Genomic DNA, 72,089 nt, shown 5'->3' with positions numbered 1-72,089 from the left:
TCTAGATCTAGGTAAAAGGAAGAGGTCAAATCTCTAAACTGATACCAAGTATGCCTTCCTAGTCCTGCATGCTCACACAGTAGTGTAGGAAAAGTGAACCTTTTTCACAAAAGGCAGAACCCCAAAAGAATACTCAATCCCTTAAATGCAACGTTCTTAACAACAGAAAATCAGAACATGGCCTGGTATCTAGTATGCAGCTATGGATCTGGCAAATGCTTTTTACATAACAGCTGTCAGTAAGAACCACCAGAAGCAGTTTGTGCTCAGCTGGCAAGGCCAGCAGTGTACCTTCACTGTCCTGCTTTAGGGGTATAACAACTCTCCAACCCTATGTCACAATCTTGTCTGCAGGGACCTTGGTTGTTTCTCCCTCCCACCAACATCACTTGAGTCCATTATATGATGCTATCATGCTGATTGGACATAGTGAGCAAAAAGGAACAAGTACTCTAGACTAATTGATGAGGCATTTGTGTTTCAGGGGATAGGAGATACAAAAATGCAGAGGCCTTACACCTCAGTGAAATTTCTAGGTGTCCAGTGGTGTGGGGCATGTTGAGATATCCCTTTTAAGTGAAGGATAAACAAAGGGAAAAAATACCCATTGATAGAAAATACCAAGAAATATACACTACACTTAAACTGAAACATTTTTAATTAAGAGGCCTTGGGAGATTTACTGAGTTAACTAAGAACAGTAACCAAAATGTCAAGGGACTCTGAGCTTATAGAGTAGAGAGCTAGCAGACCCATCAAAAGCTGCACAAACAGCAAATGAATGTCTTTTCCTAAAGGCAAGCTAGAATTAAGTTGCACTGCAAACTGCTAACTTCTAAATCTAGAGTGAGACAGGTGTCTGCAGGGAGAAACAGGAACTGAATTGTTGCTTTGCTGTGGAAGAAAACACACATAACAATATATAAGCCTTAAAAGATTCTGAATTCAGACAGAGATTTTAATAAATTGCTAAATGTTGAATGTGTGCTATAAGGAGAGTGTGAGACTGCTAGGGCTCCAAAGAGGAGAATTTGGGCTCCTTCCTCATGTTTCCTCCAGGAAGCCCACCAGGTTTTAACAGATACAATCAGGGAGCATCCTGAGCAAACATCCCCCATGGTGCTGGCTGGAGAAGGTGAACAGCAGCCATTATGACTCTCTGCTCAGAACCTTTCCCCTATAGCTACTATGAAATAAAACTAAATCTTCAAGGAAGGACCGCAAAAATGTGTTAGAGGAGATAAAGATGGGAAAGGAATGACAACTATGTATGAAACTATGCCCAGACCCATCTCCCATATCTCCATTATGCAACAAAAGCCTTAGATTTAAGTGAGAAGAACCATAAAATTGTAGTCTAAGTTTCCTAGTAGAAATTGTTGCAATTGTGGGAGAGCAGGGGAAAGAAAGTGTACTCCTGAGAAGGGGCAGGGATACTTGTGAAGGCCATAAGCCAGAGTACCAGAGACCCAAGTTCATATTACCTGCCTGAAACTGCTTTCAGTAGATCAGAAAATGACTCCTCCTGCTTGCCTGACCTCATAGCAAGCTAGCAAATATGGACTAAACATAACAGTGGAATATAGTCCACAGTGCTCTGAAAGATAGATTATCTCTGAGACCGGCGCAAAGACAAGCAGAAAAACCTAAGGCAAGAGGGAATAGATGTTTCAAAGAAAAAAAACCTCTAGCTAATTACCTCACAAAATAAAAACAAGAAATCTGAAATCCTTGACGTCTGATGATTACCAGAGAAACAGTGAATATCAAATATATTCCAAACCTGATTAGATTCACGTAAAATTCCACACTAAAGGTCTACCAGAAGGAAAGATGTGTTCAGCCTTTAGCATAACAAAAAATACTACCTTAGTGACAATTGACTTAAAAGTTTTTGAAATTCTGGCAGGCCATGTTGGCTCAGCAAGCAGAATTCTTGCCTGCTATGCTGGAGACTTGGGTTCAATTACCAGCTCCTGTCCATGCAAAAGAAAAAGAAAAAAGAAAAAAAATTTTCGAATCTTTCGAAAGTGATGAGGCATGAAGCATACTAAAGGTGGAACTATACCAGTCCACATAAACCAAGCAATTGTCAGAACTGGAATCTGGTATAACAGAGATATTGAAAGTATCAGGCAATGAAATTAAAATTGAAATAAACATGATTAATGTGTAAAATTAATGGAAGATGTAGATAATATACATAGTTTTATAATTATAATTTCAGAAAGATAGAGAAATTATACAAAAAACTAAAGTGGAAATGCCAGAAATAGAAAAACAAAAATCTCACATTAACAGTGATGAAGAGAACTTTTCACTGGGTGTGTTAGTTAACTAATCAAAGCCAAGGGAGAACCACTGAGCTTGAGGCCAAGTCAATTGTTGTCTCCAACTGTAATCCAATACCATCTAGTTCATTTTAGGTTTTCTCCACATTTTAATCTCTAACCTCCAATTCCAGCAATGAGAAGACTGGCTCCCACCAGCCAAATAAAATTAAAAAAAAATATTTTTCCATTCCAGTGTGCATTTAGAGTGGTTTTAGAATTGCTATACTAAAATCCCATGGGAATCAATTTTACCACCTAGAGTATGGTACTTAAGTAATGTTCCTTCATCTTTATTCTTAGAATCCATACTAATCTTCAAATTACTTAGTTCAGCAACCTTTTACCCCATCCTTTTCAGTTAGGTTATTCTATGGTTTGGTAATACACTTAGATTATTTTTAATAAACTGAATTGTATTTTGAAGCCCCCCCCCATCTTATAAATAACTTTTAAACTTTGGGTATATTAAAATTCATTGTTTGTATGGTAAGATTCTATGAATTTTGACAAATGTGAAATGTCAGTGTCCACCACTACAGACAACATCACACGAAGTAGTTTCACCACCTCAAAACCCATGCTTTCATATATTAAATAATTCCTCCTTTCCCAAATACTGACTACCCCTGATCTATTTAATGTCTTTGTAATTTTTCATTTTCCAGGATGTTAGCTTATGTAGCCTATCGGTGTGCCTTCTTTTACTTAGAAGTATGCATTTAAGCTTTGCCAACATAGTGGATGGATTGAGAGCTTATATTTTTAAACATTGCTTATTAGTCCATCATTGCTCCGAAGGTTTTGTTTGTTTGTAATCCATTCATCTATTAAACGTCATATGGGTTGCTACCAGTTTTAAGCGACTGTAAATAAAGCTGCTATTAAAAAGCACATGTGATTATTACTGTGGATAGAAAAAAATATGAACTTATAAATAAAAATTTTAATAAAATTATCTCTAAAGCCCATGGAGAATCATTTTACGGATTATAAACTTGATACTGTTGATGCCTGCTAGTCAGTCTTCTATATGTGGGACATAGTATTTTTATTGAAAATAAATTCTATATACATTTTGAGGTACCTGGTAAGTCCAGAGTAAATTGGAAGATATTAAATTCTAATTGTTTTTTATTGAAATGTGTATATATTTTATTACAATGAATATACCTTTTGGAGAAAGATGTGATGATTATTGATGTGTTTTTACCGGTGCTACCACTACACTATTGGCAAATGTTAAATGTCAGCAAATATATTTTGCAGGTTATGCATACCCCATAAGCTCTTTTTTTTTACTTTTTATTTTTATTTATTTTCATTTTTTGCATGGGCAAGCACCGGGAATCCCCACAAGCTTTTATTATAGAAACCCATTATTTTGGAAGCACTGAATCAATATGATTAACTGTATGAATATTGAATGGTGATTATGAGGTTTGAGTTATAGTGCTTTACTTAATCTGAAGGGCCTATAGATTTAGAATTTAAAAAATAGTGCAGGAAAAGAGATTGGCATTAATCTACTCCAATTTTCACAGAACTTGCTTTCATAGAATCTCCAAGAGATTGTCTTCAATTTCCTTCTTAAACATTACCAGTCCACAGTAAAGAATGTCATTCCTTAATTCAGCCCAATTCCTTTTTATGAGTCTGATTCTCATAATTTTTCTTTGTACTTGGGAGTTATAACCTACTATTTGTCTATACACTATGCAGACAGGCTTCCCACATTCATAACACAAAAAGACCATTAATAGATTCCTTGACCTTCAACACATTATTTGAGCACTCTTCCTCTGAACTTTCCAGTTTTTTAAAACAGAAGGACTTGATAAATAATTTTATGTAACACAAGGAGGAAGAGGGATTTTTTTTTTTTTTTTTTTAAAGGAAAGACAGAGAGAAGGAAGGAAGGATAGAAGGAAGGAAGGAAGGAAGAAAGGGAAACATCTTTAAACATTTTCTTGTTTTATTGTATTTTGTTTCTTTGTTTTTGTTACATGGGCTGGGGCCGGGAATCGAACCGAGGTCCTCCGGCATAGCAGGCAAGCACTTTGCCCGCTGAGCCACCGCGGCCCGCCCGGAAGAGGGATTTTTAAAGAAAAAATTGCATTGATGTTTTTAGAATGAATAAACAAATCTTCTCACTCAATGGAAGTATTTTCATCTTCGATATTATACAGATGAAATGTAGCTCAGTTTTCATGAGATAAAATTCAAGTCCTTAAAGGGAGTTATTATTCCCAGCCCTACCCTAAATATAGACTTACCATTTTCAGGCTACATATGCTGTAAAGACACATTTTCATAGGCACATTATCATTAAGCCTTATCCAATTTTTGTAATTATTTTAAATTCTTGAGCTCAGTGTGGAGCTGAAGAATATTTTTGCTAAAATGGGAATATTTTTTCTCTTATTGACTATATTTCTATCTGTCACTCCAGTGAAGGATAGCAGTTGCCAATATAGCTACTTCATATTTAGTTTGCAGACAATTAAAATGAAACAGGATTTGAATGATAAATATTCTAGAATGAAGCAACAATCTGATGTAAGCTATAGAATAAAAGTGAGATTACATTTTGAAGAAAGTTATAGAGTACAAAGTCATGAGTAAATGTGAATTTTATTTTCTTTTTAATTTTTATTGTTATTATTATTATTTTTTGCATGGGCAGGCACCAGAAATCGAACACAGGTTCTGGCATTGCAAGCAAGAATTCCGCCACTGAGCCACCATCGCAACGCCCGTGAATTTTATTTTTTTTAAATAATTTGAGGCAGTAGGCAGGCCAGTCTAAAAGGAGGGTCCACATGGCTGAGCAATAGGAAATACTGGGAAGAAATTGGACTGGTTCTAAATTTAAGAGAATTTGAAAGATTCTTCAGAGGATTTTAATAACAAAGTAAACGGTTACACATTTTTAAAAGACACATGTTATTTCACATCAGAAAAGAGTCATTCCTGAAATATTCATGAAGTATCATTCTTCAAAACTTCTAAGGAGAAAACTTCTAAGGAGAAAAACTGAGCTACATTTCATCTGTATAACGTGCATTTTAACAATAACGATAATAATATGATGGGAAAAAGATATATATTGCATGGGTTAATATCAAATAGAAGGATATTACTTTAGGACTTTGTTGCAGAATTTTACCACTTCAGTCTTGTCTAATGTTTAGATTCACGGCTTTTCAAATCTGAGGATACAAATTTGTTTTGCCAACTATGCAACCATGGGCAGGTTAATTTTCCAGTCCTAATGTAACCATGTGTAAAATAAAATAAAATAAATAATATTTATCTTTTTGTTTGGTTGTAAGTTTCAACCTGGTGGTCAAAGTTATTAATGAATTCCAAGAATATATAGGTAGATTCTAAAATATCATTATATTTTGTTTCCTAGGAACTAACATTTAAAAAAAATTCTAACGGAATAGCACGAAAAAGTCACCACAGAAAAGAAGCTAACTTCAACTCTTATCGTGCATGATGTGCATTTTAGGTTCCTACTAAAAAATAAAAATAGCCATGGATTACAGAAGAATACTGTCCATTTGAGGGCATATAAGGATTTACTGATCTGCAGTTGTGTGTTCATTTATGAACTGCATGTATGATCTATAATTAATGTTTCTCAACACCTGAGGACCTGATAAGTTTAAAATAAATTACAAAGAATCCCAGAGTTATTATCATCTTTCCCAACATAAACCATATTAAATCTGTATGTAAGAAAGAATGCTGTCTATCCTATAGATGTATGTTTCTTGATGAGTTTACTTCAAGGTCAATAACTTAATAGGATATTTTAATAGCAGATCACTAATCACAGAAAAACCATTACCACAGTTATCCAAGACATTTGAAAAGGCAGTAAAGCAGAAAACTCAGAAGAGGCAAAAGGACCCAGTTTATAAAAAGAAATGTGCCTTGAATGGCATAAAGGAGTTTCACAGCCTCCGTCCCTTTCTCCTTTCCCAAAACAATGAGACAAAGCACAGAATTAGAAAATATTGTAGTCTCAGAAAAAGGTCTTCAGTAAATTCTGGATATTGAATAGATTGATTTAATTCCCTAAGAACATTTTTGATATCCTGTTGCATTTGATCATAAGCTCATTGCTCAAATTAAATAAGCTGACCTCAAGGAGAGCCAGCTACATATTAATATTGAAAAATCTCTAAGATAGCATATTACTGAAAAAATGTAGATATCAAAAAGTTTACTAAGTTACATCTAATAGCAGAAGACAACAATAATTAAGCACATGTGCACCAGAGACAGACTATATTTATTTGAATACAGGCTTTACCTTACAGTTTCAGTGATCTTGGACACATTTAATTATTCTCAAGATTGGTTGTCTCATCTATAAAGTGAAATGGCTAAAAGTATCTACCTCATAGAAAATTCATAAAGAATAAAGGATATACACCATTGTGCAGTGGTAAATTCAGTACAGTCACTGACAATTATCAAGAATGTGCCAAATATTCTATTTACTAGTGTCAAGTGAAATATAAGGACCAATACTTGGCACTTAAATTTATTTTTCTAAATTAGGAAGACACTACCAAAACAGAGACATTCAAATTTCATTTTGAAATACGTAAAATGTATTCAAGAGAGAGACTTGAAATTATGAGCAGAAAGGCATTGTCTCAACAAAGGAAGTTCCTAGATCTAAAACCTATTGAAAAGTGTAGAAGTCATGAGCATGTTATGCAAAAAAAACGTTTATAGTATTAATCACACCTGGATAAAAAAGAGGTAAAATTAAGATGATTTGGTCATGAGAGATCAAAGTAGGTCTTCAACTTCTTTCATTACCTTGAAGACAAAAGGATTTGCTTGATAGGAAAGAGAACATCTTTCTTACATTGTCTCTGAAGGCTTGTTTGACTTGCTTGTTTCTCAGACTGTAAATGAAAGGGTTTAAGAGGGGGGCAACTGAAATATTGAGTACTGCCACACCACACCTTTATTTAAAGTGACCCTTTCTTGTGCACTAGGCTTAATGTACATGAAGATACAACTTCCATAAGAAATGCAGATGACAATCATGTGAGAAGAGCAGGTAGAAAATGCCTTTTTCCTTTCCTGTGCAGATGGAATCTTCAAAATCGTCCTTATGATAAGTGTATAGGAGATAATCACTAGCATCAGGGTGAGAAGAAGGGTTACTATGGCTAAAGTAAAAGAGAAGAATTCTATGTGTCTGGTATCTGTGCAAGAGAGCTGAAGGACAGGGCCATAGTCACATATAAAATGATCAATGATATTTCGATTACAGAAATCCAGCTGGAGACCCATGATAAGACCTGGAAAGACTTCCAGAAATGCAGCCAAGCAAGAAGCAAACACCAGCTGGGTGCAGATTCTGCTGCTCATGATGGTTGTATAATGTAGGGGTTTGCAGATGGCCACATAGCGGTCATAGGACATGGCTGCTAATAAAAAGAACTCTGCTGCTCCAAAGAAAATTACGAGAAATAGTTGAACTGCACAAGCATTATAGGAAATTGTGTTGTCCTTTGTTGCTATGCAGACCAGAAATTTAGGAATACAAGTTGTTGTCATTGAAATTTCTAAGAGGGAAAATTTCCTCAGAAAGAAGTACATAGGTGTTTTAAGGTGGGAATCAAGGAGAGTAAGCGTGATGATAATCAGGTTTCCTATGATACTAAAAATATAGGTTATAAATAGAAAAAGAAATAGGACAATTTGCCAATTGAAATTATCTGTCAACCCCAACAGAATGAATATTGTTGGTTTTGTATAGTTTTCCATGAGTGTATCCACATTTTTGTAAACTATAGAAAGAAAATAAAGAGAAGTCACATCAAACCAGAATATTTAATGGACTATTTTGAAAACGTAGTTGAAAAGCTTAATGAGTTAGTACAAAACTGTTTTAAAATCATACGCCCAGAGAAAACAGTGCAATAGATATGTCATTATACATCTTTCCTATTTGTTTCAATCCACATGTCCATTTACTATATTTTCAAACTATTATTCTTTGTTCTTATCATACAGAGTTGTATTCTTCTTGGATATCCGTGTATTCCAGATTTTCCATGAGATTCATTTTCAAATATTCCAACAATTGTCTCACACTGTTTACATTGGTTAGACGAAAACTACTGTTGATTCAGAAAAATGTGGTATTGTTTATTCCTGGTTCTCAGTATTCTTTGGCTGCTTTTATCAACAGCTTACCTGGAGGGGGTGAACACAAACTTAATACAGATATATTTGCAGAGGGTTTTAGTGTGGAACAAATTTAAAAACATATATATAGATTATATGCAATTTGTTTTAATCCAACATAAAACACTATTAGAAAATACATGCGTATGCTGTTGCAAATTAATTTATTAATACACATATTTATTTTCATGTTCTTATTGGGTAAATGAAAAACACTTTTTAGAGATAATACATACTCTAGCTTGCATTGATACTCAATGCAGTTAATCTATTATTTTTCCTATGCAATTGTTGTTCAATATTTCACTTCAAAATTTTCCAGCTCATGGAAAATGATGAGCACATGGTGATGGATTCTCAATTAACCTTGGTCTCTTGTGATTTACTCTGATTAACCAGTTCAAATTACTATATATATAGTCATATTAAAGCAACAGATAAAGCTGTGTAAATATTTTAGGAGTTGAATTAATAATAAAATATATATAGATTCAATATTTAATAAAAAATATTAGATGTTTATGACTCTGCTGTACTATTAGGCAAACATGAATTGTTTTTTAAAATCAGTATTAGGATTCAAATGCTTTTATTCTGTAATAATTGCCTCTATTTATGAATTTGCAAAATATTGCTAAAATTTAAGTCATTTTAAGACAAAAGAAGAACCTATTCATTCTTTTTATTCTTTCATTGTTTTTATAAAAAAAAAAGATTCATTAACAAGGTTAATGATAAACAGAGTCACTTTTTGGGAGGGTCATGGCCTGGAATTGAACCCAGGTCTCCCTCATGGAAGGCAAGCATTACACCCCTGAACCATTCATGCACAACAGAGTTACTTTTCTAAAAAGAAAATCATAAAAATATTCGTAAGTTTAAATTACCATTTGTTCTTGGTGTGCTTCGTAAAAAAGTCTTGGTGATTACTTTGTTTTTATATTTATGGATGCCTCTTTGACCTAGATTTATTTAAACTGCAAATTCTTCATTGAAATAATAACTTATAAACCTATTCTTTTGTTTGGAGATTTCAAATAATGCCAGGTTTTCTGCATCCATTTTCCTTTGTCCATTGCCACCGATGGTATGTTCCTTCCATGAGAAATCAATATTCCTAAACTCTAAAGCAATGTCACTTGTATCCAGAAATCTTGTTTCACATACAGGGAACAAATGTTCTGATATAATTATATCTTACAATATCTGATAGAATTATATTTTAAAAATCTTATTTATCACTAAGTAAAATGAATCTCACCAGGAAGAAATATGTTTTTGTTATTACTACAAAAATACAGACTTGTTTTTTTCTTTTACATGAGTTTTTGCATGAGATTATATATATTTAGAGAATAATGACACAGATCTTTGGGGAATACCTCACAGAATGGTGCTAATTAAGCATCATTATTAGTCATTTTTTTAATAGGGCACAGCTCAGGAAGTCAAAAGATTTATATGTTTGCTAGTACAAATTGAAAAGTAAATAAATATAACTGATAAATTACGGTATTCAACGACCAAACAAAACACAAAGATAACTTTTTAAAAAAATTTATTTTCTCACTTTTTTTTTTTCAACAAAAGTTATATGTTTCTAAAATTGGGTTTATATGCTGCTTAATGTAATGGACTTTGCTGTTTTAGTTCCCATTACATCATAAGTGTTTTCAAGCTCATGCATAAACCTTAAAATCACTGATGGTTACCTTATTTTCCATTTCATGATTATTTCCAGCTTTCCTTTCAGCTGGGCATTTGGAGTGTTTTGTAAAATCAATGCTGTGTAATAGTTTAAAACTATTAGATTTGGAGGGCACCTTTGTGCACAGAATCCAAGACGTGTCATTTGTTAGCTGTGTGATCTTTATCAAGAGTGTACTCTTCCTCTCCTTAACTATCAAAACTTCAACATAGGTATAAAACAGTGCTTTGTTTGGTCTATGTGAGCATTCAACATCATGCAAAATATTTATCTGTGTGTCTAGAATGTTACAATTGATTCTCATTATCATAAACAGTAAAAAAGATTTTAATGTTTTATAAATATATAAACATTTTTCTGAATGTTTTTCTGCATTCGTTATTCATATACTTAATTAAATCAAATGAAATTCCATGCATATGTTAGCTTTTAATAACAGCATATGATCTTGCATGCAGCATACCTTTACCTATTGACACTAACCTGTAAGAGCTTCATATGGTTGTTTTGAGGTTTAAAACATTTAACTAAATATGAAGAACTTAGAATTCCACCTTGTGCATATTAAAGCACCAATAAAAAGCTATTTATTTTATACTTGTTAGTACTAGTATCACTTTATATTGTTGGCTTTCATGATAAATTTGCATTAATTTTTACCCTAAATTGTTACTGAATTTCATTACATGCTATTATTTATACATATTGGAATTCCACCACAGATGTTCTTTCTGAAACCTTTAAACTTCTCTTCTGACCTCTCTTGTTAAGCCTCGCCGATCCCGGCAGGCACTCCTCTCAGCGGACCACAACGTAATCAGACATAGATGAATTTCACATGATGATGATTTCAGTCCATGGCAACACAACTGGGCACCATCACGTGAACAAATTGACACTTGAACATAACTATCACAAGATACGATTTAAGTTAGTTGGAAATGTTTAAATTTTATAAAAATTTCACATAACAAAGAGTTAGACATTATTGCTGGGTTAGTGTTTGACATTTTAGCAAAATGGTCTCTAAAACAGTATAGACATAGTGGTATATTGCTATATTTATAGCTGCATCATTACCATGTTAACCATATTTACTCTATCTACTCCATGTCCTTTGGAAAAGATATACTCTTTTAGAAAAGCTTAGTTTAATTTGTATTTTTAAAATATTTTAGCAAAATTTTGTTGAAAGTAATGTTCTGCTATTTAATTCTTACTTAGTGATTTTGGTACATTTTAGAAATATTGTTCCATTATAATTTTCCTCCTTCTTGATCAATATTGACTGTTTTTTGTCTATTGTTCTAATTTTTTTCAAATATTTAACTCTTGTTTGTAATAACTTTCTCTGTTTTATTATTGACATTTGATTTTGCCTATTGGATTTAAGCTATTTTTATGTAAATCTGATTCATTAATGGATCTCTAATTTTATTTTATTCTCTTGCCTTTAAAGATATATCACTTTTCCTAATTCATACAACTGTTACTGTAAGTTTAATTAACATAATTGTTTTGATATGTTAAAATACATGATTAACATATGTTCTGCCATATTTTAATAAATGTTCTTTTTTATATGTTAGTTTTACTTCTGTTAGTAGAAGAAAAACAGCTAAATGTGCAGGTACATCGTCATCTACTGATTTACCTGGAGTAACTAGAATGGTGCCCACCTATTAGAAGTTTCCTTAGAGGAATTTAATAAATGATCTCTGATTAAACCAATCAAATAATTAAATAAAATAACAAAAGGAAAGAATGTGAAGTCTAAACTATGACCACACTGGAATATGTCTTTTAATATGCAATCATCAGAGTGGAAAAAATCAGAATGTATTTCTTTTTCCTTTCAAAGGCACAGTTTCCTAAAATTAGAAATGAAGGATGAAGTATGAAAAGGCAAATTACAGCGCACTTCCTGGCATTGTAGTGAAAAGCATGTTTATTGCCATAGTAAGGCAATATTAAATTATAAAACAAAAATTTTTCCCTTACATTTTAAGGAAACAATATATCTATAGCTTTTTCTAATATCTTCTCTTTCTCACTCTCTCTTTTTTTCTTTAACAATTTCACATAGCTATAAATACTTGCATTGTCAAGGCTGCTTAGTATGTATTCTAGTTTTAATCATGTTAGTCTTGCAAACCTGATTTAAACCAATAAATAATTTTTAATTATTAAAATAATTATTTAATTATGCATATTCACTTTGGAGTTGAGCTTTATTAAAATACTTAGAGTTTACATTATTTCCAAATGTTAGAACAGTTTAAATCTAAGGAGAATATGGAAATTTAGTTTTCATATATATATATATGAAAAAGACAGAGTGAGAGAGCAGTTTACTGAATATTAGGAATTTATGTTCTTTGCTGTTCAGTCATCATTCTTACTTTTCCTCCCTACTCCCTTATTTTATTTATCTGTACAGCATACAACTAAGAATAAAATTCCTGGAGTATAATGTAAAAACATACTTAAATTTCACAGATAAATCCAATTTATTTGACTTTTTTTTTAACAATTTACAATTCAATTGGCATTCTGTGAGATTTCTGTTTGTTTCGTGTTCATTCCAATATTTGATTATTGTCACAATGTCAAAATACTAGTCATTGTTATGGATATCAGGAAAGAAAATGAATGACTAATTAGTTAAAGAAATACTTTATTTATAAATCTGGTGTAAAGATAACATCATGATACCGTAGTTTGTGTAAGGTACTTCATTTCTAAAGCGTTAATTAAGGCCTTGATAGACTTTCAGTATATCTGTAATATTAGCATATCTATTACTTGTCTATGATTGTTAAAATAGGCTATTGTTCAGCAAAATTTAGGTTCTATTTGAGTTGTGGTCATAAGAACATATTATCCAAGAAGACAAGCAAAGTCCAAATATAATAAACCCAAAGAAATCCTTGCCAAAACACGACATATTTAAACTTTTAAAACCAAAGACAAAGAAAAAATGCAGAAAGTTGCCATTTTTTATGAGGGGGCATCAATTTAAATGACAGTAGATTTCTCCTCTGAATAATGGAGATCAGAATATTTTGTACATTTATCAAGGGCTGAAAAACACTGTCACACATGAAATCTTTATCTGGCAAAATTATCTTTCAGGAAATAAAGAGAAATAAAGACATTATCAAGCAGAGGAAAATAATTTGTCTCTCGCAGTCATATTCTTAATGATTGATTTATCAAATTCATCAAGCACAGGGGAAATGATAAAAGAAACAATCTTTGAGCCATCAGAGCAGTATAGGAACAAAAAATGTACAGAAGGATGGATGCATAAGATGCAAGATTATTTTTCTCATGTGTTTTACAACTTGTCTCTGATGAATGAAACAAATATCTAAAAGAAAACTTTATAGTGAAGACAACAGTATTTAGAAGCAGAGAAGTTTCATGAGTTGAATGAAAGGGAATTTTCCACATCTCATTGAAAGTGGTAAAAAGTTGACAAGAGTAGGCTGTCACGAGTCTATATAGATATACTGTAATATCCATAGCAAAACACTACAAAATTATACTGAAACACTAAAAAACTCCATACAAAACTCCAGAAAGAATTCTAAAGTATTTTCAAGTAACCCACAATGCCCAGGAAAGAGAAACAGAGGAACAAAGAGGAAACAAATGGAAAAAAAATGAGGCAGATATAATTGCTAACATGGCAATAATTGTCTAAAATATAAATACTGTAAGTATACAAATCAAAAGACATAGCACATTCTGGTGGATAAAAACACAACCCAAATCTGTTACTTACGGAAACTCATTTTATTTCAATGGCATAGATAGGTTGTAAATAAAATGATGGAAAAATGAAATACCATGTAGATAAAAATATGGAATGGTTATATTAATAACTGATATAGTTTATGTTAATCAGAACATTTTCCCCCATAATGTGACCAACCCCTAGCAAATATTGCAAGAAGCTTCCCCCACTCATGACTTCCAGGAAACCCACTGAGCCCACCCCAGTCCACACAAGAGTCACATGACTCCTCTTGCTCTCTGGCAGTTACAGCTCCAGCAGCTGTATTCCTGGGATAAGCTCCTCTTACCTGTAGCCATCCTTTGGCAGTGACAACCCTGCATGACTATGGGAGTTTAAACCTGCCAATATAAAGCTACCAACTTCCCAAGTAGCTCTCCCACCCCCACTTCTTAATCAACCAATAAGAACCTGTGAATTTCTCCCACCCAAACTAGATGATGAAAATCCAACTTCTCCCTTCCCCTGCTTCCCACCAGCATCCTATATAAGCTGTACCCCTTCCCCTGCATGGGCTGTCACCATCTTAGACCTCAGCATATCTGTGCAAGTCATACAATAAAATTCCTTTGATCAAGTTCAAATTTATATCTTGGTTACATCCTGGTTAAAAATACCTATCAGTTTACTTCAGGCAAAGTAAATGATTAGTGACTTAGGACACAATGACAGGAGCATAGAATGTCAAACCTGGAAGAGATAATGATCCTAAGTGTGTATGCATCAAACAACAGAACCCCAAAATACATGAAGTAATAATTTATAGAGCAGAGAGGAAAAATCGACACAACCACAAATACACATGGGCATAACAACACTCACTTCCTTTGAACTAAAAGACTACTAGGCAGTGGTAGAATGCTTGCCTTCTATGCAGGAGACCCAGGTTTGATTCCTGGACCATGCACCTAAAGACAAAAAGAAAGGCTATTAGGCAAATTCAGCAAATATATGGACAAGTTTAAGAGCAAATTAATAAATAGGATCTTTAAATATTTAAAACAATGCGCTCACTAAAAACAGAATACATTTTTTTGTTTCTAATTCTCATGAAAAATTCACCATGATAGACTATTTCTTGAAATGATACACAGCTGATCAAATTTAAAAGAATTTATATCATACAGACTGTGTCTTTGACAACAATGTAATAAAACTAGAAATTAAAATAAAAATGCAACTGTAAAATCTCTAAACACTAGAATATAACACTCTTAAATATGCCTTGTGTCCATGTGATAATCCCAAATAAAATTGAAAATGCATAAAAACAAATGTAAATGAAAATACTGCCTCTCAAACTGTTTGGGATCCAGCTAAAAGAGTGTTGAGATTCACTTTGCTCAATTTTAAGACTTACTATGAAACCACAACAATTTATACTGTGTGATATCAGTAAAGATCAATGATTTAAAATAGAGTACAGAGAACACCCCCACAAATCTAGCCTATTGATTTTGACTCAGATATTTCTTAGCTATAGATAAGAAATAGATAAGAAATATCTATTTAACAAGGTTTTTAATGTTTTGTAAATTTTAGTGTAAAGATCTTATAAATTTTGCCCAATAGTTTTTATGCTATGCGATTTTTTCATTTCTATTTTCAATTTTATTGGTTGGTTGTTTTTATATATGGATCTTATATTCTGCAAACTTGTTAAACACTTTTATTAGTTCTAGTAGCTTTGTAAAATATTGAATAGGCTATTTATATAAAGAACTCCTTTGTTCAGAATAGTTTTGACTTCACAGAAAAAAATTGTAAAGATAGCACAGACTTCCCTTCTACCTCATACACAGTTTCCTCTGTTATTATCATTGTACATTAATGTGGTCCATTTGTTCTGTAGATTTTAATGTAAAGATCTTCTGCATGCATATATAGAAAGATAACTAGATATAGATATACATATGTGTGTACATTCATATATAAACATTACGTACATGAATTTGTGTATAATTTTTGCATATGTATATAAATATTTAATATATGCTCTTAGTACATGTGTACACATAGAAAACTCTGGAATATTTTTCTTTAATTTTAATTTTCTTTTTATATTAATTTATAACTTATTAAAGCTATAAGAATATTGGTACTTCCTAAAATTTGTGTGAGCAAATTTCTTTTTGTTTTTTCCTATTATTACGAGTTGCAGAATTGTGGAAGCACAATGTCATGAAATTATAGAAGAGAACAATACTCTTTTAGATCTTTTTATTTTGGAAGAAGAAAACTAACAAGAAATAGCAATTAGGAGCGTAATATGTGTAAGGAGAGACAAAAAAGGTGAAGGTGAAATGAAAGTTCTAATGGTGCTATTATCAGAGCCAAGGACTTTCCATGCTTTCATTCATTCATTAACAATAGCCCATTTGATTTGAAGACTCTAGAAATATGATAAATGATATAAATTTTACTCAGACTGTGTGTACATTTCATCTCAGAATTTTCAGCACTCATTGGAAATTCCACAAATCATAAACCAATAAACCATATGAAACAAAATTCTTAAGATACAAGTGTGAATCCTTCTTTATCTTCTTTATGAAGAAGAGTATTTAAGTAATTCAATATGCTATAGGATCTTTTACTATGCATAACTCCTAACAATAATCTTATCCATGTAGAACTTTGCCTAATAGTTCTTTTTGACACATAAAAGTGGTGTACAGACTGTTCTTTGTGGAATATGTTCTGAACAATGTCTCAAATAGTAATTTCATTTGAGTGTCCAACCAAAAGCCTTATTCACAGCAAAAATTAATATACTTTCTGTGCTCTTAGGCAATGTGTTAGCTAAGTTCCTCTAGAGAAACAGAATCAGCAGCAGATATTCATAGATATAAAATTTATATGAGGGGGAATTAAGAAAAAAATTCCATTCACAATTGCAACCCTAAGAATAAAATATTTAGAAATAAATTTAACTAAGGATACAAAAGATTTATACAAAGAAAGCAACAAGAAATTGCTAAAAGAAATCACAGAAGACCTAAGTAAATGGAAGACCATACTGTGTTCATGGGTTGGAAGACTAAATTTAGTTAAGATGTCAATTCTACCTAAATTGAATTATAATTTCAATGCAATACCAATTAAAATCCAAAAAACTTCCTTTGCAGAAATAGAAAAACCAATAATCAAATATATTTGGAAGGGCAGTGTGCCCTGAATAGCTAAAAATATCTTGAGAAAGAAAAATGAAGTCGGAGGTCTCACACTATCTGACTTTAAGGCCTATTATGAAGTAAAAACACCATGGTACTGGCATAAAGACAGATATACTGACCAGTGGAATTGAATGGAGTATTCAGATACAGACTCTCTTATCTATGGACAATTGAACTTTGATAAGGCAGTCAAGTCAATTTACCTGGGACAGAACAGTCTCTTCAATAAATGTTGCTTGGTGAACTGGATATCCATACGCAAAAGAATAAAAAAGGATCCATATCTCACACTTTATACAAAATCTAACTCAAAATAGATCAAAGGCCTAAACATTACAGCTAAGACCATGAAACTTTTAGAAGAAAATGTAAGGAAATATCTTACATAACTTGCAATAGGAAGTGGTTTCCTAGACCTCACCCGTAAAGCACAAGCACTGAATAAAGAAATAGATAAATGGGAACTCCTCAAAATTTAACACTTTTGGGCATCAAAGAAATTTGTAAAGAAAGTAAAAAAGGCAGCCATACAAGGGGAGATAATGTTTGTAAATGACATATCAGATAAGGATCTAGTATCCAGAATACATAAAGAGATTGTTCAACTCAACAACAAAAAGACAAACAACCCAATTAAAAAATGGGCAGGGTAGTGCAACAGTGGTTCAGTGGCAGAATTCTTGCCTGCCATGCTGGAGACTCAGGTTCATTTCTTGGTGCCTGTCCATGTTAAAAAAAAAATAATGGGCAAAAGACATGAACAGACAGTTCTCAGAAGAGGAAATATAAATCGCTAAAAGGTACATGAAAAGATGCTCAACCTCCCTTGCTATTAGGGAAATACAAATCAAAAACTCCTTGTGGATGGTCAATTTTTATGTGTCACCTTGGCTAGGCCATAGAACTAAGTTGTCCAATCAAAAACTAATCCAGGTAATGCTGTGAAGCAATGGATGTTGTTAACATCATCTACAATCAGTTGACTCCGAATTAAAGTAACAAACTTTACCCTTGATGATGCACATAGGCCTCATCTAATAAGATGAAGGCTTAAAAGCAAAAGTTGAAGTTTCCTTGAAAAAAATAAATTTGCCTCAAGACCACAGAATGCACTCTTGCCTTAGTTTCTAGCTGGCTGGTCTACACTATGGATTTCAGACTCAAGACTGCAAAATCAACTCCTGACTGAGTTTCCAGTCATGGCATGAAAAGAAACATTTATAAAAGTGTCTCATGAAACCATGGGAATGTAGAATCCAAGGTCTGTAAGGCAGGCCACAATGATAACTCAATGAAGTCCTCAATGAACTCTCAGGAAAGGCTGGCTGGACAACCATAGGAATGGAAGAGTCTAAATCCATGGGGAAGGCTGTGAAGCTGGTGACTCCAACGAAGGGTCTGGATGAATTCCACAGGAGAGGCTCACCAGCCAAACTAGGAAGAGTGATTGCCTATTCTAAATCCTCCTTAAAAGCTTTCATCTGATTAGATTAAGCATCACTCATTGCAGAAGACACTCCCCTTAGCCGATTACAAATGCAACTAACTGTGGATACAGACAACATGATTATTATTTAAGTCAATGAAATGTCCTCATAGCAACAGACAGGCCAGCGCTTCCCCAACCAGACATCCGGACACTATCACCTGGTCAAGTTGACACATGGACCTGATCATGACAGTCCACCCCTTGTCAATTTGGGAGCTATATACATTACTCTAAACCATGCTTAATCTCTAAGTAGAAAACAATAGCAGACACATTTTTTTCTCACCTAACAATACTCAACTGTCCCACATACAACCGGGGATGCATCAAATCTCCCCAGAACAGGATGTAAGTCCTTGGGTAATTTTCACTCTTAAACTTGATATCTTACAACTGAAATATCATAACATGAACAAAACAGCATTACACTCCTTATTTCTGTAACCGATCATGTGGTTGTAGTTCATATTTATCACTGCCTTCTTCACCTACCCATTCCATGTCCCCTTTACCCTCATCAAGCACTTCAGCTGGCCATGGTTCTTTGCCTGGTGGGGTGACGCAAAATTTCATTCCTAAGTTTTGGATCCATTGGTAGTCCTGCCTGGATGGGGTTGTTACATTTTTCCATTGATTTTAATCGCAGGGCATGGTAGTATTAAGAGATGCCCTAGGGGAGTTCCTATATTCCAGAAAAACTCTTCTTAACCTCCATTGTGTAGCTGCAGTCCTATTTCCCCCTGATTGTCAGGGTTAATCACCCCAGCCAGTAAAGTAATCCCCTTATTGGCTCATTGATCCAGGGATATCAGTAATCCAAAGTGACCAGGTAGCAGTTTTAGATTCGAGTTCAATGGAATCACTGTTGTTTCTTCTGGTGGAAGAAGCACTTCCCCTTCTAGAACTAAAACCTGTAGATCAGCAGAGCTCAAGGTCTCAGGGACAGGAAGCAAAAATTTTCTTGGTGGAGCACTGGAGTAATAGTGAGTGGAACCACACCCATTTCCAGCCCTTGATTCCTACACCCATGAATCCTCGCTATGGGAGAAACAGTACTATACATTGGATGCTGATTAAGAACATACACAGCCTCCTGGAGAACGTCAACCCAGACCTGCAAGGTATTGCCACCCAGTTGGCAACATAATTGAGTTTTCAAACAGCCGTTCCACCATTCTATCAATCCAGCTGCCTCTGGATGATGGGAAACACGGTAAGATTAGAGAATTCCATGATCATCTGCCCATTTCTGTACTTCATTTGCTGTGAAGTGAGTTTCTTGATCAGAAGCAATGATGTGTGAAATACCACGATGATGGGTAAGGCATTCTGTAAGTCCATGGATGGTAGTTTTGGCAGAAGCACTGCATGCAGGGAAAGCAAACCCATATCCAGAGCATGTGTTTATTCCAGTTAGAACAAATCACTGTCCTTCCGTGATGGGAGTGGTCCAATTTAGCCAACCTGCCACCAAGTAGCCAGCTGCTCACCTCAGGAATGCTGCCATAATGAGGACTGTGTGTGAGTCTCTGCTGCTGGCAGTTTGGGCATTCATTAGTGACTGTAGCCAGGTCAGCTTTGGTGAGTGGAAACCCTTGTCCAAATTCCCCTGATTTCTGTGTATATAAATTGGAAAACTCATGCACTTCTTTTGGAGTACGGTGTACCTTCTCATGGGTGACCCTTAGTACCTTACCTTTTGGGGCCTGTTGGGACTTTAGTTTGATTGCATGTGTGGAAGAAATGAGGGGTGGTGGGGGTGCATCATGAAAAGTATTAGAAGTATCTTCCAAGCCATTTGCTACAGGGCATTCATTTGCAGTTTCATCTGATGAAACATGCTTAATCACTCTAGTGCTAATCACTTCAGGTGGAGGCTGTGTGGTCAACTTCTGAAAGCATGATGGAGGTGGCGCAGCAGTGTCCTCAAGGCAGACTATTATACTGTTAGCTATAAAAGACTCAGCATGACCTCAGATTTCAACCTCTGCACCGACGTCTTTAGCAACCAATTTTTAAGATTCTGTTTCTTAAAGAACCACATCTGATTCCAATCTGTAGTAGCTAGGTTTGCTAGAGAAACAGAATCAGCAGAGAGTATTCATTGGTATAAAATTTATAAAAGTTGTCTCATGTGACCATGGGAATGTAGAGTCCAAGGTCTGTAGGGCAGGCCACAAGCTGGCAACTCTTATGAATTCCACAATGAACTCTTAGGAGAGGCTGGCTGGACAACCATGGGAATGGAAGAGTCCAAATCTGTAGGGTAGATTGTGAAGCTGGTGACTCCAATAAAGGGTCTGGATGAACTCCATAGGAGATGCTCATCAGCTGAACCAGGAAGAGTGACTATTCTGAATCCTCCTTAAAAGTCTTCCACTGATTAGGATAGCATCACTCATTGCAGAAGATACACCCTTTAGCTGATTACAAATGCAGTCACGTGTGGATACAGCTGACATAATCATGATTTAAGTCCATGAAATGTCCTCATAGCAACAGACAAGCCAGTGCTTATCAGATCAGATAACAAAGCACTACCACCTAGCCAACTTGGCACACAAACCTGACCATGTCAAGTAATTCCTGTCTTGCTTTTTTATCATTTCAACTTCTTTCCTCATAAGCTCAATTGGATGTATGATTTCAATATAAAGAGGAATTAAATATAGAATAAGTTCTTCAAGGACTGTACAAAAATGCTTCCTTTAGCTCTGTGTGAATTAAAGGTAAAGGATAAATAATTTAATTTTATGAATCCCAGTGGAAACTATAAAAAGGTTTTAGAGAAACAGATAATACCACTCACTGCAATGAGGTATAAGTCATTTCTATACAGAAGAAAAATGTGGCTTGCCTTTTATAGAAACACAAATGGGTAGTATGTCTTGGGAAGATGATAAAACAATAACTCTATTCTTACTTAAAAGACTATATTTTAAGTATAAGCCATCTTCTTATGATAAAGGCAGATACGTCTTGAAGCTACAATATAAACTAATGTTCTTTTAAAATTGTACTTATATTCTTTATTCATTTTGTTCATCTTTCATTCTCAACATTTTAAGAATGTAAGAAGAAATGTAAGGCATTTCCAAAATAACCTGACGGATAGATTTTTAAATCAAAAATCTTAATTATTACAACTTTTACTTCAGTCAATCATCATCTGTTATATTATGATTCCAAGGAATTTAATGGCACATGAATGATTATTGTCCCCTTGAAGGACATTCTGTAGTATATAAAGTCTGAAGACTGTTTCATATAGAATTAGTGAAGCTCCATTTCTTAGTAACATAAAAAATTTTAATTCTTGGTCTCCCTTCAACTTTATATTTTCCAGAATTATCTGTCAAGATGCTTATTCAACCATAAGGATAAATGACATCTTATGTTGCTATTTGCCAAGAAATAATAATGTCACTGTAAATTCAATGTGATTGATAAAAAAGGTACAAATTCATTTTGTTTCATTATTACATAAATGTAATTTTCATCATTGTTAAAATGTTTTTGAAATATTGCAGTGTACACAATAAATGTTACTTTACAACATTTATTGGAGAGCCTCTGAAGAGCATGACGTCCTACATGTAATTGATGCTTTTCTCACCAAACTTGAAATTTGCAATGAAATTGTTAGTATTTGGCCTAACAATTTTTCTTTTGGGAAGATATATAGTGATATAGTGATCTTTCCACTTACTGAGTATAATTAGTATTGAACATTAGATTCTACTTCGTGAGTCTCTTATAGGGGATCATCATATCCTTACCTTTTCATTTTCCATTATGCATCTTTTTTATTTCTCACTTTCTTTCTATCGTCTTTCTATATCATCTATTCTGTGTATATTTATTTAATTAACATTTGCATAATGTTTTTCTACAATCATGATTTTCATTTTTGCATTCTGCTTGCTTGTTATATTCTTAAAAAGAAACTTATATTGATGTGTTCTTTTTTAATTGTGTGACTCAGTAAAGAGCTCATAGTCAACTCAAATAATTCTATAATCTTCATTTTGTATTGGTATTCTGTTAGATTTTGGTAGAAATAAAATGTAGACCATTCCATGAAATGAAAATGTTAAGAAATTTATGAGTACTTGAGGACAATCTCTTTTAAGAGCAATAAGAAACAGTGTTTCTCCCAGAACTTTCTGAGAATATTTGGAGCTCTTTACATTAACCTGGACTATGAGACCAGACCGAAAATTTAAAAAACTAAAATTAAATCTACTTTAAGTCTATTCACGCTTAGAGCGTGTTCCAACATGAACAATTTTCTTAATCATGCACTGGAGTTGAGGAATTCATTAACCATAGAAAGTAGACTTGTACACATTTTTGTCAGTTCTCAGATGCCTACAAATGTAGTTTTCTTGGGTTTGGGGGAAGGGGAGAGGAGTTTTGTATGAAAGAGATATTGGAAAAATCAACACAGTGCTATGTATTTAGTAATAAAATAAAGTATTTCACACCATTCTAATTTTGGTTCTGTATTTGTTTTCACATAAATAAAAAATACCATATGTATCCATTCAAAGAATCTGAGCATAAAATGAAAGTTTTTGTCATGCCTTTATAGAAATTAAAGTATTCCTTATCAAATACAATTGACAAAAATCTGGATATTGTCAGTTAAATAATAAAGTTTTGTAGGAAATATTACCAAAGGAAAAACTTGAAGTAAATGTCATCTTTTCTATTGCACTGGAACTGTGTTATTTTTCTCTAGCAAATCACACAAAATCATTATATCCTCTTTTCAAATAATAAGGTTAACAATTCTGACAGTACATTTTATCTTAAAATTCTTTAAGTATTCCAACATATTTTAAATGTGTTTATCAATAAATTCAAGAAGATATTTTAATAGTAGATTTAATTTTATAACATGGTACACCTGCTGACAATGAACAAGGAGTTTTCGAGATATTAAGAAATTTGTATTTGTTTCACATCAAAGACGCTTTGTATTTGTTTCACATCAAAGACGCTTGTTTCAGGTTTTTCATTAGCATTTTACTTAATAGAATCACTATTTTATGGATTGAATTAATAAGTTACCTTGTCATGAAATGGGTAAGAGTGGAGTTTATTGATTTACTTAAAATTTACTTAGAGAGCAAAAAAATAAAAAATAGTAAAAAAAAAACAACAAAATAGATAAGACCTGATTTTTAGGCTAATTAGAAAATAGAAGACTTGATATATAAATAGGTCTGTCTGAAGGAATGAAATGAGATGTTTAGAAGGAATTTATTCAGAGAAGAGCAGAGAGCTTTTCATTCAGTTTTGCCTTCAAGGATATATTTTTCATATACGCAAAATTAATTTTTTGAGGAAAAGGCCACTCTCTGGACCATGTTCTTGAAGGCCTCCTTTACTTGCTGATCCCTTAGTGTATATATGAAGGGGTTCAAAAGGGGTGCCACTGATGTATTGAGCACAGCTACTCCTTTACTTAAAGAGACTCTTTCCCTTGCAGAAGGTTTAATGTACATGAAGATGCAGCTGCCATAAGAGAGGGAGACGACTATCATGTGGGAGGAACAAGTGGAAAAGGCTTTTTTCCTTTGACTGGTGGAAGGAATTCTGAGAATGGTCTGGATGATACATGCATAGGAGAGAATAACTAGTGTCAAGGTGACCATGAGCATCACCACAGCTAAAAGAAATGCCGTGAGTTCTAAAAAGCTCGTGTCTGTGCAAGAAAGCTGCAGAACTGGAGAACAATCACAGATAAAATTATTGATTATGTTGGAAGCACAGAAATCCAACTGTACCAGCAGGATAATCGGTGGAAAGATGATCAGGAATCCTGCTAGCCAAGAGCTAAGGACAAGCAGAGCACAAACCCTGTTGCTCATGAAGGTTGTGTAATGCAGCGGTTTGCAGATGGCCATGTAGCGGTCATAGGACATGGCGGCTAGAAGGTAAAATTCTGTGACACCCAGGAAAATGAAAAAAAATAGCTGAGCCACACAGCAATTGTAAGAAATGGTTCTGTCCCCTGTCACAATAGTGACAAGGAATCGGGGAATGCAGACAGAAGTGAATGATATTTCTAGGAAAGAGAAGTTACGAAGGAAGAAATACATGGGAGTTTGAAGGTGAGGATCTGAAAGGGTGAGGGCAATGATCGTGAGGTTCCCAGCCATGCTTAGCGTGTAGGTAACAAGAAGAAATATAAAAAGTACAACCTGCCATTTTGGATCATCTGTTAATCCCAGAAGAATAAACTCTGTTACTGATATGTTATTTCTCATTATTCCCTTTTTTGAACAGTATTTTTCTTGGTTTTATCTGCAAAATAGGCAAAGAAATAAGAAAGCTATCGCAGCAGTAAACAGTTTTTAAAAACTTTTTAAAAACCATAATTTCCTTTTACTTTTAAACAAGAATGACTTTGTAGTACATAGAAACACAATGCTGTTTGTATAGTCTCTTAATTCTTTACCTTATATCCCAAATTAACTGCTCCCTCATTTCCTTCTAGGCATCCTCATTTACTTCAGTATCAACTTCTGTCCTCTGAATGCTTCAATATAGTCACTGAAAAAAAGGAGATTAAAACCTTTTAAGGCAAAAATTCTGAAAATTCGCTCTGATTTACTGCAATACTCAATGCTCTTTGAATTTTTGCTCATGTTCTTTTACAAGCTTTTACTTTTCTAATTGGAATTAACATTTATTTCCTCTATTCCCCATTCAAGCGTTTACATCTGATTGAAGCAACAGAAGTTGTTCTTCTGGTATAGTGATTTCTCCTTGATAATCATCAAGAGAGATGTTTAATGGCTGGGTTGTGTATCTATCCAAGATTTCATTTAAATTTTAATTAATTCTAAGTTCTATTAATACTGTATTATAATGGTCTCTTGTAAGTCTGTTAAATGTACTCTTCTTGAATATATTTTTATTTACCAATTACTTACATGAGTCTATTTGCTAACAAGTAGTACTTTTATTTAAGTCCTAGTTTTAATTTTGTAAATTTCAAATGTTTTTAATAATTCTGTTTCCAGAATGATGGAGTACTTCTCCTTAATAATATTATTTTCTTGAGTGGTGGTGAATGGGAATTGCTCAATATTCAAGGGGAATTTTAGATGAGGCAAAAATTGATAGTTTCAATTTTTAGCTCCTGATATTTCCATTGATGCAATAGAGGATTTGCATATGTGGTTGTTCATGTTTAAAGTATTTGATGTAAATATATAGTTGTTTTGTAATCTAAGTCTGTTATTTAAAATACTTAAAACATCCAGATTCCTTCCTAATTCTGTTACGTCTCATTTGGTCCCTGTACTTCTCAGATGATACCGAACTTGTAGATTAGAATGATATTTTATCAGGATTTACTGGTTGATTTATTATGTGAACTAATTTACCCACACATTTTACTATAAAATTCCTGGGTATGAAATACACCTACTTCCCATCACTAATTTGCAGTTTTTTGTCTTCTGCCATTTTATGATCTCTATTAATCTTCACTATGTATAAAATCCATATTGTGCAACAGTAAATACATAATTTATATCTTCTCATATTAAAAACATCAAATAAATTCTTCTGAACCCAGTACAAAAATGATTCCATGGTTTCTGCATGCTGGTTGCATTACTAAAAATTATGAAGTGATATCTAGACAATAATACCACAAATCATGTAACCAAATTAATCACAAAGTATTCACTCTATAAAGAACAGAATTGTACATCTAAACTATTGCAGTATATTTGATTTTTCCTTTCCTTTATTTATTTCATAACCATGTGTCATGTAATTTGATTTTTAATGTTTACATAATTTAGATTACATCTGTAAATCATAGCATACACTTTCAAAATCAAAATTATATTCCAAAAAAATAAATCTAAGGACATACTTACCTTATGTTAAATATGACTGGTTTAACCAAGGTTTATTGCTAATGTCTCCTTTAATTTGTTTAAATTTTAAAATCTGGGGATTTTTAAAAAGCCTAAACATCCTGTTTGATTCTGTCATATTATATTTGTAACCAAATTTCCAAAATATTTAAAGCAAAAACAAATCCAAGAGCGCCTCTACAATGCTCATCAAAAGGGCATATATCAACCCATTTCCATAGATTCAAACCAAATTTCTCCAAAGAGAGTTGACTGTTCTGTATCCTACCAGCTTACACTTAAGGAAACGATATTTTGATTCTGAAAACAAAATAAATAGTTGAAATGAAAGCTGACCTAATGCCTTTCCAAATTTGAAAGGCAAGATAATGTGATATATTATACAGAAACAATTTTATACAGGCTAGTCTTACATTAATCACTTCATTTACAGTGGACTCAGGGTTATTGACTGAATGATTAAACAAAAATACAGTAGAGATTGGTGTCCCCCAAACATCAAGGGCTGAACAATGATCCAAATTAGCAAACACTTAAGAGTAGTGGATAGTGGCCTGGAATCAGAGCAGAATATGTCGAAGACTTTTCTTCAGAATATCATACAACTTCACAAGGAGAGGAAACAAAATAGAAGCAATAGAAGTTGGTATTCACTTAAATGCAACATATTATGCTGGGAACAAATGGGTTTCTTCTAACCTCAGGGAAAATTTTAAGAATTCATTGTGATGTTCTATATGAGGGCCTAGGGCTTAATGAAACAACCTCATAAAATATGCCAGGATTATCTTTAAAGTTTTACATCCTTCCATTTACTGACAACAGAAAACTTGATTGTAATTAGAATCACTATCATTTATTCATTTGGTTAATATTTTGAAGTTTATTATGTGTTAGGCTCAATCTTATGTTCTGGGAATACAGTGATAATAAAGACAGTTGTTTGCATATTTTTCACATTTTATGGAAGATTATTAAAAGACTAAATTATTTGTTAAATATTAAAGTCCCTTCCCAATGTCCAACAGAAACAATTTTTCCTGCACAAATGTCATCCACTTACAACTGTGATCTGAAAGATCATCAGTAATATGCATTTATATGCTTTACTTTGAGACATATTTGTTTGGTATTTAAACTAGGAGTTCCATAAAATACATACAAATTAACTGGAAATTGGGATTATTTAATGTCGTTAAGATGCTAGGCAATTCTTAAACAATATTAAGATTATTTCTAAAGTTATTTTGGGAAAATAAGGTTAGTCAACATACAGATTAAGTGAAACAAAATACATACTGAAGAAACCATTGAAGCGTAACAGCTATTTTAATGTCAAAGTACATCCTATTTATCATGGGCCAAATTTAAGTGATACAATTACCATGATAAACATGCTCACCTGTAATTAAAAATATTGTCATAATAGTTGCTTTTTTGTTTTTTCGTGGTTTTTTTTGGCATGGGCAGGCACCAGGAATTGAACCCAGGTCTCTGACATGGAGGTGAGAACTCTGCCTGCTAAGCCACCGTGGCCCACCCTGTCATAATAGTTTTTATGTGATGGTAATTGGTAACCCAACATTATCATTTAAAATTACACATTTAGGGTTATATATTTTTAAATTGCTTTAATGTATATACTAATTAAAAACAAAATATGTTGAGGTGAAGATGAATAAAACTTCAATCAACATCTCAATACAGCACTTCAGGTTGCCCTGAATTGTTTCCTGTATTTTTGCTCTCCAGAATGAGAGAAAAAAAGCCTTGGCTTTTTGTGGGTATACAGAGATCATTTTAAGAAGCAACTATTCATAGTCTTGAATAGTTTACAATAGACAAACTCATTCTACAATGGTACCCAAAAGAAATAATTCTAATAACCCTTTAAACTATAATGTAACTCAGTGCACATAACATTTTCTGTGCCTTAAAAATATTAACAAAAATGTCTTATATCATTTTAAAATATTGAATTATAGAAACAAGGATATTTACAAAATAGAAGTAGTTAAATCTTTTAAATTAAGATTAAATTGGTTTCATTTAAAAGTGATTGAGTCATGTAATACATATTTTTAAAATGGGTCTATCAAATATTAGAGATTGTCTTAACCCTATGATATGGCATGCCATATCTCTTTACTAATGATACAACCCATATATTAGTATTTCAGCTTAAGTTTACATAGAAATTCTCACCTGGGGCCATATTCCCCCACTGCCCCGACTGAAGTGATAGAATTTATTAGGCAGTTATTTGAAATACACAGTAAAAGATATAAAATATTCAGTTATTTAGTATTGTTCTTCATTTTATATATTGAGAAATAGAAATGAAAACTAATAAAATTGGTGTAATTAAATCTATAAAAAAGAAATAATATAAATGGAAAAATGATGAGGAAATCTTATCTATAATATACTAATACACTCCTTTCTGTTTCTTGTGTATCATATGTATGTATACCTCATCTTTAGTAAACTAGACTACATTCAACAATGTCAAGGTCAAGCACATTCTCCAGCTCTCTCCTACCCCCTCATTTGTGTGCAGTTGTTTCATTATGGTTCTATTCCACAGCCAGGAATGAAGTCAAATCTGAAGGAATGGCCTGATCATACTTTGAGCCAAAACTAGAAACTAGCAGTCTCAGGGGCTCATCAGGGGTGGAACTCTCCACAATGTTGCTTGATACATGCTTTTCTCTCAGAGGTATGGCCTCTCCCTCTGGGGTATAAAAATCTGTCTCTCAGGCAGCACAGATGTGGCTTATCTCCAACACAAACTGAGGTGTGCAGAATTGGCAGTCACTGACCCTAAACAGCAGTTGGCCTCCCCTGGGACCAGCTCAGAGGGGATTTTTGCCCTACACTTTAGAATCCTTTGTGCTGTGTCTAAATTACAAAGCCGTCATTTGCAGAAAATCTCTGATGTGTGTGCGCCTGTGTTTCCACAGCATTCCCTATAGCATCTCACTCCACATCCTAAAAATAGGTACTATGTCTTATAAGCTATTTCTCCTAGTTTCATAATCTCTACTTTGAGTGATGTAAATAAAGTAATAGAAGTTCTCTAGATAGACATATAGAAAATTTACAAATACTGTAGCACGAGTTTTTGTCTATTTATATGCTATGGGAGAGATAAAATTGACTTAGAAATTAACAAAGATTCTTAACAGTATGCTCAGAGTATACAGATGTTTTTATTGAAAAAGTTGGACAAGAAAACTGCAAAAAATTGTAATTATAGATATATAGTGTGGTAAATTTAATTATGTATCTCAGAAAAAATGTTTCTAATCTTAATCCAATTCTCATGGTTGTGAACTCATTGTAAATAGGAACTTTGAAGGTGTTATTTTTAGTTTAGTTTTGTTATGACCCATGATAAGTCATTATGCTACTACTAGAGGCTTTATAAAGAGATAGCAATGGGAGGAACGTGAAGCAGGAAACCAGAAGTCAACAGAACCAGAAGAGAATGTAGAGGTAAGGCAGAAATTTAAGCCAAGAAATCCCAAGGATCACCTATAGCCAGCACAAGAATTTTACAGACTTTGGGGAGAAAGCATCACCTTGCCTAGCCTCAAAATTGTGAACCATTAAATGCCCATTGTTTGATCATTGTAGATTTAGGGTAAATCTTAAAAGTGGTTGGTGTTTCTTCTGACTTTGCTATACTTGTCCAGAATTGCTTTCACCATTATATTTGTTTAAACTTTCTGTATACATTTTCCAACTATTTGTGAAATCTAGAGAAATGTTTGAGGACTTTTGTTTGAGATTGCATTTAATGTATAGATCACATTGAGGAACTGGCATCTTACAGCCCATGTGGTAAGCAATAGAGTAAAGGGAGAGAGATGCTCCCAGTCTCACTTCCTTCCCCTGGATTGTCCAAGGAATACTTATGTCATAACTTATGGCCATTCTTAAAGCAATCGCACAAGAAGGATCAATCAGTTGCACTTGTTTTCTAAAGGGGGCAGGTCAGTCGTTCCCTTATCCATGTATTTACTCCTTTTTCTCCTCACTGTGTCACTCCTTTTTTCACTCCCTATATTAGTAAATATTAGCAACCATGTTTTTGCATCTGACTCTGTTCTTGAGCAGATTTTAAGCAGACCTGAGCAGTACAACATAAAAATAGGAAGCATAAGAGATATTTTCAGCATAAAAGAAAACAAAATAAACAAAAAACAAACAGCCAACCAAAACAAGTTGGTTGTTTGGTTTTTTGTTTATTTTATCTTCTTTTTTCTTTATGTAACATTTTTTGGTATTATTTAATTGAGGAAATATTAAATTGAAGAGAATAAATTTTACTTTAGCAAGTATCAGAGGAAAGGGGTTTATTAGCAAGACTGAAAAGTATTCCAAGATGAACTTTCAGGAAAGATTTACAAGTCACTCTATAGAAGGAGGTGAACAAAGCTGCAGTTGTTACTGCCTCAATCAGGAATCCATTACCACTAAAGCACCAACACATAACTACAATTAGAAAACTTCCCTATTGTCGCTTTTTTCAAGTACACCAGCCGACAGGATGCCTCGAATCCTCTCTTTCTCCTTATGCCCATACAAAATTCATTTCTTTGTTCTGAAATCTCATTGCAAGATCACCTAAGAAATACTGTTTTGTTTTTTGTTTTTGTTTTTGTTTTATTTTGCAGCCTCCATAGTGAAGGAAGATAAAGCAGAAGAAAGTTGGAACATAAGTAATTGAGCCAGTCCAAAAGATTTGCTCCATATATTCATTTACAAGCATGTTGATTCACATTTTAAAAATGTAAAAAGATAACAATTGAGACAAATATATTTCCAACAAAATGAAACTATCACTACTGCAAAGAAATACATTTGTTGTCTATCCAGAAGGGGACAGCCAATGTCTCATAAGTTTTTCCCTTAAATTTTGAGTGATCCCCATTCCCTCTGATTTTAAAATAAAGTAAAATAATAAAACACAATCATTATGATGTAATCCAATTATTTTAACATAAAGAAATAATATAATATAAAAAATGAGATTTTTTTTGATTGAACACCATAAGTACTTGGAATCTCAGGTAGGACATGAGATTTTGTTGGTTTGTCCAGAGTGATGCCCCGGTGAATTCCAGAATGATTCATTCAGTGAGTGAAAAAGTATTTGCAAAGCCCCCTTTGGGGAATGTTGAGAACAGGGAGAAATACAACTTCCTCAAGTTGAATTCTTGATATTCTCACAAGCAGTATGGACAACCAAAGCTATAGGCTGAGCCCTCAGTCTTGGGAGTTTTTCATACGAAACTAAACCCCACAAAGGATAAGTCAAGTCTACTTAAAATTTAGTCCTAAGAGTCACCCCCAAGAGAGCCTCTTTTATTGCTCAGATATGGCCTCTCTCTCCAGCCAACAGAACAAGCAATCTCACCACCCTCCCCCTATCTACGTGGGATATGACTCCCAGAGGTGTGGACCTTCCTGGCAACGTGGGACAGAAATCCTAGAATGAGCTGAGACTCAGCATCAAGGGATTGAGAAAAGCTCTACAATGAGCTGAGAGTTAGCATCAAGGGATTGAGAAAAAGTTCTCAACCAAAAGGAGAAAGAGTGAAATGAGACAAACTGTCAATGGCTGAAAGATTCCAGAGTCCAGAGGTTGTCCTGGAGGTTATTCTTATGCATTAAGTAGATATCACCTGTTTAGTTAAGGTATAATGGAGAGGCTGTAGGGAACTGCCTGAAAATGTAGAGCTGTGTTCCAGTAGCCATGTTTCTTGAGGATGATTGAATAATGATATAGCTGTCACAATGTGACTGTGTGATTGTGAAAACCTTGTCTCTGATGCTTCTTTTATCTACCTTGTCAAGAAACAAGTAGAACATATGGAATAAAAATAAATAATAGGGGGAACAAATGTTAAAATAAATTTAGTTTGAAATGCTAGTGATAAATGAAAGCGAGGGGTAAGGGGTATGGTATGTATAATCTTTTTCTGTTACTGTTTTATTTCTTTTTCTGTTGTCTTTTTATTTCTTTTTCTGAATTGATGCAAATGTTCTAAGAAATGATGAATATGCAACTATGTGATGATATTGAGAATTACTGAATATATATGTAGAAGAGAATTATATGTTAACGTTTTTGTTTGTTCTTAATTTTTTTAATTAATAAGTAGATTTAAAAAAATGAGATATAAAACATAATATACCTTGTATCTCTCAAACAACAGAATGTTAAGGAATGAATTTGCCTAATATAAAAGTATCTTTTATTTAAATATGAATAAAATGGGAGAGGGAATCCAATTGGCAAATGGTATATGTATATACACACACACCACACACACACATGCACACACATAAACATATACATATATTCACTTATTTGCATGTGTATATTTTATTAAAATTATATATAATCTGAATTCAATATATATAAAAGTAATTTTAATAGAATTTTAATCGATTTGACTTAAAAACCTAAGACTTCAGGATTCTTCCAGTCATTATTTATTTTATTGTTATAAGATTCTAGTTTATATTTCTATCTTCCTTTCTTTACTACCCATTACATACATGCACATATACACATATAAATGCATGTCCATGTGTATATACGTGTATATACTTTTTTTCTAAGCCAACACATACTTAGTTGGTGGTATGGTGACCTATATGTCATTCTAGTGGTATCAATGTTCTTGCCTACATATGTTTGTGGTATCTTCCATTATCATTTCCCCCTAATTATTGTGGCATTGAAAAGATCCCTGGAAATCCCAAGTATCTAGACATTTCCTTCTCCTGTCAGTTGTTGATCCAGTAGCCATATTTCTCATGAATAACAAGGATTAATCATCAGGTCTTTTGTATCTGTTCTTTTAGGGTTATGTTGTACATAGTAAGACAATCAATATGCACATAGGGCATTGGGCACTTCTTTTACTTAAAAATTAATTGCTTTTTCACAATTTAATAGAGGTTGTTGTAACAGTGGATGAAGCAATAATAATAAATATGGTGTTGCTGATGGAAGCATGGTGAGAAATAAAAGCAAATGCATATTGAGAATACACGTTCAGAATCTATTGAGTACAAACAGATTTCCACCTTCCCCCCATGAGGTAGGATGTATAACAATTAGCTATTTTGAAGATAGGTAGCTCATTGAAGATAATCAGCTCATTCCCTCTATAATACATGGAGTTGTAGCAAAAGTTCAGCATTGTTCTCTATTGTAGGCAGGTTTGATATTGAAGGGCTGGAGTATCCAGATAATCCACAGAGAACTTGGATATAGAGTTAATCCTTGTCACCATTTTTTACGCGTCAATAATCAAATACTGAAAGGTATCATTCAAGAAAACTGAATGACTTTCACTTGATGGATCACTTTATCAACTTGGATATTATACATTTCCTGTCGAGAGGGGTATTTTTTTTCTCTTTATTAGAGAAATTGTGGGTTTACAGAACAATCATGCATAAAATACAGGATTCCCATATCCTATCCACCAGCAGCTACTTACATTGGTGTGGAATATTTGCTATAAGTTTTGATAGAATACTTTTATTTTTAATTTTTTTTACTCATCTGTTGATAAGGTAGATAACCAGACACAAGGTTTTCACAATCACGCTGTCACATTGCGAAAGCTCCATCATTATACAATCATCTTCAGGAAACATGACTACTGGAGCACAGCTCTACATTCTAAGGCAGTTCCCTCCAGCCTCTCCATTACACCTTAACTAAATAGGTGATATCTACTTAATGTATAAGAATAACCTCCAGGATAACCTCTGGACTCTGTTTGGAATCTCTCAGCCATTTACACTTTATTTTGTCTCATTTTACTCTTCCCCCTTTTGGTCGAGAAGGTTTTCTCAATCCCTTGATGCTGAGTTCCAGCTCATTCCAGGATTTCTGGTCCATGTTGCCAGGAAGGCCCACACCCCTGGAAGTCATGTCCCCTGTAGAGAGGGGGAGGGCAGTGAGTTTGCTTGTCATATTGGCTGAGAGAGAGAGGCCACATTTGAGCAACAGAAGAGGCTCTCTTGGGGGTGACTCTTAGGCCTAATTTTAAGTAAGCTTAGCCTATCCTTTGCGGGGTTAAATTTCATATGAACAAACCCCAAGATTGGGGGCTCAGCCTATTGCTTTGGTTGTCCCCACTGCTTGTGAGAATATCAAGAATTCAACTTGGTGAAGTTGAATTTTCCCCTCTCTCACTATTACTCCAAGGGGATTTTGCAAATACTTTTTTATTCACTGTTCAAATCACTCTGGGATTATCGGGGTATCACTCTGGACAAACGTACAAAAGTACAAGAATACTTTTTAAATAGCACTATTAGTTAAAAGTGCATGGAATAACTTAGGGTTCACTGTTTGTATTCTGTTAACATATATATATATATGTTAACATTTCCCCTTTCAGTGATATTCAGACATATAATTCAGTTCTATTGAGTTCACAATGTTGTTATACCATAAACATTTCCATCATTTCAAATAAGAATTATGTACATTTTGAGCCTTAACTTCCCATTCCCCATCCCTGTCCTATCCCTCGGTTTGTGTATACTAGATTCTAACTCTACAACTTAGCTTATTCTAATTGTTTAAATCAAGGAGATCATACAATATTTGACCTTTTCTGTCTGGCTTATTTCACTCAATGTTATGTCTTCAAGGTTCAGTCCATGCTTCCACACGTATCAGGAATCCATTTCTTCTTATGGCTGGGTAATATCCCACTATATACATATACCATATTTTATCCATTCATTTGTTGATGGACAATTAGATTACTTCTATCTTTTGGCAACTGTAAATAATTCCACTATGAATATCAGTGTGCAAACATCTGTTCTAATCCCTACTATTAATTTTTTAGGGCTTATTCTGAAAAGTGGGAATGCCATATCACTTGGTACTTCTACACTTAGCTTTCTGAGGAACAGCCAAACTCTTTTCCACAGTGGCTGCACCATTTTACATTGTTACTAGCAAGGAATGAGTATTCCTATTTGTCCACATCTTCTAGAACACAATTATTTTCTGTTTTTTTTTTAATAGCAGCCATTCTAATGGGTGGGAAATGGTATTTCACTGTACTTTTGATTGGGATTTCTCTGATGGACAATGCTGTTGAGCATTTTTTCATGTGCTCTCTGGCCATTTGTTTATCTTTTTGGAGAGATATCTGGTCAAGTCTTTTGCCCATTTTTAAATTGGGTTTCTGTTTTTTTCTTAAGTTGAGGATTTTTCTATATAGATATGGGATAATAATCCTCTATTTAATGTGTGTTTTCCAAATATATTCTTCCACCGTGTAGGCTGTCTTTTACAATCATGATAAAGTCCTATGAGGAATATGTGTTTAATTTTGATGAGGCTCCATTTATTTTTCTTTTGTTGCTTGTGCTTTGGACGTAAAGTGTAAGAAACCATTGCCTAAAACAAAGCCCTAAATATACTTCCCTTTTTTTTCTTCCAGGAGTTTGAAATTCTAGGTCTATATTTAGGTATATGATCAATATTGTGTTGATTTTTGTGTATGGTGTGAAGTAGTGTCTTTTCGTTTATTGTTTTTTGTATTTTTTTCACATGGCAATCCAGTCATCCCAGCACCATTTGTTGAAAATATTCTTATTTCCCAAATGAATGGTCTTTGCATCTTGTCAAAAACTCAGTTGGCCTGAAAATGTGAGTGGTGATTTCTGCGTCCTTTATTCTATTCCATTGGTCTATATATCTGTCTTTGTGCCAGTACCAGGCTGTGTTGATTACGGTGGTTGTGATATAAGTTTTAAGATTGGGAATTATGAGTCCTCCAGGTTCAGTTTTCATTTTCAAGATTGCTTCAGTTTTTTCGGCCTGCTAATCCTTCAAGTTTGATGTTTGGCTTTTTCATTTATGTGAAAAAGTTTGTTGGAAATTTTATTGAGATTGTATTGAATCTATAAATTGATTCGGATAGTGTTGACATCTTGACCACATATTATCTTCCAATCCATCAACACAGAATATCCTTTTGTTTCTTTAGCCTTCTGTAATTTCTTTCAAAAATGTTTTGTGGTTTTCTGTGAAAAAAATTCTTTACATCCTTGGCCAAATTTATACTAGATATTTGATTCTTTTAGTTGCTATTGTAAAGGGACTTTTTCTTGATTTCCTCCTCAAAATGTTCATTTCTAGTGTACAGAAACACTACCAAGTTTTGCACGTTGATCTTATACCCTACATTTTGCTGAATGGGTTTATCAGCTCTATTAGCTTTGCTGTAGATTATTCAGGACTTTCTTAATATCTGCAAATAGGGAAAGATTTTCTTCTTTCTTTCCAATTTGGATGTCTTTTATTTCTTTTTCTTGCCTAATTGCTCTGGCAAGAGCTTCCAATACAATGTTGAATAACAGTGGTGACAGTGGTCATCCTTGTCTTGTTCCTGATTGGAGCAGGAAAGTGTCCAGTCTTTCACCATTGGTGTTCTGGTTTGCTAGCTGCCAGAATGCAACACACCAGAGACAGATTGGCTTTTAATAAAAGGGAGTTTATTTTGTTAGTTCTTCAGAGGAAAGGCATCTAACTTTTAACTGAGGTTCTTACGTGGGAAGGTGTAGGGTGATCTCTGCTGGCCTTCTCTCCAGGCCTCTGTGTTCCAACAGCTTTCCCCAGGGTGCTTTTTTTCTGCATCTCCAAAGGCCTGGGCTGAGCTGTAAGTCCTGACATAAGGTATGCTGAGCTGCGTGGGCTGTGTATATTGTGCTCTCTTATTTAAGCACCAGCCAATTAAGTCAAAATTGTTCATTGCAGCAGGCATACCTCCTAGCCAACTGCAGATGTAATCAGCAACAGATGAGGTTCATGTACCATTGGCTCATGTCCACAGCAGCAGAACTAGGTACCTTCACCTGGCCAAGTTGACAACTGAATCTAACTACCACATGTCCACCCCTTGTCAACTTAGCAACTACATACATAAACAACAATATTAAGGTGCAAAAAATTCTCTTCCTGGCTGTGGACCTGTGAATCTCAAAACAAGTTGTCTGGTGCCAATATGCAAACGAGGGACAGTCACAGGATCTGCAGGGAGGAATTGGGAGGAAAACCTGCAGGGAAAATACCATTGGATTTCAAAGTCTGAAAGTCATTTATCCTTCAGCTTTAGAAAGTGGCAGCCCCTCCCTTGCTAAGGGCTTATGCAATGGCTCGCCTCTTTCCAAATCAATCTCGGGAACCTTGAAGAGACCACCTTTTTCTCAGCTCCACTCTCTCCAGTCATCGGGTCCACCCCTGGGCAGGCACACCTCCTATCTAACTGCAGATGTAATCAGCAACACATGAGGTTCACATTACATTGGTTCATGTCCACAGCAACAGAACTAGGTACCTTCACCTGGCAAAGTTGACAACTGAATCTAACTACTGCAATTAGCTTTTCATAAATGGCCTTTGTCATGTTGAGGAAGTTTCCTTCTGTTCCTAGTGTTCTAAATGTTTTTATCAAAAAGATGCTATACTTTGTCAAATGCTTTTTCTGCATCGTTGAGATGATCCTTTTTTTTAATTTTCTTTATTCTGTCAGTGTGGTGCAATACATTAATTGATTTTCTTATGTTGAACCGATCTTGCATACCTAGAATAGACCTCATTTTATATTTATCATGGTGTATAATTATTTTAATATGTTGTTGCATTTGGCTTGTTAGCATTTTGTTGAGGATTTTTGCATCTATACTCAATATTGTTCTGTAGTTTTCTTTTTCTGAGGAATCTTTGTCTGGCTTTGGTATAAGTGTGATGTTGACCTTGTAGAATGAGTTAGGAAGAATTCCTTCTTCAATCTTTTGGGAGAGTCTGGGTAGAACTGGAGCTATGTCTTCTTCAATGTTTGGTAGAATTCCCCTGGGAAGCCATTTGGTGCTGGGCTTTTTTTTGTTGGAAGGTTCTTGATTAAATCTCTTTACTGATAATTGGTGGTTTGTTGAGATATTATAATTCTCCTTGAGTCAATATAAGTAGTTTGTGTGTTTCTAAGAATTTTTCCATTTCACCTATGTTATCTAATTCATTGCCATAAAGTTGTTCATAGTATTTACTTGTAGTCCTTTTTATTTCAGTGGGGTTGTTAGTAATGTTCCCCTTTTCATTTCTGATTTTCATAATTTATATCCTCGCTCCTTTTTTTTTTTTTTTGTAGCCTAATGTTTTGTCAATCTCATTTATCTTTTCAAAGAACCAGCTTTTGGTTTTGTTGATTCAATATTTATTTCATTTATATCTGCTACGATCTTTGTTATTTCCTTCTTTCTGTTTACTTTGAGTATAATTCATTCTTCTGTTTCTAGTTCTTCCAGTTTCGAGGCTAGGTCTTTAATTTGAAGTCTCTCCTTTTTTCAATTTAAGCATTTCGGGATATAAATTTTCCTGTAAGTCCTGCATTTGTTGCATCCCATCATTTTTTTTATGTTTCATTTTCATTTTCATTCACCTCAAGATATTTTCCAATTTCACTTTTGATTTCCACTTTAACCCAATGGTTGTTTAGCAGTATGCTTTTTAATTTACATGTATTTTTTATTTTTCCATTTCTAACTCTGTTATTGATTTTTAGCTTCATTCATTTTTGGTGGAAGAATACACACTGTATTATTTCAATATTTTTGAATTTATTGAGACTGGTTTTGTGACCCAACATATCGTCAATACTGGAGAATGCTCCATGTGCCTTCTGCTTTCATTTGTTGCAGAGTTCTGTGTATGTCTATTAGGTCTAGTTAGTTCAGGGTATTTTTCAAGTGCAGTATTTCCTTACTGATCTTCTGACTAGGTGTTCTATCTATTGAAAATGTGTGTTAAAGCCTCCTTCTATTAATGTGAATCAAATCTTTTTGTATTTTCTCCATGTCTTTTGGGACTCTACCGTTGGGTAAACATATAACTCGTACATTTTCCTATTGAATTTTGCTCTTTGTAAATATGTAATGACTATCTTTGTACCTCATAACCTTTTTCATTAATGTTTATTTCATCTGGTATTAGTTTAGTCATCCCAGCTCTCCTTTAGTCATTCATTTCATGATATATATTTTTCCCTTTCTTTCACCTTCAACCTACACATATCTCTGACTTCCTGGTGAGTCTGTTGCAGACAGAATATAGTTGGGTCATGCTTTTTTATCCATTCTTCCAATCTTTGCCTTTTGAATGAATTGTTTAATCCGTTTGCATTTAAAGTCACTACTGATGATAATTTACCTTCTTCTGCCATTTTGCTATTTAGCCATTGTAAGTCTTAAACCTTTTTTTATTCCTTACTTCCATTAAATTCTACTTTTATATTTTCTTACAGTCTTATGTTGTGCCATATTGAGTGCCTTCTTATTTCTATCTGGTTAGTGTTCAACTGTTTTCTTTGTGGGGTTAAAATTAAGCATCATATATATATTAATTAATATATATATATATAAACTATATTTGGTGTAATGCTAACTTAACTTCAATAGCATGCCCATATAATTTTCCTACATCATTCTGTTGCCCTGGCCATTTCTTTGTGCTTGTTACCACTTATATCTTTGCATGTTCAATAATCTAGATTTATCATGACTTTTTATGAGTTTTCGTTTTAGTTTCTATAGGAAGAGGTGGATTTGCATACCAAACAATATAACACAATAATAATGCTGGCATTTATAGTTATCCAACTAGTTATCTTTACCACCAGACTTTATTTCTTTATCCTACTTTGAACAGCTGTCTATTCTCCTTTCCTTTTAGTCTGAAAAACTTCTTTAAGCATTGCTTCTAGGCCCAATCTAGAGGTGATGAACTCCCATAGCTTTTCTTTATCTGAGAATGTCTCAATCTTTCCCTCATTTTTCTCTTTCTCCCTTTAATGCAATTTTATATTCAAACACCTTACAATCCATTCAAACTACACAATCAATGGTTCACATATTCCTCCCTCATTTTGAAGAGAGTCTTGCCAGGTATAAAATTATTGACTGGAAGTTGTTTTTTTCTTCAGCAATGTGAGTATTTTAACCCATTGCCTTCTTTACTCCATGGTTTCACATGAGAAATTGGCATCCAATCTAGTTGGGAGTCTTGTATGTGGCACATTGCTTTTCTTTTGCAGCTTTAAGAACTCTGTCCCTTTCTTTTGCATTTGATGGTCTAATCAATATATGACAAGGTGTATTTTTGTTTCATGTTTATACTATTTGGTGCCCTCTGGGCCTTTTGGATGTGCAAATTCATGTATTTTGCTAAATTGGGGGAATTCTCTGTCATTATTTCTTTTACTATTTCTTCTGTTCATTTCTTTCTTCTTCTGGGGTCCCCATAATACTTATATATGGGCTCTTGATTGTGTTCCATAGTTGTCTTTATCTATTTTTGCTTTTAGTATTTCTTCTTCTTTCTGCTCCTCAGGCTGAATCATTTTTGCTGTCTTGTCTTCAAGTTCTGACTTTTTCTTCAGCCAACTCCAGCGTGTTCTTGAAATCCTTCTGGGCATTTTTTTCATTTCAGTTAAATTGTGGTTTTCTACTTAAATAGTGCTACTTGGCTCCTTTCTAGTTTTCTATTTCATTGTTTAGAATCTTATATTGTTCATTCATTGTTTTCCTGATATCTTTTGTTCTTTCTCTGTACTTTCTTTCATCTCTATATCATTTTTATGATCATATTTTTAAAGGCTTTATTCACTGTCTACATTCCTATCTCTTTCACTAGTGTTTTCTGTATTTTTATCTTCTTCTTAGAATGGGTACATCATTTCTTTTCCTTTTCTTTTACTTTTTGTTGCACAGTGTACATTTTAATATTTTAAAATGTTGGCTCTGGGATTTATTCACTGAGTTTTCTGTTTCTTATTTTGTAATCAGCTGGTGATAAGATAGAGCTTCTCTTAAGCTTCAGCATTTCTGTCAGAAACGTTTACCCAAAGTGAATGCAGTGTGCAAGATTTTCCCTGTCTTTCTGGTTCTGTGCTTTGTCCTAAGTGTTTGATGGTTAATGGTTTTGGAGTTCTCCAGTTTTCCAGAGTTTGGTTGTCCCCCCTGTTTCCAAGAGGACCAAACTCCCTCTACCAGGTATTTAAGCCAGCAGACTATGTTTCCAGAGTGTCCACCCTATAATTTTCTTACACTCCTTTCATTGTCTCACACTGCTTTTGCCTGGAAGTAAAATTCTTGGACTAGGTTTATTCTGGGGAGGACATTCCTTAGTTCCTCTCTATTAATCAGAACATAGTCAAGGACCACTGAATGGAGTGCAAACCCACTCCAAAGACCCAGGCGAGGGGTCAGATTTTCCCTTGCCTGCCAGGCAAATGCAACCTTTCAACTAACCATCCCCTGTAGCTCTAAGGAAGCACTGCATCTTTAAATGTTCAACTCCTCTGCCCCTATTCGGATTGGTTTGAAACAACAAATGTCATTGGAGCTGGAACCCAGCAATCCAAATTTGCTAATTAAAAGCCATGATCAATGATCAGCCATGCCCACCCTTGTTCTTAAAGAAGAGAAATTTTATGACTCTTTTTGTCACAAGCTGCTGGCCAATGATTGGACTTAACAGTGTCCTCCAGGAAAGTGGGGTATGGGCACCAGTAACCACTGTGGTGAGAGTATTTTATTTTGTTATTCAAACACTCTAACATATTAGGAAGTTATGAGCCACTCACCACTCAAGTTTACTCAACTTGTTTGCATTAGCCATTTGATTTTAGGTGAGCTCTACCTTGCTAATGTGTAATATGGGCTGCCAGTGCATCATTGTCTTATGGAATACATGCTCAGTTTGGTCCAAACCAGGTTAATTATTTGTTTCCTGATTCTTAGTACTTCAGAAAGCTGTAACTCAGATACTTTCCAAATTAAGTACAGTGGTAAAGAACAAAATCCACCCTAGCAAGTTAACAGAAAGTTAGCTAATGTAAAACAGTGAATGACTTAAAGAATTATCAAGGAAATTAAGGGCAGATTTTTTTTTCTGGAATTATTCTCAAAATTATGCCACAAAAATGAGCTTCCATGAGAGAAGCTTAATATTTTATGGTCACGTGTATCTACTGTGACCTTTACCATCAAAACAAATGCTTAGGACCTTATTCTCTCCTAAATCAACCAAGTTTAAAGTTCACGTCTTTTATGAATATATCTGAAAGAATCACAATTCCATTTGAAATCTTAAGGGTAACTGAAAATGTCTTCAATTCTCAGTATATAAAAAGACACATGAAAATATTTGGAAGATGATAAATGTGAAATATACAATAAATATCTTAAAAGATCTTCATAGTACTGATATCCAAAAGAGCAATCTATGTTATTTATGTTAATAAATCAAGTCAAAATTAATCTGTCTTTTTGGATATGGAAGTTGGGAGGTTTTAATTGAGAATAAGAGATACTAGATAAGGAACCATACAAGTCTGTTGTCCTACTGACCCTAATGTGCTGAGTAAACTGAATTATTTTTACCTGAGTAAATTTAATATATGGATGATTGTAAATTATTGAATTACAATTGGCATTGCTTAAAATAAAATAAATATTTATAATTTATTAAGCACTTGAAAGAAGTTAAGCATGATTGTAACCATCTTTAAAGTCTCGTCATCATAAGCATTCACAGCTACCCTGTAAAGAAATTGCAATTAATGGTCTTAATTTTCAAATGAGAAATTGACCCCTTGATAGTTTGGGTAATTGGTTCAAGGTCACTTGGAAGGGTTGTACTTCCCAAGATGATACACAATGACTGAAAGAGTGGAAGAGATGCTCTCAGAATTGATGAAGCCTACCTCTTGCAAGCCACTGGCATCTGGGGAGTGAGGCCAGGAGAACTTCTCTAGTTAATATTAACAGTTGAGTATCATTAAGATATTTCATTGTTGTCTAGATTTTTTAAAAAAATAACCTCATGCTAAGAAAACACTGAAAGTGTTATAACATGGGAGTCTGATCACTGGGGACCATCTGGCTTCTGAATAAGGAAAGGTTAGGATTTTGTACTACATATGTCCACAGTGGAAATCCTTGGATGTGGACCTGAAAAGATAAAAGAGGTTTGTCTCTTTAGTATTTTTGAAGGTTAAAGGACATCCAACATGTTTTCTAAAAACAAGCAGCCTCTGGAAAACCCAGATAGAGAAACATTTTCAAACAAGATGTCATAGCAGAGACACAACTATTTCAAGGCAAGGAATATTAATAAAATTGGCTGGATATAGGTGTTTTGAGACTTCCATAAATTTGAAGATTAATTTAACAAATATTTTAAAGAATGACTATGTACCAGAGACCTAACATCAGAAAGAGATGTAGGGCATGATGAAAACACAACAGATTGATTATTTCAGAATACTAAAGTTAGTGGTGACAATAATCAGACTAATGAAGAATGAATAAGTAATACATGTGATGAGGTAACAAATCACTGACCAAATATTCTATGGATATAAATATGGATGAGTTCCATGTTGTGGGTAATGCAGAACTCCATCCAAAGTTTATAATCTTGATTATAAGAGACACTAAGAGAAATAAAAGACACAGAAGGTGTAACACAGTTATCATGCAAGTATATATACATCTGGGTTTGGAAACAGAGAAGCAAAGAGATTTTGAGTTTCTTTGGCTGAGGTGAGTTTCTTTTTTGTCCAAGAGATTTAAAGTTAATTGCGATGAATACATGCCCGCTGAATTTTTCTTGATTTTTTATTATTACAGAGTGAAATTCCTACAAGCCAAGCATTTTGGATATGTTCATTCAGTACTCTTGTGAAAGAATAAATTATCTCAATAGTACTCAATTCTGAAATTGCAATATTCCTTTGTATTTTTTTATTTTGCAAGGTCTTACCCTAGGAGGTGCTACAATAACTTATTTTCTGGGACATAACTCAGATTTGAATCACCATTGTGATTTTATTGGCCATAGGTAAGTTATTTGGTTTGTGTGTATCGCTAGCCACATTATTGAAAAAAGCAGAAAAAAAATCACCTTTAAATTATCTTCAAATCTCATAGGTATAGGGTAAACATTTAAGATATTTTATAACACATAGAAAGTAAGAACTGTCTTTCTAGTGCTATTTTGCTTTGTGTAATAATTTGAATAATAAAACCAGCTCTTCCACAAAAGCACACAAAGGAAGTAATAGTTATTTGATGCTTTCTGCGTTTTTACCCATGTTTTACCATGCCCTTGATTCCTTGTTTTTATAACTGTTTGCAATCTTGATTCTCTTTTTTCCAGAAAACCCATTTAATTATATTTATTACTTGCATCAGTAATCCTTCCTAAATTACCTAAAATGTTGTCCACAACCCCATAGTTTATTCTGTTAAAATACTTGGAATATATTTTACATAAAAATAATTCTATATGTAATTGTCCACCTTTTTATCTGTTTCCTGAAAACCCATAGAATGGAGGTATTATATCCTATTATTCCAAATGACTAGCACATACCTGCTTTCTTGCTGACATTTTAAAAACATTTTTAGAAATAAGTAAATAATTTTTCATGAACATGAAAAAATTAAAAATTTATATCTAGAAAATTCTTATTCTACTTATAGGAAGCTATTACTACCCACATATGGATATTGAGTTAAGAAAACCATTGTATGTAAAATCACTTATTTTATTATTTACAAGAAAATGATTACACTATTCAATATTAACTAATTGTTACTGTTTTCTTCTGTTTGTTTTATGTGTGGAATTATTCTGTGAAATATACCTCAGTGAAGCACCTTAGTCAGGCATCTCCTAGAAAATATAGAGTGTTGCCTTTTATATAACTTATTTCAACTAGAACTGGGAGAATAATAGCTGTGGGTTAGTACAAATGCTGAACAGAGGAAAGATAAATTCATGGTCCACAATATAGGGTGGGCACAAGAGAGAGCCCTACTGTAGAAGGTGCTGTCTGCTTGGAGACCACCATAACCTTGCTGCTAGCTTCCATTTTCTATTCAAGTAATAATGTAGTTCTCAGTAACATCCAAGATAATAACAAGGAAAGGTTAATCAAAGTGAAAACTCCAAAACAATCAAGCATACAAGGTTTATCATATGTTTGTGAATTTAGAATTAAAATGGATGCACATTTAGAAATTATTGTAATCTTGACCACAACCCTGCTAAAAGAAAAGGCAGGGACCTGATATTCTATTTTTGTCCAAAATGCCATTATCTGTCCTACAAGTTTTTTTCTAAATTCAAATTGGTGCATTTATAAAATTAAATTTCGATTACACGTTTTTCCTCTTTCCACTATAACTTAAGGCAATTTGGGGAAAAAATCTTCCTTTTTCATCACAGTATCACCCACACAAATCATAAGGTAATTAATTTTGACTAAATGAATTAAACACCTATTTAAAGGCCCTTTAAAATTCCATTATAAGCTTGAACAGCTAATATATAATTATTACAAATAAAAGTCATAGTATTACAATTCTATGAGTCTGAAATTTTAGGTCAGAAAGAAATAAATTTAAAACCCTTTTCTGAAAATTACCTATGACTTTAAAAAACTCTCAAGTTTTATTTCCCTGTTTCTTCACCTACAAATTAAGAACAGTAATATTTACTTTCAAAGGAATATCGTAAGCATATTGCATGTGAGTTGCCTGATTCAAGGTGGATCATGTAGAATATCATATCATTAGCAGACATTCTTTTTTCTTTTTTTTGCATGGGCAGGCACCGGGAAATGAAATCAAACATTCTTTTGCTTCCTGAACTTCCTAAACACCAAGTTATTTCTAAGCCCACAGATTAAAACTCAGTTCTCCAAATAACTGAACTTTCACCAGGTCAAGAAAGGTTCATGCATTTTATTTCATTTATTTTGCATGGTCTGTTCTTAATCTACCTTTAATTTTTCAAAGTATTTAATCAACCTAAATGGTAAAAATGTTCAATACCTCAGAGAGTTATAGAGAGGGTTAAATATCCAACACATAAAAAAATAACTACAGGTTTGGAATACATTTGAAGAAAAGGATCACTTCATTTTCTCCTCTTCTTCCTTTCCTCCTCCTTCTCATAATTATCATTATTATTAATATTTTAAGAATCTGAATGCATAGACTTCTTCTAACTCTTTCAGAACATCTATGTAGATATTCACATTTTATTCCATGCCTTGTCATTATGATTATTTGATTTCACAAAAATGTTAAGTGGAAGCAACATTTCCTAATAGCATTTGTTTTTATTACCTTCTTAGGATAAAATGTTCAAAAGTCCATATATATCTTGACATTCTTTTTATCAAGCTAAATGCCCCATATCTTACACAGCAAAATACTCTATTCAAGCCCATAATCATTAACCCTGACTTGTTTACTTCATTCAAATTGAATTGAATAAAATATTTGAATTTGCATGAAATTCAGAAACAATATTCAGCATAATCAAATTTATTGAGTGTGATATGGTAGAAATTTTAATATGGAAATGGAAAAGAAGTAAAACAAAATGAAGTGAAGCTAATAGAGGTAGGAAGATATACACAACAGAATCCATTTAGAAAAGTTTTATTCATTTGATACTACTGATACTTTCATTTAGCAGAGGAAAACACAACCTTTTGGAAAGAGTCCTTAAAGTCTTGCTTCACTTGCTGGTTCCTCAGAGTATATATGAATGGGTTCATCATCGGAGCCACAGAAGTATTGAGAATGGCTACTCCTTTGATCAAGGATGCCCTTTCTGTGACTGAACGGTTGGCATACATGAATATGCAGCTTCCATAAGAGATGGAAATGACAATCATGTGAGAGGAACACGTGGAAAATGACTTTTTCCTCTGACTGGCAGAAGGGAGTTTCAAGATTGTTCTAATGATGAACATGTAGGAGAGAATTATTAATGCTAAAGTGAAAAGTAGAATCTCTATTGCAGAGTAAAAACAAATCACTTCCAGGAGCCATGTGTCTGAACAGGATAATTGCAAGAGAGGGAAATAGTCACAAGCAAAGTGATCAATGACACTGGAGCCACAGTAGTCTAACTGGAGGAAAAGAAAAACTGGTGGGAAAATATTTAGAAATCCTGCCAGCCAAGCACAAAATACAAGCAGCATGCAGACTCTTTTGCTTATGATGGTTGTATAATGCAGGGGTTTGCAGATGGCCACATAGCAGTCATAGGACATGGCAGTTAGAAGGCAGAATTCAATCATACCCATGAAGATGAAGAAAAACAATTGAGCTGTGCAATTATTGTATGAAATAGTTTTGTCTCTGGTTACAATTGTGCTGAGGAATTTAGGGATACAGACAGTTGTAAATGATATTTCTAATACAGAGAAGTTCCTGAGGAAGAAATACATAGGGACCTGCAGATGGGGATCCACCAAGGTGAGCATGATGATGGTTAAATTTCCAGTGATGCTTAATATATACATGATCATTAAAAAGAGGAAAATCACAACCTGAAGCTCAGGGTCATCTGATAGCCCTAGAAGAATGAATTCCTTGGATGCTGTGTGGTTTCTCATTGCTGATATATATATATATATATATTTCTCCTTTAGAAAACAAAACTATGAAATTGTTTAAATATCCATGATGATTAATCAATGAAATTTAAAATAAGCATGTTCCTTTTCAGCAATCCACTCTAATTTCCCCTTTACCTGTCATAAAGCCAAAAAAAAACCAAAAAAAGTAGAAGATGAATTTTGATGTCTCATCTTTGAAAATATCCTATCAGAAGCATGGATAAAATATTTTGTTAGTAACATTTCAACCAAAGCTATTTCTTCTAATAATGATTTAAAATTAAGCATCTAACTTTTGTTAAAATATAGGATTCTTTTTATAAAACATATGAAATTGTACCAATTAAGATTTTTTTTACTTTCCTCAATATTATATGAGAGCCTGAGTGCAGGCAAAATGTAAAAATAGTATTTGAAAGGCCTACAGATATTATTTAGTCTTAATTCCACATTTTATATTGGGGAAACTCAGACCAGATAATTTAGGAAACTTGATAAAGTTAAAAATTTAGCACCTTGTAATCCTATCACTTTAGAACACATGTTTATCTTTGAGAATGTTGGTTTGGCATTCTCTTGCATTACTCTTACACACAAACACACACACACAACATGCACACGTGCACACACATATAAACAGAGTATAGTTTTCTCTTTTTCTGATAAAAGACCAAAAGGACAAGAAGGGGAAATTTCCTATAATAAAGCAAATTATTTTATAGAAAAAGTTTATTCACACAATGAACCAACAGTTTTAAAAAATACTATTATAATAAATGAGCAAGCACATGGTCAAAATAACATTTCTGTGGCTTCACTGATATGAAATAATTTAGAACAAGCAAACTCATAGAGTTAGCATCTAGAATCTAAGTTACCAGGAGATGCGGTAGGGGTAGGGAATGAGGAGTTAATGTTTTACTTCTACAGAGTTTCTATTAGGGTCGATCATAGAGTTTTGATAATCAATGGTCACGATGGTAGCAAAACACTGTGGATGTAATTAGAGCACTGAATTAGATATGTAATGTGATTTTAAGGAGAATTTCAGTTTGTATGTATTTTACCAGAACAATTGTTTTTTAAGTTCCCAGTGAACCTTAAATGGTAGACTACAATTAATAGTACAATTTCACACCAATCCTTTCATGAACTGTTACAAATACTACACTAATATAAGGTTTTCATAATATGGTTGTATATGGTAGTTTTGCATTTTATACATGATTTTTCTGTAAACCTACAATTTCTCTAATAAAAGAAAATAACATTTACTGTTAAAAACTAATCTTTCATATACAGTTTGCCTTTTTTGTAATCTTATTTCCATCACAGTATAGCATTTAAATTTGTAAAATATAAATGAACAGTGCAGTACTTGTTACGCTTCTGCTTCGGGACTCCTTAATAGTGATCTCAGCAATAAACAATTGTTTATTTATCAATATCCAGAGGAACTGGAGGTCCACAGTATCAGAGCAAATAATATTTTATCATGTTTGAATAAAAACAAAATAACATAAGCCTATTGGGGAATAACACATTTACTTACTTCGTGGTTCTTCTTGATGCTTTAGGCTGAATTTCTACTGTCTGTTTGCCTAAATATTCATATCATTCCAGAGCTGATAATTTACTTATTTCCCATTGTATTTTCAAAACAAATATGTTGACTTTACTTTGTATTAGTTCTCAGAGTTCATAGTTTGCCTTGCTTCTAGACTAGCTATACTTGACCCACAATATTCTGCATTCCTGATATTATAAAATTATTGGAATATCTTAATTTGGCACAGCTCGTTACTGCTTTTCCTCTCTCACCTAAGCTCCATGTACTAAGACTGTACCTGGGTTGTCTAGTAAGGCATTCTTCCTTTTGCCCGTTTTCATACAATACACAAAAATTAATTTAAACATTTTATTTGCATTCATTCAGGGATTTAAAATAAATACTGTAATCCTCTGGTTATACATTACTGCTATTAAAAAGTAATATAATCCTTAACTTCAGATGGAGCCTGCAAATGTTGCTTTCTAAAATATAAAATAAGTACTGTTCCTCTCTATGTTCTCATACAAATGAAACTGGGCTGATTTTATTTGTAAATTTCTCTTTTTGGCTCAGGGGAGTTCATTAAGTAAACAAAGACTGCCGAGGAGAGACATCATTAAAAGATAAAGATGAATCATTGACATTGATCTTTTCTATAGGTATTTTTTAGTAAGTATGAGAAAGCATGATTATTGAGGAAAATGATCCAATGTATAAATCATGGTGTAGGATAGTATGATGTATAATATGACTTTTCAATGACTGTATAAGGAGTCCACTTTTATTTTTTAGAAATTTCACAGGTATCCTTTAGGAAGTTGTTTTACTTATATCCCTTTACTTTTTGCAACTATAGAGTTGATATTTTCCCTACTGTATCACGGTGATCTGGTACAAAATATTTTGGTATTTAGTGTGAATTAATAAACTTTTAGAATGGATAACTTATTAGGGGCATACATTTGGTTTTAATAATTTTTGTATGCTACATAGAACCTATAATAAGTACTTTCTATGTAGCAATTATGTGCGTGTGTACCTCATAACACAGTTTTCTTTACTTTTTATTATCATGGATAAATATTTTAGATTATACACATACATACACCAGCTAGAGTAATCTTTTCAAAATGTAAATCAGAAAATAAAACACCTGTGTTTCAAATCCTCCCATGACTTCCCATCTCCTGCTGACTAAAATACAAAATTATTATAAAAATTCACATGAGTAGGTGCTCTATAGTCCACATTATCTCTCATTTTTGACCCTCACCCTTTCCTTATTCACTTGTCTCCAACCACACTGGCCTTCTTACTTTTCATGGAACACACTAAGTAAATTCTTGACTACCTGATTTTAGTTTTTTTTTTTTTTTTTTTAAAGGAAAGACAGAGAGAAGGAAGGAAGGATAGAAGGAAGGAAGGAAGGAAGAAAGGGAAACATTTCCAAACATTTTCTTGCTTTATTGTATTTTGTTTTTCCGTTTTTGTTACATGGGCTAGGGCCGGGAATCGAACCGAGGTCCTCCGGCATAGCAGGCAAGCACTTTGCCCGCTGAGCCACCGCGGCCCACCCTGATTTTAGTTTTATATGAAATACTCTTCCTCAAATACCTGAATGCATCACTTCCTCTTTTCCCATTATCCTCCTTTTTTCCCACCAAATTTCACTTATCCTTTGTGTATCATCTCTTCCTCCACTATATAGATTAGAACTTTTTTCTATATTTCCTTGATTTATCCCAGGCACCTAAGAGAACCATAGGGGCATCCGATAAATACTTGACACATGAGTGAATATTTTGTTTTACACAAATTCTTCCTGCTCAAATCATTTATGTTTATAATGCATATCATTCTGATAAGCAATAAAGTTATGGGATATGATAAGAAATCATTTAAAACTGAATTTCATTAAAATAAAAATATTTTTACGCTTTTAGAAAATTATTTTACCACAACTTTTATCATATAATTGCAAAAAATTAAGACCTTTAATGGTGAACTCAATATTGTCCCCTTCTCCAACATATTTTTTCCATATATTTCTAAGACCTCTTTCTTAATACTCCCACCCATGAGGCCCCATGGCCATGGTTAGTTGAGTGGTAATTGGACATTGCTTTCAAACTTTCATTTGAATAATGAGCTTTACATTTCAAATAAGAAATTCAAAGACAAAAAGCCTTATGGATACTGGAGCTGTAAAAATATGAGGAACATTTGGGGGGCAAATAAACCTGGAATTCTGAAAAGAAAACCATCTCCAGAAATAAATATAATAAAACAGCCATAGAAAGAAAAATATAACTAAGATGTTGATAGATGATTTTATATTTCCTGAGTGGTTGCATTTCCTGGAATTCAATCCCGTGTTATTTCCCTTTATTAGCCCTTTTATATTTAGGGAAAATTTTATGCTTTATAATCACTGGGTTCAAGATTCATATCATAGCAATATTTGCTACATGTTGCATGTATTATCCTTTGACTCGTTTCCTTCACTGTATGATTTACATTAGTTGAATCCCTCAATTTAAAGTACATATGATATACTTACACTGTGAAAAAATATATGAACCAAGAAAGTAAACATTTGAAAATCTGGCATGTGTTTTTTTTTTAACTTCTTAATATTCATTTTTTACTAGAGATGTACATTTTGCAACTGAAATATGTAATATTTTGTAAGTTGTAAAACTTTACATTAATAATTTTCCTTATTTTCTTTATAGTTATAAATACAGAACTATAGCATTTACACATTTGATGCCATGTGTGTGGATTACTGATAGGATTAATGATGAGAGATTTTGAAATTGAGGCTAAAGAAAGAAAATAGGCAGAATGAGCAAAACCCTGAGTTTACCTGTAATAAACAGTATAAGGAGACATTGGAATGTAATGAGTTTGTAATAGGCAAATCATTAAAATGGGCAGTAAAAATATTTATTCAACACATTTTAATAGTACAGCTTTCGCTTGTAGCTTTCTGAACTCTTCTTGTTCTTTGTAATTGACAGTTTAATCAATATGTGACCGGTCTTATTTTTCTTCTACTTTTTTCTTTTGCTGTTCTCAAGATATGCATAGTAATGTCTTCTGCTAACTTTTCTGTTGTTATTTCTTTGAATATTTTTTCTGCCTCTCTTCTCCTGTTTTCTCTTGCTGGGACTCCCATGATACTTACATACTACTCTTGATGGGGTCTCAGACGTTTCTTAAGCTATCTTCACTTTTTATAGTTCTTTTATCTTTCTAATTCTAATCCTGACTCATTTCAATGTATGTCTACAAGTTTGCTGATTCTTTCTTCTTTCAGCTCCAACCTGCTGTGGAATCCCTGCTAGGAATTTTTCATTTCAGTTGTGGTCTTCAACTCCAGTAGTTCCATTTGGTTCCTTTTAAAATTTATCTATTGATATTCTCATATTCATTCATTGTTTTCTTGACATCCTATAGTTCTTTCTCTGCATTTTCCTTCATCTCCTTCAATATACAGAAGACTTTTGTTTCAAAATATTTTCTAGCAACCTACAGTCTGTTCTTCTTGTTAGTTTCTGGATTTTTATGTTCTTACTTTGGATGCAGCATTATTCCTGGTTTTTGTGTTTTTTGTTTTTTTTTGGGTTGTTCATTTGTCTTATAATGTTCTGTTGCACTCAGTACATTTTAATATTTTAAATGTCAACCCTATGGTTTAGTCCCTGAGAGATCTGTTTCTTGAGTTTGTAACCAGCTCATGATATGATAGAGATTTTCTTGGTGTCCACCCTCCTATAAGAAATGTCTACCCAATGTGATTGCAAAGTTCAGGGTCTTCTCTGTCTTTCTGATCCTGTATCTTATCACAGGCTCGTACTTACTAGTGGCTTAGGAAGTCCCCCATTTACAGATGTAAATTTCCCAAACGCATAACTTCTCCCTTTCCAGGATGTTCCATTGCCAGAAAAAAATATATAAGCCTTGTCCCAAATCTTCCACCTTAATTTTCTTACAGTGGTTTTGCTGACTCAGGCTGCTATTGCAAATACTGGGAGAGGACACGGGCTGTAGAGGTTATTGCAGAGTTAATCTTTCCCTGTCAGAACAAAGCCTGGGATCCCTAGTAGAAGATCCTGTCTTCCCTGGAGAGGGCTGTGGAAGGGGCCAGGAAATAGGCCAGGAAGTGGGCCAGGAAGGGAGACAGGAGTTTTTCCCATGGTTCCCCAAATCTGCACTTACTTTCCCTGCAATAACAAATACAACACTTCAACTTTCTTCCACAGCTCTGAGGAAGTGTACTATCTTTCATTCTCTTCTGATATATATATATATATATATATATTTTTTTTTTCCCTTGGGGATGGGATATGGTCACTCTTACCGCTGGGCTCCCAAGAATATGAAGTTGCTAATCAAAAGCCAGTCCCCATCCCAAAGTGGACTTATAGGTTCCATTTGGTACCAGCAACCTACACCACAGGCGGACCCCACTGCTTCCAGCCATGAAATTTGGGATTGGGTGCTGTAGCCCCCACATGAAGAGAACAACTTAATGGCATTTACCATAATTTATCAGTCTTTTCTTTCTGAGATGCTGTATAGTGATCTACTGAATCTGAGGTTTTGAAATAATTTATTCACACAAATCTTGTCTCTTTGGTAGTTGTTGCATTACAACTGATGTCTCAAGCTTCTTATTTGACTATCTTCTCATAGTTCTCTTGGAACACAATCTTTGAAGCTTTAAAATATCAATTCAAAATAAGAACTTCATACCCAGAGAGAATATTCAAATGTGCAGTCAAAACTAAGACAGTATCAGACTGCTTCTCATATATATATATACATATAGATTTTGTCCCAGAATCTCCACTTAAAGAAATACTAATGGGATTTTTTCATACAGAATAAATATTTAAATGAAGGAAACAGAAATTTAGTAATTAATGAAAGAGTATTGAAAGGTAAATAATGGCAAATATATATATTTTCTTTTTCACCAATAATACTGATATATTGTGGGGTTTAATAGATAAAGCAACAAAAGCAATTTTTTTTAAAGCAGGAGGTGTAAATGGATTTGAAGTGATCTACTTCCTACTATAATCATGGATGCGGCAAAACATTTGTATCCAAGTGTAAAAAGTAAAAAAAAAAAAAAAAAGATTTAATCATTGGATAAACAATAAGTTAATGATAGAATGTATAATTCATAATTTAGCAGAGAAAAACAAAATTAATTAAATACTTCATAAACCCAAATGGTGATAGTCAGGCTTCCAGTGATGCTTAATACATACGTGATGAATAAAAAGAGGAAAAGCACAGTCTGAAGGTCAGGACCATCAGGAAGGCCGTAAAGGATGAACTGTGTGATTACTACGTGGCTGTTCATTTCTCTCTCTTTTGTCTTCTTTAAAGTTATCTAAAATATTAAAGGCAAAAGATGCAGATATAATTAATCAAGATAAGCATCATCATCATCAAAACATTTCTAAAATATTATGCCATCAATGTCAATTTTATTTTACTTTGATTATCTTGCTGGCATTATATTTCAGTACATTTCAATTAATAATCCTTTTTTAGTTCTTCTCATATAATCGAGTAGGACATGTTGGAAATATTCACTCAATAAGCCACATTATTTTCTGATGCTGAATAAAATTAAAATATTCTATTTCCAATTTATGCAAAATATCATTACTTAAAAAAAGTCACAAGAAATGCATATTTCTTTCTTTTCAGTTATACATTAGGTCATGCTCCTTTCTCAAAATACAATTGGATTAATTTAATTTCATCAAAAGACAAAAGTGAAACTTAGACTGAAATAACAACTCACTATTATTTCTATGGTAGAAGAATTCAAGGGATGATTTTCTTAGTAAATAATATAAATCATTTTTTCAGTATTAACATTTATGAGTCTAATCACTAGGAAATATGAGAACATTAAACATAAAATATAATTACTATATTACATTAGCTTAGGTAAACTAATTATTTAACAAATAATGACATATTTACCTGCTTAATCTTGTTATTCCATCAAAATCTTTGATGTTTGACATTTTGTACAGACTGCTAGAAATGCATATTTCTCTATGCATATATATGCTAGAAATGCATATATATATTTTTTTTTAAATGAAATACATGAGGTATTATCTACTTCTCATTTATCAGTGAAGTACGAATTGGAAAACTGACTATTTATCTGAGATCTTAAGATCTCTTTGTCAACCAGCTTGTAGCCTGAAAGGTTTGGGAGGCGAAAGGGTGAGAAAGAAAGAAGGTATACTGGGAACTTTAAAGCGGGCGGGTTTATTTCCGCGCTCCCGGACTGAGATCATGAACCCAAAACGGAGGGAGAGGAATCAGCGCCTGGGTGATGATGGGCGATTTTTAAGCAAGGGGGTCAGGTGACGTGTGGAAGGGGCGGTTCTCCGGAAGTCCGGTAGTCAGAAGGGGCGGTTCATCAGTTCAGAAAGTCAGGTGTCTGGAAGGGGCAGTTCCAGAAACATTTAGGGAGGGGCGACACAGCTTCCCAAGCTCCGTTTGCAGTGCCGTTCCGATTACCCCGACCTAACATAGCCCAGTGTAATTTCCATGTGGCTATCCACCTTCTAATGTTATTAAACTTTTAGAAAAATGATTATTCTCTTGTAATTCTGTCCAACATTTCTATTTTACATGAGGTGACATCAAGGAGGATATTCCAGAAATAACTTCTTTCATTCGTCGTAACCTACTCAATTAGTTTCCAGCTAAACCAACACTATGCTAGATTATAGTTCTCTAGAGTCTGTTTACTAATGTGTGGGTAAATATCCATAGATTTTTGATAGCCATATTCCTTCTGTGAAGGATAGAATGTAAAATCGTTTGTTCCTGCCAAAAACTAGCAAATTTCACACAAATCAAATTTGATTTAATTTTTCTTTATTTTATGATTACTCAAGGAAAAACCTTCAAAAAATAAAAATGAAATATCATAAAATGTGGAAGTATACCATACTCTCATTAATCATCTAGATCTTGCAGTTCAAGAGCTAAATGAATATTTGAAAAGAGAACTGAGATATGATAATATATATTACATGTATAGATTTTTAAATTAAGATCTGGCTTCCCTCTGGTTGTATGTGTGTATATATATATATATATATATATATATATATATATATATATATATCAAAAAAAATGTATATATATATAATTTCCCAAGCCATGCTTGTGTTAATCTTAGCAGAGACTGTGCAGTTCCTGAGAACAAGGCAAAATTCAGGTTACCCCTTTGCTATTCTTAGAGCGTGAGCAATTTCTGGAGGCCATACTTGGATTTCTCATATAGCCCACAAATTTCTATAGTGGATCTCCCTTAAGAAGAGTTATGCTCCTCATTGAGTTCCACAGAGAACCTAAAATGATCACTTCCACATAATATGTGCTACCATTAGTCATCAAAAATCAGCTAATATTTCATGCTTAATATTCCATGAGTAATAAAATATTTACAAAATATACTTTCTTATAGAAGTAGAACATATCTATGTTATATTTCATTATCTTTATTAGAAATATGAAAGTTTTCTACATATGCTTTTTCTGTTGTTTGAGGAGCAAAAGTTTTGTAAGTGCTAGCTCATCAGAAAGTAAAAGTTATTTCATAAATCTAAATTGAAATCACAATTATTACAATGTATATATTGTGATAAAGATTTTACAAAAATTCTACTATATAAGTTAATTTATTTAATCCTTTTTATAATTAGTAATATTTAATTGCATTTTCAACTTTGCCCATGTGCCCTTTACCTTGGTATTTAAATTTATTCATCTTTTTAACAATTCTAATGAGAAATACCACCAAACATTAAGAATTTATTTCTTTGCATTTCTGGTTAGTTGGACCGTAGTTCTGTTTTTTTATATTCTAAATATTTTAGCAATAAATAAATATGTAATATGTAATAAGAAAATAACAAATCTTATATTGAGTATATAATTAGGTAAACTAGCACATATTAATCAATAAAAAGGCTTAATGTAAGTATATTTTATTAGTCATAAAATAAATGGTTATTTCATATACATACTTAAATAATGGACTTATAAAATCAGACAAATAAATCATGGCTGGGATGCAAGTGTTTTTTTAATTACCAAAAGGAAGAGAGGAATTATGAGAGAATGGAGAAAATCAAAGAAAATGATGGGCATAACTCAAATCTATAACATTGTTAATATAATGCCTAATTATTTAATACCGAGTAAAGAAATATTTTGGCAGAAGTAGTGTTACATCATAGGGCATATCATTACCTTGTCTGCATCATTCTTAAAGGTCAGTTTTGTAGAAATATTAAAATAATATTTTGCTTTATCACAATAACCCAATTAATGATCAGCAAGAAGCACCATCATTATCCTTGGAAAGTAAACATGCAGTAGTGCCTCACCAATCATAACACTTCTCAAATAAAAGCATGCATCTTCTTGCTTATTGTTTTACATATCTATGACTCAATGACAAACCTAAAGCATGGAGGCTTAAAATAACAGTGATTTATTATTGCTCTTGATTTAGGGGGGTTGATTGGGAGCTCATCTAGGAAACCTCAGCTCTCCTTCACCTGACCTCTCTTTCCAATAGATTTTTCATTCTTCAGGGACTCCCCATAATGCCTTCTTCTCCAGGCAGTTTGTCTAGTCGTTCTTATAACATGGGAGGCAATTATAAAAGGAAGTGCTCCAAATAGACAATCCTAAATAGCCATGTACTTATCAAGTTTGTGTTTGCATGATATCAGTTTATGGAATCAAGTTCAATCTCATCAAAATCAGGTCCATTTCTATGTAGCTCAAGCTTTATAGTTGAGTTCTTCAGGAGCAAAGTTTTTACACTAAAAGGGCAAATTCTCCGTCTTCCAATGTAACCAACCTATAATGGAGAAACCTAGACAGTGTATCAATAATATATTTTCCATTCAAGAAAAGAGGTCCATATACACGTAGTGGTAACTGAGCATAGTAATTCTGAAACCCACTCAGGCGCATTTTGCTACCTTCCTGTGATTTTGTAGCTGGAAATGTTCTGAGATTAAGAATCACTTTGTTCTGTTGTAATGATAAACCATTCCATATAGAGGCTCTTTTATCACTTTATGGATTATTGCTCTGCTCTCTGAGTCTATCTTCCTTGACTATAATGGCATCCATTCCTGTGCTGGTTTGAAATTGTTAGATAACTCAGAAAAGCCATGTTTGCATTTCTAATCCAATTTTGTGGGCGACCTATTGCTTAGGGAGGAAACTGAGTTGTTTCAATGGTGATGTTATGCACTCAGTTGTGGGTGTGACATTTTAATTAGAATGTCCCCTGGATATGTGACACACCCAATTGTGTGGGTTTGACTTTTTGTTTAGAAGGAAATGTGATTCTGCCCCTTCAAGGTATGCCTTGATTAGTTTACTCTAGTCCTTTAAAAGGAGAAACATTTTGGAAAAAACTCAAATGCTCGAATAGTTGCTAAATAGCTGACACAGACAGAGACAGATTGGAGATACAGAAAGAAAATGCCCCCGGCAAAGAAAATAATTGAGGCCAAAGGACCAGCAGACACCACAAATGTGTTTTCCCAGCTGAGGTGTTCTGGAGCCATCAGCTTTTCTTGAGTCAGGTTATCTTTCTCTGGCTGTCTCAGTTTGGACATTTTTATGGCCTTAGAACTGTAAACTTAATAAATTCCCATTTTAAAAGCTGTTCTATTTCTGGTAAATTGCATTCCAGCAGCATTTACTAAACTAAAACAGCTCTTTTTTTAACAGATGAGAATTTTCTCAGTCAGTTTTCTGTCTGTAGAAATTTAGAGGTCCAGACCTCATTTTTATTTTGAATTCTTATCTTCTTAATATCAAATTATAATATATGAACACAATTTTATAACTCACTCAATTTACAGAGAAACACCCACACATCTGTTCACCACAGATCCTTTTCTAAATTGGGCTATAGAAACTTTAGTTTTAATTCCATTAAAATTCTTTAAAAGGCTTTTTTCGTGCAATACGTCTATGGGTTTTTCCTTTAAATGTTTCTGGGGGCTTAACATAAGGTGTTACAGATGAATTCTTAAGCTCCTCTTTACCACGAGGCTGCATTTTACCAGCTGCCCAAGATTTGATCTTTCCCCTGAGACCACTTCTTAAATTGAGAAGATTTTGTTTTGTTGTTTAGTGAAATTGGAATTAATAAAAATTTTTATTTTCCAATTCAGGAAGGTCGACAGTACTGTTAAAAATAAATCCGCTAAAGTCTTCTTACAAATTGGACAGTGTATTCCTCAGTTAATGATTTTCATCATTATTAATCATTTTCACTTTACCTTACGCTGTTAAAAGAAGACAATTGTCACTTTCAGAGTTTTGGCTCAAATTTTCTTTGCCAGATTCATGGGTTTGTTAAGCATATTTTCTACTATCTTCCATGTTTCCACAGGTAATAATCTCACCATGTTTTTGCCTAATACATAAAACAGAACTTTCTTCCTCCAGCTTTTAGCAGTTAATCTCCTTCACTAACAATCTCTTTGCTGCCCTTTCGACCACTGTTTTCTGCCTATTTACAAAGCCAGTGCTTTTATTTTTAGGTTTGATAATAAACCACTCCAAAACTTAATGATTGAAAAAATAATTTAGATATTTTCTAATTCTGCATGGGCTGAATTAAACTGTGTTTCCTTTTGCAGCTACATTCATTTGAATGCAAGTGGGTGGTGCCTTGGTTCTTTACCACTTGTCCTCTCTCCCCATGAAGTTTCTAATTTTTCAGAACTTTGCTGCATGACCCTCTCTCCAGAGGATAGCTTGGACTTCTAGCACTTCAGGTGGATTCCAAAAGAGAGGGTTCCAAATTTCTTAACATGAAATTTGATTATGGTGCATTAAAATTAAAGATTATATACAGTATCTCACAATGTCATTCTGAATATCCCAATACCCAAAACTGATAATCTTTTTCATTTAAATGTTCTTTATAGTTTTTCTATGGTGTTTTGGAATGCTCTACATTGAAGTTTTTCAATTACCACTTTTATAAATTTATTCTACTCTCAGTCTTTGCAGTTATTGGAAAAAGTAACTTTTAACAAGGTATGGGATAATAGCACTGATTTTTTTATTATTATGCCTTATAAATAAAAAAATTAGTTGTACATATACTTTGGGGTATATTGCATATTTGTAATAGGGCAGAAAGTAAATACATTTCAAAAAATCTACATATAAATATTTTTTAAATGTTGCCTCAGCCTGTCTCTTAGTCTGGGAAGTTCAGAATGATTATTTTCTCAATAATAATTTTCTGTATTTCCAAAACCATACAAATACAAACATCTTAATTTTATAATAAGAATATAGCATTTTAAATGCCTAGAATTTTTTCACTTATTTTTCTCTCATTTTTTTTTTTTACTGATGTTGGTACCTAATTAACTTTTTCAATTAAATAATTTATATTAAACTTTAATTATGGAATGTCAAGAATAAATAATGTGAAATGCAATGGTATTATGAACCATGTTACCAACGTCTGACAATATTTCTTCAACTATATGCACAATCAGTCCATCACAGCTGCATTATTTTATAGTCAATACAAGAGATTATATAATTCCATCTGTAAATATTTCAGCAACTATTTATAAAAAAATAAATATTTAAAAATAACATCAATATCATTATTTAACTTAAATGTACCAATAACTATTTTATATTATCTCTATATTGTCCTGTAGGCAGTAAATTCCCAACTGCTTCATAAATATCAAAGTGTTTTTGAATTGACTTGATTTAATATTCCACTAAGGTCCGTACATCATGGTTGCTAAATAAATGGGCTTGATTTATAATTTCTTTTCATCTGTTGTCTTTAGTCACTGCCATTTTCTTTTGCCAGTAAAACCTCCCATATCTCATGAGAGAATTGCCCATAGTTTGGATTTCCTTGATTGCATCCTCATTGTTTCATTCAACATATTTCTCTGTCCATAATTGCTAATTAAACTTAAGATTAATCAAAGTTTTGGTTTAGTTACTTGATTTTTTTAAGACTACTCCAGAATTGAAATGTTATACCTACAGCTGGAGGGACATTTTAATAAACAGTTTTGATTCTAGCTTTCATTGGTTATCAATGACTGTATTCATTAATTCATTATGCACCTCAAATGGTTATATTTTTAATCTATCAGTCTTCATTAATTAGCTGGAAGAGTTTTCATTTTTAAATGTATTATTGAGATATAACTTAAATGCCATACAATTCAGACATTTATGAATAAATTCAATGGCTTTAAGTATAATCACAGATCTATGAAACCATTGCCATGGTAAATTTTAGAACATTTTTATCACTTCAGTAACAAAACCTAGTATCTTTCACCTATTACCTCCGATTCTTATGTGACCACTCCCATAATCTAAGTAGTCACTAATGTATTTTTTTCTCCATAGATTTCCCTGTTTAGTACTATTATATGAGTAGGATCAGATAATAGGTGGTGTGATGTGACTGGCTTCTTTCTGTTGGTATAATTGCAAAATGTATCCATGTTTTATCATGCATCAATATTAATTTCCATTTTATTTCTATATAATAGTCAATTGCATGGCTATGCCACATTTTGTTGTCCATTCATCAATTGATGGACATTTGGGTTGTTTCCATCTTTTGGATATTATGAATAATGTGCTGATAAATATTTACATAAAAGTTTTGCATAGACATATACTTTATTTCTCATGAGTGCACTCCCAGGAGAGGAATTGCCAGGTCATTTGTTAAATCTATGCTTAATAATTTGAGAAATTGCCAGACTTATTCCAAAGTGGCCAGATCATTTTACTTTCCCACCATCAGTGCAAAAGGTCCCAATTTCTATATAAACTTAATAATATTTGTTATCTAACTTTTTTATTATAACCATCCTGGTGGGTGTGAAATGATATCTTACAGTATTGATTTCTATAACTTCCATGTTCATCTTTTCATGTACTTATTGGCCATTTGTATATAATCACTGAAATGTATATAGATCCTTTTCCCATTTTATCTACTTTTTGCTTATTTGTCCTTTGCACATTTCTTAAATTGGATTATTTGTCTTTTCCTTTTTTAAGGTATGAGTTCTTTGAATATTCTAAATACAAGTCCTTTATCAAAGACATTATTTGCAAATATTTTCCCCATTGAATGGTCTTGGAGCCATAGTCAAAAATGAATTGACTGGAGCGGGCCATGGTGGCTCAGCAGGACAAGTTCTCACCTGTCATTCTAGAGACTCAGGTTCAATTCCTGGTGCCTGCCCATACTAAAAAAAAAATGAATTGACTGAAAGTACTGCCTTTACAGTAATACCATTAATATTTAATGGATTAAACTTCCCAATCAAAAGACACAAACTGGAAAAATAGATTATAAAACGGGTTCCATCTGTGTACTGTCTCTATGAGGCTCACTTTAGATCCAAGGCAAAAATAGATTGAAAATGAAAGGATAGAAAATGATATTTCATGCAAACAACAGTCATAAATAGCAGGTAGCTATAATAATATCAGAGAAATTAGACTTCAAATATAAAACAATTAAAAGAGACAAAGAAGAACAATATGTATTAATAACAGGAACAATACATAAAGAAGACAGAACAATTATATTTATACACCAAGCCAGAGAGCCCCTACAATATAAGAGGCAAACACTCAAGAGAGAAGTAGACATCTCTACAATAGTAGTTGGAGACTTCAATATACTACTCTTATTAGTGTATAGAACATTTAGACAGTGGATCAGTGCCGTCGGAGAGCTCCAGTCGGTTAGGCCGGCTGGCACACCGGGTGGGGTTGGGGAGCGAGCTCGCGGAAATTAACCTGGGTAAGCCGAAGCCAGCGTCTTTCCCCTGCCTGCGGTCGCGAAGAAGTCGTCACTCAGGCCAGATGCGGGTTTTAAGTCTTTATTGTTACACTCCGGGATGGGTCACCCGGGAACCCGAAGAGTGAGACGTCTGGGGTCCGAAGACCCCGGGGCTCGGACGACCCAGAGCGGGGTAAGCGTGGGGCTTAAGTACTCTCGGGGAGGGGTGGAGTCTTGGGCGCACACGTCAGGAAGGGACAGCCAATCACACAAGGCAGGAGGCATTTGCTAGGTTGAGGGCTTAGGTTAGGTATAGAGGAGTAAAGAGAATAACAGGAAGGCTTGCGGTTTAGTGGTGAGTTACGGAAATGGGCGGTTTACAACAAGAGGGGGAAGGGGGGAACAGAGAGGGGGGTTACAGGTACGGAGGGCAGAGAGTGAATGTAGAGAGGGAGAGAAGGATTAAAAAATTTTAAGCATGGCTAGGCTCCAGTCCCTGAGAAATATGCCACAATCAGTAAGGAAACAGAGATTTTGAATAATACAATAAATGAACTGGACTTAGACACTTACAGAGCATTGTACCTTACAGCAACAGGATATAAATTTTTCACAATTGTTCATGGATCATTCTACAGGATGGACTGCATTTTGGGTCATAAATCAGGTCTCCATAAATTTGAAAACATAGAAATTATATGAAACAGTTATTCAAATCATAATAGAAAGAGATTGGATATCAATAGTGAGCAAAAGTCTGGAAATTTGACAGATATATGGCGGCTAAACAACACAAAACAACCAATGGGTCAAGAAGAAATTACAAGACAAATCAGTAAATATCAAGGCAAATGAAAATAAGAACACAATATATCAACCTAATGGATGCAGCAAAGACATTGCTGAGAAGGAAATTTATTGTCCTATATGCCTATATTAAGAAAGAAAAAGAATAAAAGATGAGGAATTATCTAATCACCTGAAGGAAGTGCAGAAAGCGTAGCATACTAACTTCAAAGCAAACAGAAGGAAAGAGATAACAAAGATCAAAGCATAAATAAATGAATGTGAGAATATGAATAAAAAAGAGATAATCAACTAATAAAGAAGGTGACTCTTTGAAAAAAATCAATAAATAGATGGATTCTTTGCTATGCTGTCAAAGCAAAACAGAGAGAGTCAAATACATAAACAGAAATGGGACGGGAGGCATAACTAGGAACCCTGCAAAAATAAAGGAGATGATAAGAGGCTACTGTGAGAAACTATAAGCTAACAAATTAGATAACTTGATGAAGTGTACAACTTCCTAGAAAAACATGAAATATAAGCATTGACTACAGAAGAAAGAGAAGACCTCAACAACCCAAATATAAGTAAAGATTTTAATCAGTCATCATAAACTTCACAAAAAAGAAATATCCAGGGCCAGATGGCTTCACATGAGAATTCTATCAAGCATTCAAGAAAGAATGAATATCAATACTACTCAAACTCTTCAGAAAAATTGGAGAGAAGGGAAAGCTACGTAATTCATTCTCTGAAGCCAGAATCACCCTAATACCAAAGCCAGACAAAGATGCTACAAGGAAACAGCAGACCAATCTCTCTAATTAACCTAGAAATAAAAATTCTCCACAAAACACTTGCAAATCAAATCCAACAGCACATTAAAAGAGTTATACACCATGACCAAGTGGATTTCATTCCAGGTATGCAAGTGGGATTCAACAGAAGAAAATCAATTATAATACACCCCATCAATAAATTAAAAAGGAAAAAATACGTGAAGATCTTGATTGATGCAAAAATGGCATTTGACAAAATTCAGCATCCTTTCTTGATGAAAACTCTTCAAAGAATAGTAATAGAAGGATACTTCCTCAAAGGATAAATAGAATAGATGAAAAACCCAAAGCTAACACGATACTCATTGGGGAAAGATAGAACGCTTTCCCTCTAAGATCACAAACAAGATAAGGATGCCCACTGTCACCATTGTCATTCAAGATTGTTCCGGAAGATCTAGATAGAGACACTGGGCAAGTAAAAGAAAAAAAGCAAGACATCCAAAATGGAAAGAAAGAAATAAAACTTTCACTGTTTGCAGATGACATGACGCTATGTGTGCAAACCCCAGAAAAACTACATCAAATCTGCTAGAGCTGAAAAATGAGTACATAAAGGTGGCAGATTACAAAGTCAGAAGACAAAAATATTTTGCCCTGAATAGCAAAAAATATTTTGCAAAAGAAAAATGGAGTGGGAAGCCTCATGCTACCTTGCTTTAAAGCATAGAACAAAACAACATGGGTCAAAACAGCATGGGACTGGCATAAAGATTAATATATTGACCAATGGAATAAAATAGTGTGTTCTGAAATAGTCCCTCTATCTATGGACAAGTGATTTTTGATATGCGCTCAAGTAAACTCCTTTGGGTCTTCAACAAATGGTGCTTGGAGAACTGGATATCCATACCCATAATAATGAAAGAGGGCCCCACTCTCATACTGTATGGAAAAATTAACTCATAATGGATCAAAGATCTAAACATTTGAGCTAAGACCATGAACTTTTAGCAAAAAATTTAGGGGAATATCTTAAGGTTCTTGTGGTAAGAAGTGGTTTCATGGACTTTACGCACGAAGCACAAGCAATAAAAGAAGCAAGTTAAATTAGGATTCCTCAAAAGTGAATACTTTTGCACATCAACAGACTTTATCAGGAAAGTTAAAAAAACATCCTACTCAATGGATTAAAATATTTGGAAATCATATACCAGCTAAGGGTTTAATATTCAGAACATAAAAAGAGACCCTCCAACTAAACAACAAAAAGACAAATAACCCAATTAAAACATAGGCAAAAGACATGGTTAGACACTTTTCCTAGGAGGAAATGCAGGTGACTCAAAAGCATATGAAAAGATATTCCACTTCACTGCCTATTAGGAAAAGCCACAATAAAATACCATGTCACACTACTAGAATGGCTATTTTAAAAGAAAAACAACAACAATCAGATAATTAGAAGTTCTGGCAAGGATTTGGAGAAATAGGTACACTTATTCACTGTTGGTGGGAACGTAGAGTGGTGCAGCCACTTTGGAAGGTAGTTTGGTGGTTACTCAGGAAGCTAAGTATAAAATTGCCATATGATCCAGAAATCCATTACTAGTTCTAAATCAGGGACATGAACAGATATTTGCACACCAATGTTTATATCAACACTATTCCTGACTGCGAATAGACGCAAACAACCTAAATAGCCATCAATGGAGGAGTGGTTAAACATACTGTGGTATATACATAAGATGGAATATCGCATGGCTGTAAAACAGAATAAAGGCATGATGCATGCAACAATGTATATGAACTTTCAGGATATTATGTTGAATGAAATTAGCCAGAAGCAAAAGGACAAATACTGTACTGGGTCTCACTAACATGAACTAAATATAATGAGCAAATTCTGAGTTGAAGTTGAAAGCACAATTTTCAGGAGATAGACAAATTATAGAGTTTGGGCATTTGATGCTGTAGGATTACAGAATGTTCAACAGGATTGATTATAAACATTTATAAGTGAATAGCATAATACTTTGGATAGCAGCACAATATTGTAATGACAATGAACAAAGTTGAGTGACACCAGAAGGCAAGGTAGGGGATAAAAACTGGTACTGTGTCACTTAGTGAAACTCTAGAGTAGACAATTATCATGATTAAATGTACAAACAAAATGTTTTTACAAGAACGAGAACAAATGAATGTCACCATTGCTAGGTGTTAAAAATGGGATGGTATATGGAAAAAATATAATTAATGCAAATTTTCACTAATTTCTTCTTTATATTTCCTTTTTTCTCTCTTTCTTTGTAGAAGAAAGGTAAATTTCTCATACAGATTGTTGTGGTGAAGGCATAACTGTGAATATATCAGGAGCAAATCATTGTATACTTAGGATGGATTGTATGGTGGGTGAATAAAACTGTTTTAAAAAATAAACAGAAATATAAAAGTGCTAGAGAAGATGGGAGGAGAGAAATATACCTATTCACTGTTAGTAGGGAAGTAGAATAGTGTCGCCTCTCTGTAGGACAGAGTGTTGGTTTGACAGGTACAAAGTACAGGGTTACCATATGATCCTACAATACCATTATTAGACATATATTTGGGAAAACTGAAAGCAAGGGCATGAGTAGAAATTTGCACACTGGTGTTTACGGTGGCATTATTCATGTTTACCAGTGGATGTAGGTGGCCTAAGATGAATATCAAATGATGAACAGATGGGTGAACAGAGATATGCATCGTATGTTTACATATGATGGAATATCAAGCAGCTGCAGGAAGGAATTAACTCATGTGGCATGCAATAGGTGAATGAATGTTGAGGGCACTTTGTTGAGTGAAATAAGCCTAGAATGAAAGGACAAATATTGTATGGTCCCACTAATTTAAACTAACTAGAATGAGCAAATTCTGAGACCAACCACCAGTATTTCTGAAAATCATAAAGAATACCCTGGACTCTATCCAAGACTCTCTAAATATTTCACTTAGTAAATTTAGTTATTCAGAAACTTAAGAGATCCAGATTGTTCTTATGCCAGATAACCACTGAATTCCATAGGTGACAGTCTCTCCAAGAACATCAACCAGTTTTATTCCTCTATTCATAATATCAACACCTCTTCCCAGCATGAATAAGTTAAAATGGTCATTGCCTAGATATCCCTGAAAATTGAGAGAATGGGCAAATGAGAAGGAGGAGGTAGAAAACTAAGAAATTAAGATTTAACAAATGATTATGACCACTGACTCATTATATAAATATTTCTTCTTAGTTTCTTGTGTATTTGAATAGCCGGAAGAAAATACCTGAAATTGTTGGACTGTAATCCAATAATCTTGATCTTTGATTTAACTATACGGCTTTTATGTTTGACCATGTGATTATAAAAACCTTGTGGCTGGCACTCCCTTTATCCAGTTTATGGGTAGATGAGTAATAAAATAAAGTCATGCATAAAAAAAAGGTGGAGGACATGGGGAAAACTGCCCCTACATAAACTATGTACAATTGTTATGGTACTACTTCAATAATCTTTCAGCAATTGTAACAAATGTAATTACTGTCAAAAAATAGTAGAATTACAAAAAACGTTGGCATCAACTGTAACAAATTTTCCACACCAGTGCAAGTGTTGGTGGTGGGGTGCTGCATGGGAATCCAGTATTTTATGGGTGATTGTTCTATAAATCCACAACTTCTCCAATAAAGATAAATGCATAAATAAACATGAATATATGCAGGAAACCTGATGAATATTTAAGACAGTGACAAAACAAGAAAATACTAAAACAAATCATAAAGATATTGTCATTCTAGAGTTGGCATTTAATATTTAAATATAATTGAGCAATGCTATGTATCAGACAGCATACTAGGCTTTGTGAAAAGAGGGGTGAGCAAATTAAAGCCCCTACATTCATGGAGCTAACATTCCAATATTTGAAACAGATAATTAGCACTTGAATGATGGTTATTAGTATGTGCTATGAAGAATCATTAATCAAGGTAAAGAGAAAAAGAACAATGGAGTTACTACATAATAAATCAAATGAGAAAAAATGAAATGCCATTTTCACCTTTTTTTAAATTTATAATTTAAAAATATTCCTTTTGGATGATGGCTTTGAGATACATGCTAAATAAAAAGTATAACATAACGGAAAGTGTGATCTCACAAGAGACACTAGAAGAATATTAATGATTATTCAGAGCATGATATTTGGAATAGAAAGAAAGGAATAGGAGAGAACGAAAAGGCATGTGTAAAGACACACCCATGATGGAAAATATGGCAAAACACTGCAAGATGAATAACAATTCTCTATGAAATACTATGTATATCTCAAAATCTCCTATATAAGTTTTATTTGTGACTTCTAGATTTATACAGACTTAATCTTTTTTTTCCTCCTAAGATGAATGTGTAAATATTTTAGGAAAGTTGTTATTCATCCCATGTTTTTCAGATCAAATAATGACATTACATTCACATGAAAGGCAATATGGCACAGATATTATTTGCTTATGGTATAAATTTTAAAATGTAGATATAAATTTAAGATCAAGCAGTTACCTAACATGTGATCTTCACATAATCTACCTATATTCTTTAAAGTAGCTTCTGATAAAAGCACTCTTACCTAAAGGAAACAGGCATATATGTTTTACAGATGGAGAGAGATTTAGATAATATATTAGACATCATCATCATGCCTGAACATGAAAACTTCTATTAAAGTTCATTATTATCTTTCTGGAAGTATATATTTTTCTAAAATATGTAGACTGCCTGATGTAAGGAAGAAACCTATTCATAGAAATGAAAAAATAAATACTTACGGAGTTCACTATTTGGGCACATCTATGCACAAAAAACATGGAGATACTGGATTTCCAAAATGAATTCCTAGTAGAATATCCTGAGGTTGAACAAAATGAATTAAGTCAAAGGAACTAAGTGATTCCAGCAATGGGAAAAGGAATATCATGAATGAAGAAAATAGCACTAAAAGATGCTTTTGTCTGAAATTGTTAGTCTTTATCAACACATAAACGTAAAAAAAAAAAAAAGAATACATTAAAAGAGTGATTAACATATGGTGCAATTCTCATTATCCCATAGAGGTATGCTTTTATAAAAGCCAAAGCTATTACTTTAAGGTAATGAAGACCTGATTTTTCATTATATTCTTTAGGGCTTGTTTCACTTGTTTATTTTTTAGAGTATTTAAAAATGGATTTAAGACAGGTGCAATTGAAGTGCTGAGTACTGCCACCTTCTTGTTTAAATATATTCTTTCCTCAGCAGCAGATTCAATATACATAAAAATGCAGTTGCTGTAAGAGATAGAAACAATAATACATGGGAAGAACAGGTAGGAAAAGCCTTTTTTTCTTCTACTGGGCAGAAGTGATTTTCAGAATTGTTCTTATGATATCTATGTAGGAGAATATCACCAGGGCCAATGTAAACAGAATGTGGCAATAGCCAAAATAAAACTTAACATATCTATGACATGTGTGTCTGTGCAGGAGAACTTCAGGACAGGGGAATAGTTGCAGGAAAAGTGGTCGATAATATTGGCATCACAGAATTCCAACCCTTGAACCATGCTAAGGCCCAGAGAGACTTTTAACAGTCCACTCAACCAACAGCTAACTCTTATATAACTCTGCTGCTTATAATTGTTGCATAATGAAGGGGGTTGCAGATAGCTACAGGGTGGTCATAGGACATGTCAGCCAACAGGAAAAACTTCAATGCTCCTCAAGAAGATGGAGAAAAAATAATTGGGTTACACAAGCATAATAGGAAATTGTTTCATCCATAGTCATGATGCTGGCAAGTAGATATCAATGAAATTTCTAAGAAGGAAAAATTCCGAAGGAAGAAATACATGGGTGTTTTGAGGTGGGAATCCACCAGAGTGAGCAGGATGATACTCAGTAAATATTTTAGAAATAGAAAAAGGAAAATGGCAATTTGCCGATCGGGGTCATCTGTCAGTCCTAGTAGAATGACTTGTCACCATTGTATGGTGACATAATAAATGTCATAATAAATGATTAAATACATTCTGAATTATATCTGATCTGGGAAAAAATATTTTTATGTTTAAAAGTCTTCACTTAGGATAGGTTGAAAGTGAAGTGCAAAGTCAATTAACTCAATGGAAATGCTTACCTTTTTTCTAACATCACTTGGTTATCTATGATGTTCCTTTCTCCTTCTCTAAGAACTGGGAATATGAAGAACAATGTGGGGATCAAGTGCTTGCCCTGAATCATCCGCTGTACCCATTTCAGTATCCATTTCAGATCTTTCATGCTCTTCTGCTTTGAACCTTTCCACACAGCACTCAGATGCACAGGTTTAATCTTGTTAATTTCATTTCCTTCTCTGGCTATTCAGATTCTAAATTCTCTTTTCAGATCTTCTTTACTTTCCAACAGGATGGATTTAATATTTCTTCTTATAAGTATCTGTAAGTTTTCCTGACTTAAATTTTGTCTTAAATACTAAGAATTCCTGGAATTTTAGTCGACAAGAAAATATAGTTTTTTATGTTTTATGTTATGGCTTATTCATTTATTGTTAAAATAATGTTCTGTTTAGTCTCTTTCAGCAAGGTATACCTTCCCTGTGTATTTGCACACTTTAAGTAGCGAAGCAGGCCTGGTTATTTTTTAATTTCATATTTTTAAGTTAGTTATATTCTGAGGATATTATTTATGGTTGGTCTTTGTGTTCAACGTTATCATCAAAGAGAACTTTTTCATTGGAAAGAACTTTTGTGAATTTTAGCACAAGACTATGAATCAATATATTAGTTGAAATTTTACATATGATTTAGAATGATATTTACAC

General features: G+C 33.5%; 3 protein-coding genes across 3 annotated transcripts; all 3 read right to left on the bottom strand.

The window, feature by feature from the left end:
- Positions 1-7,280: 7,280 nt before the first annotated feature.
- LOC143690045 (olfactory receptor 6C74-like) lies at positions 7,281-8,135 on the bottom strand. The gene has a single exon (XM_077168046.1). The coding sequence runs from the start codon at positions 8,133-8,135 to the stop codon at positions 7,281-7,283; it is 855 nt and encodes a 284-aa protein (XP_077024161.1).
- A 15,839-nt stretch (positions 8,136-23,974) lies between these two features.
- Positions 23,975-56,155, bottom strand: LOC143690047 (olfactory receptor 6C75-like). The gene is made up of 4 exons (XM_077168047.1): positions 55,753-56,155; positions 55,023-55,147; positions 25,203-25,297; positions 23,975-25,048 (listed from the first exon to the last, which is right to left on the bottom strand). The coding sequence occupies exon 4, from the start codon at positions 25,009-25,011 to the stop codon at positions 24,073-24,075; it is 939 nt and encodes a 312-aa protein (XP_077024162.1). The 5' UTR covers positions 25,012-25,048; positions 25,203-25,297; positions 55,023-55,147; positions 55,753-56,155; the 3' UTR covers positions 23,975-24,072.
- LOC143690043 (olfactory receptor 6C3-like) lies at positions 47,244-48,182 on the bottom strand. Its single transcript, XM_077168045.1, has one exon. The coding sequence runs from the start codon at positions 48,180-48,182 to the stop codon at positions 47,244-47,246; it is 939 nt and encodes a 312-aa protein (XP_077024160.1).
- Positions 56,156-72,089: the final 15,934 nt, after the last annotated feature.

Source organism: Tamandua tetradactyla, chromosome 7 (assembly GCF_023851605.1).
Source record: "Tamandua tetradactyla isolate mTamTet1 chromosome 7, mTamTet1.pri, whole genome shotgun sequence".
Taxonomy (NCBI): domain Eukaryota; kingdom Metazoa; phylum Chordata; class Mammalia; order Pilosa; family Myrmecophagidae; genus Tamandua; species Tamandua tetradactyla.
Note: the sequence above shows the minus strand (reverse complement) of the source record. Positions and strands in the feature narration are given on the sequence as shown.

Coding starts and splice junctions, on each gene's coding strand:
- LOC143690043 (XM_077168045.1), bottom strand. CDS start 48,182: ATGAGAAACCACACAGCATCCAAGGAATTCATTCTTCTAGGGCTATCA.
- LOC143690045 (XM_077168046.1), bottom strand. CDS start 8,135: ATGGAAAACTATACAAAACCAACAATATTCATTCTGTTGGGGTTGACA.
- LOC143690047 (XM_077168047.1), bottom strand. CDS start 25,011: ATGAGAAATAACATATCAGTAACAGAGTTTATTCTTCTGGGATTAACA.